This window comes from Lolium perenne, chromosome 4 (genome assembly GCF_019359855.2).
Source record: "Lolium perenne isolate Kyuss_39 chromosome 4, Kyuss_2.0, whole genome shotgun sequence".
In the NCBI taxonomy this organism is placed as follows: Eukaryota; Viridiplantae; Streptophyta; class Magnoliopsida; order Poales; family Poaceae; genus Lolium; species Lolium perenne.
Window position 1 is genome coordinate 53,147,963 of NC_067247.2, and position 72,089 is coordinate 53,220,051.

At 41.2% G+C, this 72,089-nt stretch overlaps 2 protein-coding genes and 1 long non-coding RNA gene across 4 annotated transcripts; 2 read left to right on the top strand and 1 right to left on the bottom strand.

Annotated features, from left to right (window-relative positions):
- Positions 1-31,159: 31,159 nt before the first annotated feature.
- LOC127292548 (patatin-like protein 3) lies at positions 31,160-32,866 on the top strand. Its single transcript, XM_051321968.2, has 2 exons — positions 31,160-32,207; positions 32,323-32,866. Exons 1-2 carry the CDS (start codon positions 31,230-31,232, stop codon positions 32,677-32,679), a joined length of 1,335 nt encoding a protein of 444 aa, XP_051177928.1. The 5' UTR covers positions 31,160-31,229; the 3' UTR covers positions 32,680-32,866.
- Positions 32,867-38,358: 5,492 nt separating this feature from the next.
- Positions 38,359-41,167, bottom strand: LOC127292549 (uncharacterized). Of its 2 annotated transcripts, XM_051321969.2 has the most exons (9): positions 41,006-41,159; positions 40,816-40,915; positions 40,532-40,712; positions 40,117-40,189; positions 39,846-40,025; positions 39,258-39,355; positions 39,083-39,180; positions 38,830-39,003; positions 38,359-38,720 (listed from the first exon to the last, which is right to left on the bottom strand). In XM_051321969.2, exons 1-9 carry the CDS (start codon positions 41,046-41,048, stop codon positions 38,540-38,542), a joined length of 1,128 nt encoding a protein of 375 aa, XP_051177929.1. In that variant the 5' UTR covers positions 41,049-41,159; the 3' UTR covers positions 38,359-38,539. The 2 variants fall into 2 exon arrangements, with proteins under 2 accessions (XP_051177929.1, XP_051177930.1); XM_051321970.2 differs by lacking the exon at positions 40,816-40,915 and having other exon boundaries at positions 41,006-41,167.
- A 3,252-nt stretch (positions 41,168-44,419) lies between these two features.
- Positions 44,420-46,583, top strand: LOC127348371 (uncharacterized). The gene is made up of 3 exons (XR_007879757.2): positions 44,420-44,666; positions 44,916-45,140; positions 45,451-46,583. It is a non-coding gene; the product is annotated as an uncharacterized lncRNA (long non-coding RNA).
- Positions 46,584-72,089: the final 25,506 nt, after the last annotated feature.

The window sequence follows — 72,089 nt, forward strand, 5'->3', positions numbered from 1 at the left end:
CGCCCCGCAGAGGTGGCTGTGTCTATTCGCGATGCCTCCCTACACCTTAGGGTTTTCGGAAGATGAAGTACGCGAAAGAGAGACGGCCGAGGGGGGCTATGGGCCCCCTCCCCACAAGGCGGCATGGCCAAGGTGGAGCCCGCGCCGGCCTATGGGGGGCCATGGCGGCCCTCCTTGGCCCCTCCTTTTGGCTGGCTCCTTCTTCTGGAGAAATAAGACTTTCTGTGTATTTTCCGTCAATTGTTGATCTTCAGAAATATTGTATCCTGACGGTGGTTTTTCCAGCAGAATCCTGACTCCGGTGAGTAATTCCCCAATAATCATGAAACATGCAAAATAGGTGAAATAACATAAGTATCATCTCTAAATACGAAATATATCAATGAATAACAGTAAATTATGATATAAAATAGTGATGCAAAATGGACGTATCAACTCCCCCCAAGCTTAAACCTCGCTTGTCCCCAAGCGAAACTGAGCTCAGTAAACAAGACCACATGTTTATGGAGTGAAGAGTCGATAAATAAAATACGGACAAGAAGCATCACATTAATTCACACAAGACATTCTAGTGAACAACTTCCTCATATAATTCAACTTGAAACAAGTAGAGGGAAATCACAAATAAAGGTGCATAGGAAATCATAATTGGTGATGGCAAACTTCGTTCTTGGTCAAAGAACAATTAACATATTGTACTTATATTTCGAGCAGAGCTCTTATATTAAACCTTATATGGCAGATCTTAGATGCTCAATCATAACAATCTCCTCATAATCATTGATAACCTTCAAAGTCATATTCATTCACATAAAATTTGTACTAAACAAGGAAGAATAAGGCATGATTAAATAGATCACAATATAAATGGTTGGGTCGCATCAACTCAATTGCTTTCTTAAGATAGAGGAAAATAGTTTTACTGACTCAACATAAAGTAAAAGATAGGCCATTCGCAGAGGGAAGCAGGGATTAAATCATGTGCTGGAGCTTCTTAAGTTTTGAAATCATATAGAGGGCATAAAAGTATAGTTTTGGGAGGTGTTTGTTGTTGTCAACGAATGGTAGTGGGTACTCTAATCCCCTTGCCAAACAGACTTCCAAAGAGCGGCTCCCATGAAGGACGTTACCTCTACCAGCAAGGTAGATCATCCCTCTTCTCTTTTGTTTACACATGTACTTTAGTTTATTTAGGGATGACACTCCTCCCAACCTTTTCTTTCACAAGCCACGGCTAACCGAATCCTCGGGTGCCTTCCAACATTTCACATACCATGGAGGAGTGTCTATTGCAAAATTAAGTTGCTTACTGATGAATCAGGGCAAAACATGTGAAGAGAGTTATTAATGAAAGTTAATTAATTGGGGCTGGGAACCCCGTTGCCAGCTCTTTTGCAAAATTATTGGATAAGCGGATGTGCCACTGGTCCATTGGTAAAAGTCTGCCCAACAAGATTGAAAGATAAAACACCACATACTTCCTCATGAGCTATAAAACATTGACACAAATAAGAGTAATAAAGTTCTGAGTTGTTTAAAGGTAGCACATGAAGTATTTACTTGGAATGGCAGAAAATACCACATAGTAGGTAGTTATGGTGGACACTGATGGCATAGGTTTGGTTTAAGGTTTGGATGCACGAGAAGTATTCCCTCTCAGTACAGGTCTTTGGCTAGCAAGGTTGGTTAGCAAGCATAAGAGTTGAGGGAAACAAACAAACATACATGTGATAGAAACAATCATGCATGTTCCTTGTAAGCACAAATAGTTTTAGCTTCAGAATACTAAACTAATAGCTAACAAGAAAGGAAGATAATGAAATAATATATCTACATGTACTTCTCTCTTTTCTACTTAAATCTCAAAGTATTGTTGCTGTTGACCACTGCTAAGTTTGCCAAAACCAAATAGATTTACTTAATGCTCCCAAAGTGATACTAATACTAACAACAAGATCAATCATATAACAGAGATTGCAAACTAAAATAAGGTGTGCAATATGTAAATGATAAAACTTCTCATTAATATACCATAACGATGACTCACACCAAGGGATACATAGATAACCAACTAAAAGAGAGATACTTCCACACTGCAAACCATCTTATATGATAACTTCCCTACTCATGATATGACATTAGTTGATAATAAAAAGGTAAAAGATAGTGATGATGTGATACCGCGGCACTCCCCCCAAGCTTGGAACAAACCAAGGGGGTGCCAATACCAATGATGAATTACTCCTTCGGCGGTGGTGATGATGAATTCTTGATAAGCTTCATAACAAGCTCCTTTAGCTCATCAATCTCGTAAATGAGGTTGCGGATCATCTCCGAGTTGTGCTCGACGCGGTTAAGAAGTATATCGGACGGTGAGTCCCAACTCTTAGAGTTGTTTCCCCACTCCTCAGCTTCAGGTTTCACCCTTCCTGCAGTGTTAGAACGATCCATATCCCAACTGCTAGGCAATACTGCCTTGGGAATCCTTTCAATTTGACTATTATGAATTAGAGTGTGGAAGGGGTTGTCGATGCCTGGAGGAGATGTCCTTGGAGCTAGGAAGCGACGTGGATTTTTTCCTCCGGTGCTAATTCGTGCGCTCTTCTTGCGGTTGAAAGGATTTGCCACCACCCCGATGCTTACGACGGTGGCTCGCGGGTATGTACGCGGGTCTTCCTCCACTTCTCATTCATCTTCGGTCTCGACTTCTTCTTTGAACTCGGGGTCTTGAATATCTTCCTCAAAAGGCTCCTTGTCCTTGTTGTTGGAGACCATGGTGCTTCTAGATCAAGAACAGATCCTGGCAGAAAACAGCTCGAAACAAAACACGACGAGAAAACGATATACGGACCTCGGGGGATCCAGGGGATTATATAGCAAAAAAATTCACGACAAAAGGAAAGTACCAGGTCGAACCGGAGTGGAGAGGGACTCCGAGGGGGCGTTCCCATATGGCGGCGCGGCCAGGGTGGGGCCCGCGCTGGCTTATGGGGGCACGCCCTCGTGCGTCTCCTCTGCTCCGATTCGATCTCGTAATTTTCATATTTTCCAAAAATAGCAAAAACATTGTTTGGAAAGTTAAACGCGGACTTTTTATTACCAGAATTGTTACCTATTCAAAGTTGAACTCTGCAGAACTATCAGTTTGATCTTTGATGAAAGCTTCTGGAGTCACCACTCGAATAACATCAACGTCTTTGTTATAAGAATCTCCAGAAATATAATGCTTAAGTCTTTGTCCATTCACCACTTGTGTGGCATCACCTTTCAGAGAACCAATTTTTATTGCCCCCGAACGATATACCTCCACAATGACATATGGTCCTTCCCATTTTGAGAGTAATTTCCCTGCAAAAAATCTGAGAAGAGACCGATACAATAGGACTTTATCTCCAACATTAAATTCTCTTTTAATAATTCTTCTATCATGCCATTTCTTAACTTTCTCCTTAAAAAGTTTAGCATTTTCATAAGCTTCACTTCTCCATTCATCTAGAGAACTCAATTGTAGCAATCTCTTCTTACCGGCAAGTTTAGGATCTTTATTTAGTTCTCTTACAGCCCAATAAGCTTTGTGCTCTAGTTCTAAAGGTAAATGACAAGCTTTTCCATAAACCATTTTATAAGGAGACATACCCATAGGATTTTTATAAGAAGTTCTATAAGCCCATAGTGCTTCCTTCAACTTACTAGCCCAATTCTTCCTAGATTTATTAACAGTCTTTTGCAAGATAGATTTAATTTCTCTACTTGATAATTCTACTTGCCCACTAGTTTGAGGATGATAAGCGGAAGCAATCCTATGATTAATACCATATTTAGCAAGAGTTTTCCTAAAACCACCATGAATAAAATGAGAACCTCCATCAGTCATAAGATATCTAGGTACTCCAAACCTAGGAAAAATAACATCTAAAAGCATTCTTAAAGAGGTCTCACCATCAGCACTTTTTGTGGGTATGGCTTCCACCCATTTAGTAACATAATCAACAGCGACAAGTATATGAGTGTTACCTTCTGAAGAAGGGAAAGGACCCATGAAGTCAAATCCCCAACAATCAAATGGTTCAATAACAAGAGTATAATTCATAGGCATTTCATTGCGTCTAGAAATATTACCAACCCTTCGACATTCATCACAAGATAAAATAAACTTTCTTTTATCTTTAAAGAGAGTTGGCCAATAAAAATCTGATTGTAGAACCTTTTGCGCGGTTCTATCTCTGGCATGATGTCCTCCATAAACACTACTATGGCACTTACTCAATATCTCTTGTTGTTCATATTCGGGAACACATATTCGCATAATACCATCCACTCCTTCTTTATACAAGTGTGGGTCATCCCAAAAATAATGCCTCAAGTCATAAAAGAATTTCCTCCTTTGCTGAGTTGAAAAGGTTGGAGGCAAGTACTTCGAAACAATAAAGTTAGCATAATCAGCATACCAAGGACTATCTCGCGAGCTCACCTTTATTACAGCCAATTGTTCATTTGGAAAACTATCATTAACAGGAACAGGATCATAAGCAATATTTTCCAATCTAGACAAATTATCAGCAACAGGATTATCATCACCTTTCCTATCTATAATATGTAAATCAAATTCTTGCAAAAGAAGCACCCATCTAATAAGCCTTGGCTTAGCATCTTTCTTTTCCATAAGGTACCTAATTGCAGCATGATCAGTATGAATTGTGACTTTTGAATCAATAATATAAGGTCTAACTTGTCACAAGCAAAAACCACAGCTAATAACTCTTTTTCAGTTGTAGCATAATTTCTTTGAGCAGCATCAAGAGTTTTACTAGCATAATGAATAACATTCAATTTTTTATCTACTCGCTGTCCAAGAACAGCACCTACAACAAAATCGCTAGCATCACACATAATTTCAAAAGGTAAATTCCAATCAGGAGGTTCAACTACAGGAGCAGTTGTTAAGGCTTTCTTTAGAGTTTCAAAAGCTTCCTTACAATCATCATCAAAAACAAAAGGTACATCTTTTTGAAGAAGATTAGTGAGAGGCTTTGAAATTTTAGAGAAATCTTTAATAAATCTCCTATAAAACCCATCATGACCAAGAACACTACAAATACCTTTAACATCCCTAGGATAGGGCATCTTCTCAATTGCTTCAACTTTAGCTCTATCAACTTCAATACCTCTCTCAGAAATTTTATGTCCCAATACAATTACTTCATTAATCATAAAGTGGCATTTCTCCCAATTAAGAACAAGGTTAGTTTCTTCACATCTCTGCAAAACTTTATCAAGATTCCGCAAGCAATTATCAAAAGAATTCCCATAGACAGAAAAATCACCCATGAATACCTCTACAATCTTTTCACAAAAGCCATAAAAAATAGCAGACATGCATCTTTGAAAAGTAGCAGGAGCATTACATAAACCAAAAGGCATACGCCTATAAGCATAAGTTCCATAGGGACAAGTGAAAGTGGTTTTCTCTTGATCTTTAGTTTTGACAGCATTTTGTGAAAACCCAGAATAACCATCAAGAAAGCAAAAATGAGTATTTTTAGACAACCTTTCTAACATTTGATCAATAAAAAGTAAAGGGTAATGATCTTTCTTAGTAACTTTATTAACTTTTCGATAATCAATGCACATTCTATACCCTACAACTACTCTTTGAGGGGTGAGCTCATCATTATCATTAGGTACAACAGTTATTCCTCCTTTCTTAGGAACACAATGCACAGGACTAACCCATCTACTATCAGCAATAGGATATATAATACCAGCTTCAAGAAGTTTTAATACCTCATTCCTTACCACATCCTTCATCTTAGGAATTAGACGACGCTGATGTTCAACAATAGGCTTTGCATCATCTTCCATGTTGATGGCATGTTGGCAAATAGAGGGAGAAATCCCCTTCAAGTCATCAAGAGTGTAGCCAATAGCTCCTCGGTGTTTCTTCAATATTTCCAATAACCTTTCTTCCTCAAAATCTGAAAGCTTAGCACTAATAATAACAGGATATATTTTCTTATCATCAATATGAGCATACTTAAGATTATCAGGCAACGGTTTCAAATCAAAAACAGGATCTTCCTTTGGTGGTGGTGTTGTACCTAGATCTTCAACCGATAAGTCATGTTTAAGAATAGGTTGACGAAGGAAAATTTCATCAAGCTCATTCCTTTTTTCCCTAAAGACTTCACTCTCACTATCCTCCAAATGTTGTTGCAAAGGATCATTAGGAGCAAGAGCAATAGATGCACACTGTTCAACTCTAAAATCATTATTAGGCAATTTAGCTTTATAAGGAGCTTTGGCAAATTTAGAGAAATTAAACTCATAAGATTCACCAGCAAATTTAGTCACAATTTTCTCCTTCTTACAATTTATAACAGCTCCACAAGTATTTAGAAAAGGTCTACAAAAAATGATAGGACAAGACTTACTAGCAGCAAAACCAAGTACCAAAAAGTCAGCAGGATATTTAATCTTACCACATAGAACTTCCACATCTCGAACAATACCAATAGGAGAGATAGTTTCTCTGTTAGCTAGCCGAATAACCACATCAATATCTTCAAGTTCACATGAACCAATTCCATGCATGATTTCCGTGTAAAGCTCATAAGGAATGGCACTAATACTTGCACCAATATCGCATAAACCATAATAACAATGATCACCAATTCGAACAGAGAGCATAGGAACACTGGCTTTCCTAGACTTATTAGGATGTGAAACAATATTAGAAGCATCTTCACAGAAAATGATATGACCATCTTCTACATTTTCAGTCACAAGATCTTTAACTATTGCAATAGCAGGTTCAACCTTTATTTGCTCTTCAGGTTCTATAGGTTTCTTTCCACTTTTATTAACCACACTAGTTATAACAGAATACTCTTTCATTTTAACAGGAAAAGGAGTTTTTTCAATATAAGCTTCAGGAAGAATATGATCAACAGTTTTAATTTCAACACATTTACCTATAGGTGAATCAGTTTTATCTTTGTAAGGTTCATGATACTTATTAAAATTCTTCCTAGGCAATTCAAAATGAGAGGCAAAATCTTTATAAAAATTTGCAACAACTTGAGAGTCAAGACCATAAGTAGCACTCATATTACGAAATTTATCAGTATCCATAAAAGTTTCAATGCATTCATAATCATAATTTATACATGACTCTCTATCTTTGTCGTTCTCCCATCCTTCAGTATTCTCCTGAATCCGATCAAGAAGGTCCCATTTAAACTCTTCTTTATTGCGTGTGAATGATCCAGAACAAGTAGTATCCAGCAAGGTTTTATCTTGAAAAGAAAGTCTTGCATAGAAATTATCAATGATGATATTACCAGGAAGCTCATGAATGGGGCATTTGAGCATTAAAGACTTCAATCTCCCCCATGCTTGGGAAATACTCTCTCCATCATGAGGCCAGAAATTATATATGCGGTTTCGGTCTTTGTGAATTTCACTTGGAGGATAGAATTTAGAATAAAATAGAGGCACAATATCCTTCCAATATAGAGAATCCCCATTCTTCAGCAATTTGTACCAATGCGCCGCTTTACCAGACATCGATATAGAGAATAATTTCTTCCTAACTTCATCCATAGCAATACCTGCACACTTGAATAACCCGCATAATTCATGTAAAAACAGTAAATGATCTCCAGGATGGACAGTTCCATCCCCTTCATAGCGGTTATCCACAACACGTTCAATAATTTTCATAGGTATTTTATATGGAACCTCTTTCTCACCTGGCACCTCATCCACTACCCTTGCAGTAGTAGTAGATTTTCCAAATAGGAATTCAAGAGAAGATCTCTCATAATGAATTATAGCAGCAGGCGGAAATAAAAACAACACGTACAGTAAAAGTTTTCCTTACCAATTCCACTTACCAATAGCGCTTCACTCCCCGGCAACGGCGCCAGAAAATAGTCTTGATGACCCACAAGTATAGGGGGTGTATCGTAGTACTTTCGATAGATAAGAGTGTCGAACCCAACGAGGAGCAGAAGGTGTTGACAAGCAGTTTCGATGAAGGATTCACTGTAAATGCTCTCAGACAAGTATTCAGGGGGTTTTGATATAGCAGATAAATAAAATACAAGTAAGTAAAATGCGAGAGTAATAATTGCAGCGAGTTGGCCAATCCTTTTTAGCACAAAGGACAAGCCGGTTTGTTTACTTATAATGACCAAACGTTCTTGAGGACACACGGGAATTTAGTCTAGTGCTTTCGCTTCACATAGTTGATTAATCTTCATTATTTTGATAAGTGTTGTGTGGGTGAACCTATGCTAATGCACCGCTCTTCCTAGGGCTAATACATACTTGTGATTAAACCCCTTGCAAGTATCCGCAAATACAAGAAAGTAATTAAGATAAATCTAACCACAGCCTTAAACTCTGAGATCCTGCTATCCCTCCTGCATCGATGTACCAACGGGGGTTCAGGTTGCTGTCACTCCGGCAACCCCACAATTAGCAAACGAATACAAGATGCATTCCCCTAGGCCCATAAAGGTGAAGTATCATGTAGTCGAGGTTCACATGACACCACTAGAAGAATAACACCACAACTTAAATATCAAACCATTAAATATTACTCAACATAGTTCACTACTAACATTTAGACTTCACCCATGTCCTCAAGAACTAAACGAACTACTCACAAGACATCATATGGAACATGATCAGAGGTGATATGATGATGAATAACAATCTAAACATAAACCTTGGTTCAATGGTTTCACTCAATAGCATCAATAACAAAGAGTAATCAACACCGGGAGAGTTTCCCCTATGAAATAATCAAGATTCAACCCTAGATGTTACAGTGGATACGAGGTGCAGCGGTGGAGATGACGGTGACGGTGGTGGAGATGATGATGATGATCCCAATGAAGTCCAGCTCGATGGCGGTGACGATGGCGACGATTTCCCCCTCCGGGAGGGAATTTCCCCGACGGATTTCAGCCTGCTGGAGAGCTCTTTTCTCTCTGGTGTTTTCCGCCCCACAGAGGCGGCTGTGTCTATTCGCGATGCCTCCCTGCACCTTAGGGTTTTCGGAAGATGAAGTACGTGAAAGAGAGACGGCCGAGGGGGGCTGTGGGCCCCCTCCCCACAAGGCGGCGCGGCCAAGGTGGAGCCCGCGCCGGCCTATGGGGGGGCCCATGGCGGCCCTCCTCGGCCCCTCCTTTTGGCTGGCTCCTTCTTCTGGAGAAATAAGACTTTCTGTGTATTTTCCGTCAATTGTTGATCTTCAGAAATATTGTATCCTGACGATGCTTTTTCCAGCAGAATCCTGACTCCGGTGAGTAATTCCCCAATAATCATGAAACATGCAAAATAGGTGAAATAAAATAAGTATCATCTCTAAATACGAAATATATCAATGAATAACAGTAAATTATGATATAAAATAGTGATGCAAAATGGACGTATCAATCCTCTACTCCAAGAGGACCTCCTTCATATGCATACAATTTTTCACTAGTTGACATGGGTGTACTTGTAGGTTTGCACGTTAGCATCCTACTCTTTTAAGGATATCTGTAGTGTACTTTTCTTGTGTCAGGAGTTGACCATCATTTGTCTTCTTCACCTCAATACCAAAGAAATAGTGAGCATCACCAAGATCCTTTAGAGCAAACTCCTTCTGAAGATCTCGAAGAAGAGCTGCAGTTGCCTTTTGACAAGAACTAGCAACAATTATATCATCAACATAGATAAGCACAAAGATAGAAATATTCCTCTTAAGATAGAAGAAGAGTGAAGTATCAGCTTTAGAGGGCCGGAAACCAAGCGCTTGAAGTTTAGTGCTTAGCCTTGAGAACCATGCTCTTGGGGCTTGCTTCAACCCATACAAGGCTTTATCAAGTTTGCAGATGTACTGAGTTTTTCCCTTGACTTCATACCCAGGTGGTTGTCTCATATAGACATTTTCCTCCAGAACACTATGGAGAAACGCGTTCTTCACATCTAGCTGTCGAAGATTCCACCCCCTGGAGATAGCAATAGACAAAACAAGACGAATAGTAGCTGATTTTACTACAGGACTAAATGTGTCCTCATAGTCAATCCCATACCTCTGCGTAAATCCTTTAGCCACTAAGCGTGCTTTATATCTATCTATACTACCATCAGCCTTGTGTTTAATTTTATAAACCCACTTGCAATCTATTATATTTTTCCCTGCATAATTCGGTGGAACTAAGTGCCAAGTCTTATTTGCCATGAGTGCCTCATATTCTTCATCCATTGCCCTTTTCCAATTTTCATTTTTTAGTGCATCATCTAAATTATTAGGTTCTCCTGAAGCAGCGAGATTCGCATACCTGACCATATTTTTGTATTGCTGCGGTTGTATTTTCCCAGCTTGCAACCGTGTAGTGACACGTGGCACAGGCTGTGCAGCACGCTGCGTCGGCACAGAATATCTGGCAGCACCTGGGGTGGATCCCGGGGGAGATCCTGTCGGGGCAGCAGCAGCCTCCTCGAAGTCCTGCGTCGGATCAGCCTCGGGCTCCGTACGGGATCCGGACGCGCCGGTGTGGCTTGGTGCGGTAGTAGAAGGCGACGCAGACGATCTCGCCTGCCGCTCCGAGCCACATGGGTGGTCCCCGCTCACCGCGGGGTTTCGCGCGCGTACTGGAGGTTGGCCTGACGTGGCACACGTCGGTTGGAGGCGCGGTCGACGAGACGATCCGGGCGACGCGTTTTCAGTAGTTGGGGACGCGTTTTCGCCAGGTGTGGGTCCCGCATGACCCTGGGCTTCCGTGCCAGCACGATGGAGCATGCGATGATACTCTGAATCGCTGTTTTCGACAGCAATTTCAACTCCGTTTTCTGCAGTGCTGGGTACAAGTTCAAGACCATGGTTAGCTGCAGCAGTAGTATGAATATCAGTCTCAATTGGATCAATTCTAAATTCGCCCCCATGATCAAATTGAGAGGAATTTAGGAGATGAGACGGTAAAAGGAGGATTTCCGAACAGAGACGCTGGCCTGCATTGGCATGGAGTTTGGCAAAAGGAAATATCGTCTCATCAAAGATAACATCCCGTGAAATATAGATTCGACCAGAATTAATATCAAGACACTTGAAACCTTTATGAAGGTTGCTATATCCTAGAAATACACACTGTATGGAACGGTATTCTAGATTTCGAGCATTAAAGGGTCGAAGGTTGGGGTAGCAAGCACATACAAAAATGCGCATGGGCTGATAATCGGGTTTGATTTGCTCAAGAACTTCTAGAGGTGTAGAGAAATCAAGAAGTTTAGTGGGGAGGCGATTGATGAGATATACCGCAGCAATGAATGCTTCATCCCAGTATTTCAGTGGCATGGATGCTTGAGCAAGAAGGGATAGACCAACTTCAACGATATGCCTGTGTTTTCTTTCAGCGGCGCCATTCTGTTGATGGGCATGAGGGCATGAAACATGGTGAGTGATACCAATTTGTTTAAAGAAGGAATTTAATCATTCATATTCTCCTCCCCAGTCGGATTGGAGAATGATGATTTTCCTATCAAAACATCTTTCAACAAGTGCTTGGAACTGATGAAATATACTAAACACTTCAGAACGATGTTTAATCAAATAGATCCATGTAAATTTGCTGAAATCATCAATGAAGCTAACATAATAGTTCTTACGACCAAAAGAATCAGGGGCAGGTCCCCATACGTCGGAATAAATCAACTCTAGAGGATGATGTGAAACACTAGTGGATCTCGAATAGGGCAATTGGTGACTCTTTGCCTTTTGACAAGCTTCACACACCGACTCATTAATTTTACTGGAACAAGGAAGTTTATTGTGACTAATGATTTTCTGAACTATGGGGGAGGCCGGATGGCCTAACCGACTATGCCATCTATGATGGGATGGCTTGGAGACTCCATAAGCTTGCTTGAACGATGGTGAGAAGGATGATGACTCAGGGATGGGGTAGAGACCATCTCGGCATGGTCCATCAAGCAGCACCTTCCTCGTGACCTGATCCTTAATGCAAAAGGACTCAGGATGAATTTCAACAAAAGTATTGTTATCTCTAGTGAGTCGATGTGCGGAGGCAAGATTCTTTGTGGCATCACGAACATGGAGAACATTTTTTAGATGGATGTTTTGATCATGAGTGGGAATAATAGAATAACTAATATGAGCAATATTCATACCTGCACCATTTGCAGCGTGCACCTGGTCAGCACCATGGTAGCGTTCATGGGCATGCAGTCGTTCTAATTGACTTGTGATGTGATCGGTGGCGCCGGTGTCGATGTTCCAGCCGCCACCGCCATTGTTGTTGTAGTTGACGTTAGCGGCTGTCCGCTCATGAGGGACGAAGTCCTGGTCGAAGCGGTACCAGCAGTTCATGGCGGTATGGCCCGCCACATTGCAGCGCTGACATGGTGCGCGATCACCACCACCGTGGTTGCCACCGTTGTTGTTGTAGTTTCCGCGGCCACGACTATTGTTGTTGTAGTTGCCGCGGCCACGGCCATAGTTGTCGCCGTTGTGGTAGCCACTATTGTTGCCTCCGTTGTGGTAGCCTCCTTAGCCACCATTGCCACCTCGTTGAGGATTGTCGCGTCCTTGATCACCCCGGCCTCCACCACCACGACCACCGAAGCGGCCACGGCCACCGCGAGTAGCGGCGTTGACAGAAGATTGGGAGACTCCATAGAGCATATGTTGACGACTTTCATAAGACAAGAGCTGCGAATAAAGTTCACTCACCGTGATTGGCTCGGTTCTAGCGAGTATGGTGATGACCCACAAGTATAGGGGGTGTATCGTAGTATTTTCGATAAGTAAGAATGTCGATCCCAACGAGGAGCAGAAGGTGTTGACAAGCAGTTTCGATGAAGGATTCACTGTAAATGCTCACAGACAAGTATTCAGGGGGTTTTGATGTAACAGTTGAATAAAGTACGAGTAAGTAAAGTGCGAGAGTAACAATTGCAGCGAGTGGCCCAATCCTTTTTAGCACAAAGGACAAGCCGGTTTGTTTACTTATAATGACCAAACGTTCTCGAGGACACACGGGATTTTAGTCTAGTGCTTTCGCTACATACGGCTAAATAATCTGCATTGTTATGATAAGTGTTGTGTGGGTGAACCTATGCTAATGTACCGCCCTTCCTAGGACTAATACATACTTGTGATTATACCCCTTGCAAGCATCCGCAACTACAAGAAAGTAATTAAGAATAAATCTAACCACAGCCTTAAACTCTGAGATCCTGCTATCCCTCCTGCATCGATATACCAACGGGGGTTTAGGTTTCTATCACTCCGGCAACCCCGCAATTGGCAAACGAGTACAAGATGCATTCCCCTAGGCCCATAAATGGTGAAGTGTCATGTAGTCGACGTTCACATGACACCACTAGAAGAATAACACCACAACTTAAATATCATACCATTGAATATTACTCAACCATAGTTCACTACTAACATTTAGACTTCACCCATGTCCTCAAGAACTAAACGAACTACTCACGAGACATCATATGGAACATGATCAGAGGTGATATGATGATGAATAACAATCTGAACATAAACTTGGTTCAATGGTTTCACTCAATAGCATCAACAACAAGTAGAGATCGATACCGGGAGAGTTTCCCCTATCAAACAATCAAGATCAAACCCAAATTGCTACGGCGGTGACGGTGTCCAGCGGTGGAGACGGCGGTGATGATGGTGGAGATGATGATGATGGTGATGGAGATGATGTCCAGCTCGATGACGGTGACGATGGCGTCGATTTCCCCCTCCCGGAGGGAATTTCCCCGGCGGATTCCTGCCCGCCGGAGAGCTCTTTTCTCTCTGGTGTTCTCCGCCCCGCAGAGGCGGCTGTAACTCTTCGCGAGGGACCCTCTGTGGCTTAGGTTTTCGGGACGAAGGATTTCGCGAAGAAAAGGAGGCGAAAGGGGCTGTGGGCCCCCCACACCACATGGCGGCGCGGCCAGGCCATGGGCCGCGCCGCCCTAGGGTGTGGGCCCACCCTGGGTCCTCCTGGCTCCTCCTTCTGGCTTCCTTCGTCATCTTGAAAAATAGGATTTTTGGTATAATTTCCTTCCACAGTTGATCTTCCGAAATATTGCGTTCTGACGGTGCTTTTTCCCGCAGAATCCTGGCTCCGGTGCTTGATCCTCCAATAATGATGAAACATGCAAAATAGATGAAATAACATAAGAATTGTGTCCCAATATGAAATATATCAATGAATAACAGCAAATTATGATATAAAATAGTGATGCAAATTGGACGTATCAACTCCCCCCAAGCTTAGACTTCGCTTGTCCCCAAGCGAAACTGAGCTCGATAGACAGGACCACATGTTTATGGAGTGAAGAGTCGATAAATAAAATACGGACAAGAAGCATCATATTCATTCACACAAGACATTATAGTAAACAACCTCTTATAACTCAACTTGAAACAAGTATAAGGTAATCACAAATAAAGGTGCATAAGAAATCATAATTGGTGATGGCAAACTTCGTTCTTGGTCAGAGAACAATTAACAGATTATATTTATCTCATTGAGCAGCGCTCTCATATTAAAGTTTATAAGGCACAACTTGCATACTCAATCATAATGGTCTCTTCATGATCATTGATAACTTGCAAAGCTATACTCATTCAGATAAAACTTGTACTAAACAAGGAAGAATAAAAGACATGATGAAGCAAATCACAATATAATGGTTTGATCACAACTACTCAAATGCTTGCTTGAGATGGAGGGAAATAGGTTTACTGACTCAACATAAAGTAAAAGACAGGCCCTTCGCAGAGGGAAGCAGGGATTAAATCATGTGCTAGAGCTTTTTCAGTTTTGCAATCATATAAAGAGAATAAAAGTAACATTTTGAGAGGTGTTTGTTGTTGTCAACGACTGGTAGCGGGTACTCTAACCCCCTTGCTAGACAACCTCCAAAGAGCGGCTCCCATATTATTTTCATTTTACGTGGCACTCCTTCCAACCTTTCTTTCACAAACCATGGCTAACCGAATCCTCGGGTGCCTGCCAACAATCTCATACCATGAAGGAGTGCCTTTTTATTTTAGTTTTATTATTATACTGACACTCCCCCCAACCTTTGCTTACACAAGCCATGGCTAACCGAATCCTTCGGGTGCCGTCCATCAATCACATACCATGGAGGAGTGTCTATTTAGTTTAATTAATTTGGGACTGGGAATCCCATTGCCAGCTCTTTTTGCAAAATTATTGGATAAGCGGATGAAGCCACTAGTCCATTGGTGGAAGTTGCCCAACAAGATTGAAAGATAAAACACCACATACTTCCTCATGAGCTATGAAACATTGACACAAATAAGAGATACTAAGTTTTGAATTGTTTAAAGGTAGCACATGAAGTATTTACTTGGAATGGCAGAAAATACCATGTAGTAGGTAGGTATGGTGGACACAAATGACATAGGTTTGGGCTAAGGTTTGGATGCACGAGAAGTATTCCCTCTCAAGATGTGTCTTTGGCTAGCAAGGTTAATTAGCAAGCATAAGAGTCGAGGGAAACAAACAAATATACATGTGATAGAAACAATCATGCATCTTCCTTGTAAGCACAAACAATTTTAACTTCAGAGTAATAAGCTATGAGCTAACAAGAAAGAAAGACAATGAAACATCTACATGTATTTCTCTTTTCTACTTAAACCTCAAAGTGTTGTTGCTATTGACCAATGCTAAGTTTGCCAAAACCAAATAAATTTATTCAATGCTCCCAAAGTGATACCAATACTAACAACAAAGTAAATCATATGATAGAGATTGCAAACTAGAATAAGATGTGCAATATGTAAATGATAAGACTTCTCATTAATATTCCATAACGATAACTCACACCAAGGGATACATAGATAACCAACTAAAGGAGAGATACTTCCAACTGCAACCCATCTTATATGATAACTTCCCTACTCATGATATGACACTACTTGACAATAAAAGTAAAAGGTAGTGATAATGTGATACCGCGGCACTCCCCCAAGCTTGGAACAAACCAAGGGGATGCCAATACCGATGATGAATTACTCCTGCGGTGATGGTGGTGATGAACTCCCGTCATCAAACTTCCAAGGAAGAGGCTCTCCATCAAGAAACGACATCTTGGTCTCGGGAATCCTGAAACTAGCAGCACGGCTTATGTATTTAAACCTGTTTTCATACTCACAGTTCTGATTCTGAACATCATAGAGTTGTGCTTGGAGCTTGTTGGTGGTGTCGTGAAGTGAGAGGATGTCGCTCCAAAGCTTTGCAGTTTCCTTCTCATGTTCAGCAATGAGTTCAGACACAATCCTGTGGAAGATATCCACCTCACGCTCAGCCATCTTCTTGTATTTGAAAACCTCTTGTTCTAGCTTCTCCATCCTGTCTTCCAAGCTTCCTTCTCCTTTAGGACCCTGGACATCCTTGACCTGCAGTTCTCCTTCAACGAGCAGCAACTCCTTGGGGTGCATCCTCAGCTCCTCCATGTACAAGTTGCCAACATCCTTGCTGGAGCTGTCCTTCGGAGTTTCCGACGAAGACATGATGGCTCTAGATCCGAAACAAATCCTGGCAGAAACAGCTTGAAACAAAACACGTCGAGAACACGATATACGGACCTCCAGGGGTCCGGGGGATTATATAGCAAAAAATTTCACGACACAAGGAAAGTACCAGATCGAACCAGAGTCGGAAAGGGGCGACGGGGCGGCCAAACCACAGGGCGGCGCGGGCCCAGGCTTGGCCGCGCCGGCCTATGGTGGCGCCCCCTCGTGCGTCCTTTCCACTCCGTTTCGAACTCGTAATTTTTCATATTTTCCAAAAACAGCGAAAATATTGTTCGGAAAGTAAATTGCGTACTTTTCATTACCCGATCGTTACCTATTCAAAGTCGAGTTCTGGCGGACTGTCAATTTGCCCTTTGATGAAGGCCTCCGGTGTTTCCACTTGAATAATATCAACATCAACATTATAAGAATCACCTGAGATATAATGCTTGAGTCTTTGTCCATTCACCACTTGCGTGGCATTACCTTGGAGAGAGCTAATTTTGATTGCTCCTGAACGATACACCTCCTCGACAACATATGGTCCTTCCCATTTCGAGAGTAATTTCCCTGCAAAGAATCTGAGACGAGACCGATACAATAGGACTTTATCCCCAATATTAAATTCTCTTTTGATAATCCTTCTATCATGCCATTTTTTAACTTTCTCTTTAAAGAGTTTAGCATTTTCATAAGATTCACTTCTCCATTCATCTAGAGAACTTAATTGCAACAACCTCTTATCACCGGCAAGTTTAGGATCTTTATTTAATTCTCTAACAGCCCAATAAGCTTTGTGCTCTAGTTCTAAAGGTAAATGACAAGCTTTCCCATAAACCATTTTATAAGGTGACATTCCCATGGGATTTTTATAAGCAGTTCTATAAGCCCATAGTGCATCCTTCAATTTACTAGCCCAATTCTTTCTAGTTTTATTAACAGTCTTTCCCAAAATAGATTTAATCTCTCTATTTGATAATTCTACTTGACCACTAGTTTGAGGATGATAAGCGGAAGCAATTCTATGATTAATACCATACTTAGCAAGAGTTTTTCTAAAACCTCCATGAATAAAATGAGAACCTCCATCAGTCATAATATATCTAGGCACTCCAAATCTAGGAAAAATAATATCTAAAAGCATTCTTAAAGAGGTCTCACCATCAGCACTTTTTGTAGGTATAGCTTCCACCCATTTAGTAACATAATCAACAGCAACAAGTATGTGAGTGTTACCTTCTGAAGACGGAAAAGGTCCCATGAAGTCAAATCCCCAACAATCAAACGGTTCAATAACAAGAGTATAATTCATAGGCATTTCATTACGTCTGGAGATATTACCAACCCTTTGGCATTCATCACAAGATAAAATAAACTTCCTTGCATCTTTGAAGAGAGTTGGCCAATAAAAACCTGATTGTAGAACCTTTTGCGCGGTTCTTTCTCCGGCGTGATGTCCTCCATAAGCACTACCATGACATTTACTCAATATCTCTTGTTGTTCATATTCGGGAACACATTTTCGCATAATACCATCCACTCCTTCTTTATATAAGTGTGGGTCATCCCATAAATAATGCCTCAAGTCATAAAAGAATTTCCTCCTTTGCTGAGCTGAAAAGGTTGGAGGCAAGTACTTGGAAACAATAAAGTTTGCATAATCAGCATACCAAGGACTGTCTCGCGAGCTCACCTTTATTACAGCCAATTGTTCATTTGGAAAACTATCATTAACAGGAACATGATCATAAGCAATATTTTCCAATCTAGACAAATTATCAGCAACAGGATTATCAGCACCTTTCCTATCTACAATATGTAAATCAAATTCTTGCAAAAGAAGTACCCATCTAATAAGCCTAGGCTTAGCATCTTTCTTTGTCATAAGGTATCTAATTGCAGCATGATCAGTATGAATAGTAACTTTTGAATCAACAATATAAGATCTAAATTTATCGCAAGCAAAGACTACAGCTAATAATTCTTTTTCAGTTGTAGCATAATTTCTTTGAGCAGCATCAAGAGTTTTACTAGCATAATGAATAACATTCAATTTTTTATCTACTCGCTGTCCAAGAACAAATACCACAAAGAAAATCACTAGCATCACACATAATCTCAAAGGGTAAGTTCCAATCAGGGGGTTCAACTATAGGAGCAGTTGTTAAGGCTTTCTTAAGAGTTTCAAAAGCTTCCTTACAATCATCATCAAAAACAAATGGTACATCTTTTTGAAGAAGATTAGTAAGAGGTTTTGAAATCTTGGAGAAATCTTTAATAAACCTCCTATAAAACCCAGCATGACCAAGAACACTACGAATACCTTTAACATCCCTAGGATAGGGCATCTTCTCAATTGCTTCAACTTTAGCTCTATCAACTTCAATACCTCTCTCAGAAATTTTATGTCCCAATACAATTCCTTCATTAACCATAAAGTGGCATTTCTCCCAATTAAGAACAAGGTTAGTTTCTTCACATCTCTGCAAAACTTTATCAAGGTTTCGCAAGCAACTATCAAAAGAATTCCCATAGATGGAAAAATCATCCATGAATACCTCTACAATACTCTCACAAAAACCATGAAAAATAGCAGACATGCATCTTTGAAAAGTAGCAGGAGCATTACATAAACCAAAAGGCATGCGTCTATAAGCATAAGTTCCATAGGGACAAGTGAATTGGTTTTCTCTTGATCTTTAGCTTTAACAGCAATTTGTGAAAACCCAGAATAACCATCAAGAAAGCAAAAATGAGTATTTTTAGACAATCTTTCTAGCATTTGATCAATAAATGTTAAAGGGTAATGATCTTTCTTAGTAACTTTATTAACTTTTCGGAAATCAATGCACATTCTATACCCTACAACTACTCTTTGAGGGATGAGCTCATCATTATCATTAGGCACAACAGTCATTCCTCCTTTCTTGGGAACGCAATGCACAGGACTAACCCATCTACTATCAGCAATAGGATATATAATACCAGCTTCAAGAAGTCTTAATACCTCATTCCTTACCACTTCCTTCATCTTCGGAATTAGACGACGCTGATGTTCAACAACAGGCTTTGCATCATCTTCCATATTAATAGCATGTTGGCAAATAGAAGGAGAAATCCCTTTCAAATCATCAAGAGTGTAGCCAATAGCGCCTCGGTGCTTCTTCAATATTTCCAATAACCTTTCTTCTTCAATCTCTGAAAGCTTAGAACTAATAATAACAGGATATATTTTCTTATCATCAATATGAGCATATTTAAGATTATCAGGCAAAGGCTTTAAATCAAAAACAGGATCTTCCTTTGGTGGCGGTGTTGTACCCAAATCTTCCACCGGTAAATCATGCTTGAGAATAGGTTGGCGAAGAAAAATTTCCTCAAGCTCATCTCTTTCTTTCCTAAAAACTTCACTCTCGCTATCCTCCAAATGTTGCTGCAAAGGATTATTAGGAACAAGAACAATAGATGCACACTGCTCCATTTTAAAATCATTACTAGGCAAATCAGCTTTATAAGGAGTTTTGGTAAATTTAGAGAAGTTAAACTCATAAGATTCACCAGCAAATTTAGTCAAAATTTTCTCTTTCTTGCAATCTATAATAGCTCCACAAGTATTTAGAAAAGGTCTACCAAAAATAATAGGACAATAATCACTAGCAGCAGAACCAAGTACCAAAAAAGTCAGCAGGATATTTAATCTTACCGCATAGAACTTCCACATCTCGAACAATACCAATTGGAGAAATAGTTTCTCAAAGTTCACAAGAATCAATTTCGTGCATAATCTCCGTGTAAAGCTCATAAGGGATAGCACTAACACTTGCACCAATATCACATAATCCATAATAGCAATGATCACCAATTCTAACAGATAGCATAGGAACACTAGCTTGTTTGGGTTTATTAGGATGTGAAACAATATTAGAAGCATCTTCACAGAAAATAATATGACCATCTTTTACATTTTCAGTCACAAGATCTTTAACTATTGCAACAGCAGGTTCAATTTTTATTTGTTCTTCAGGTTCTATAGGTTTCTTTTCACTTTTATGAACCGCACTATTTATAACAGAGTACTCCTTCATTTTAGCAGGGAAAGGAGTTTTTTCAATATAAACTTCAGGAATAACATGATCAGCAGTTTCAACTACAACGCATTTATTAATAGATGAATCAATTTTATCTTTATACGGTTCATGATACTTATCAAAATTCTTCTTTGGCAATTCATAATGAGAGGCAAAAGCTTTATAAAGATTTGCAGCAACTTGAGAATCAAGACCATATGTTGCACTCATATTACGAAATTTATCAGTATCTATAAAAGCTTCAATGCATTTATAATCATAAATTATACCTGATTCTCTATCCTTGTCGTTCTCCCAACCTTCAGTATTTTCTTGGATCCGATCAAGAAGGTCCCTTTTAAACTCTTCTTTGTTGCGTGTAAATGATCCAGAACAAGAAGTATCCAGCAAGGTCTTGTCTTGAAAAGAAAGTCTTGCATAGAAATTATCAATAATAACATTACCAGGAAGCTCATGAATGGGGCATTTGAGCATTAAAGACTTCAATCTCCCCCAAGCTTGGGCAATACTCTCTCCATCATGAGGCCAAAAATTATATATGTGATTCCGATCCTTATGAATTTCACTTGGAGGATAGAACTTAGAATAAAACCGGGGCAGAATATCATTCCATTCAAGAGAATCCCCATTATCCAGTAATTTATACCAATGCGCCGCCTTACCAGACAGCGATAAAGAGAATAGTTTCTTCCTCACTTCATCCATAGCAATACCTGCACACTTGAATAAACCGCATAATTCATGTAAGAACAATAAATGATCTCCAGGGTGGACGGCTCCATCCCCTTCATAGCGGTTATCCATAACACGTTCAATAATTTTCATAGGTATTTTATATGGTATTACTTCCTCACCTGGCGCCTCATCCACTACCGTTGCAGTAGTAGTAGATTTCCCAAATAGAAATTGAAGAGAAGATCTCTCCATAATGACTTATAGCAGCAGGCAGAAATAAAATCAGCACAACAGTAAAGGTTTTCCTTACCAATTCCACTTACCAATAGCGCTTCACTCCCCGGCAACGGCGCCAGAAAATAGTCTTGATGACCCACAAGTATAGGGGGTGTATCGTAGTATTTTCGATAAGTAAGAATGTCGATCCCAACGAGGAGCAGAAGGTGTTGACAAGCAGTTTCGATGAAGGATTCACTGTAAATGCTCACAGACAAGTATTCAGGGGGTTTTGATGTAACAGTTGAATAAAGTACGAGTAAGTAAAGTGCGAGAGTAACAATTGCAGCGAGTGGCCCAATCCTTTTTAGCACAAAGGACAAGCCGGTTTGTTTACTTATAATGACCAAACGTTCTCGAGGACACACGGGATTTTAGTCTAGTACTTTCGCTACATACGGCTAAATAATCTTCATTGTTATGATAAGTGTTGTGTGGGTGAACCTATGCTAATGTACCGCCCTTCCTAGGACTAATACATACTTGTGATTATACCCCTTGCAAGCATCCGCAACTACAAGAAAGTAATTAAGAATAAATCTAACCACAGCCTTAAACTCTGAGATCCTGCTATCCCTCCTGCATCGATATACCAACGGGGGTTTAGGTTTCTGTCACTCCGGCAACCCCGCAATTGGCAAACGAGTACAAGATGCATTCCCCTAGGCCTATAAATGGTGAAGTGTCATGTAGTCGACGTTCACATGACACCACTAGAAGAATAACACCACAACTTAAATATCATACCATTGAATATTACTCAACCATAGTTCACTACTAACATTTAGACTTCACCCATGTCCTCAAGAACTAAACGAACTACTCACGAGACATCATATGGAACATGATCAGAGGTGATATGATGATGAATAACAATCTGAACATAAACTTGGTTCGATGGTTTCACTCAATAGCATCAACAACAAGTAGAGATCGATACCGGGAGAGTTTCCCCTATCAAACAATCAAGATCAAACCCAAATTGCTACGGCGGTGACGGTGTCCAGCGGTGGAGACGGCGGTGATGATGGTGGAGATGATGATGATGGTGATGGAGATGATGTCCAGCTCGATGACGGTGACGATGGCGTCGATTTCCCCTCCCGGAGGGAATTTCCCCGGCGGATTCCTGCCCGCCGGAGAGCTCTTTTCTCTCTGGTGTTCTCCGCCCCGCAGAGGCGGCTGTAACTCTTCGCGAGGTACCCTCTGTGGCTTAGGTTTTCGGGACGAAGGATTTCGCGAAGAAAAGGAGGCGAAAGGGGCTGTGGGCCCCCCACACCACATGGCGGCGCGGCCAGGCCATGGGCCGCGCCGCCCTAGGGTGTGGGCCCACCCTGGGTCCTCCTGGCTCCTCCTTCTGGCTTCCTTCGTCATCTTGAAAAATAGGATTTTTGGTATAATTTCCTTCCACAGTTGATCTTCCGAAATATTGCGTTCTGACGGTGCTTTTTCTCGCAGAATCCTGGCTCCGGTGCTTGATCCTCCAATAATGATGAAACATGCAAAATAGATGAAATAACATAAGTATTGTGTCCCAATATGAAATATATCAATGAATAACAGCAAATTATGATATAAAATAGTGATGCAAATTGGACGTATCAGATGGCGGTGACTATCCCAGTGTAGGAGTCGTCCTTGAGGCCTGCGAGGATGTAGGAGACCATGTCTTTATCTTCAAGGGTCTTCCCGGCGGAGATCATCTCATTCTCCAGAGATTTCATCATGGTAACATATTCACCCATGGATTTGTTGCCCTTTTCAGCACTGGCAAGGGCAATGCGGGTGTTGGTGGTGTGTGCACGCGACCTGGCCGCGTACATGTCTTGCAGAATCTCCCAGAGCTCGGCCGCCGTCTTGACACCAGCGGTGTAGGGGAGTACTTCCCGTGAGAGAGATCCCATAAGGAAGCTAAGGACCTTTTGGTCCGACGCCACCCAGTCTTCATAAGCTGGGTTTAGCTCGGTGACGATCTCGTCACCCTTTTTTACTTCAATCTCTTCCTTGGGTGCCTTGATGGAGCCATCTAGGTAGCCCATGAGGCGGGCGCCCCTGACTGCCGGCAGGACTTGGGTTTGCCAGAGGATGTAGTTGCCCTTGCCCAGCCGCTCTGTCACGCCTGTCCCGAAGGTGGAGCCTCCCGAAGTATTTTGCGACGAGGAGGAAGAAGAGGACATGTTGGCTAGAGATGATGGCGTGAGATGGGATCGGCGGCGATGGGAGGCTTTGTCGCTAGATGTGTTTTAGGAGGGATAGCTCTGATACCATGTGGAAGTTTGGGTTAAAGTGTCATACTCCTTTCGGAGCACACCTTGCGTGTTTATATAGGGAGTTTAACCTAACAACTCCAAAAGGGATATACATAGTTTGTTACAAGGAAGAGTCTAGAACATAATCTAGATAACCACTCTGACCTTATCATCTCGGCCGGTGGAATACAACACGCACACGCTAACAAACATTCCCAAAATTTGATCAATTTTATAGATAAAATAAATATGAGCATTTACCATATCAAATCGATAACCTTTTTGTAAGTTTTGACTTGTAACTAGATTCGTAAATTTATACTGTATACGGAGGAAGTAAATTTATATTGTATACGGAGTATCAGTCTTTTACATTGGAACTATAAGACGTTTTGGCGTTGGCAAAAACATCTTGTAATACGCAGGATCGGTCGAAATGCATGTAACAACACAGGCGCGGCGGCATAGGATACCGTCGGGACAGCACGACGTGGGAGCATCCCTCGCATGTTTCCTCACGTTCCGGCACGGCCGATCGATGGAGGTGTGATACCTGCGAAACAAAAACCCTAATTATACCGGCTGTACCTGTACGGCACGCGCGGCAGCACTAGAGACCGATCGAGATCGAGAGCGCCAGCGCCAGGTGAGGCGCATGGCCCCCGGCCAGCGCAGTGCGCCGCTAGTCGCGGCGCCGATCGATTCGACAGGGTCCATGTCTCCGCTCGCGCCAGCACGGCGGCACCCCTCGAAGTTCGAGCGCATCTCCGTCCATCGCCGCGTCGTCCACGAATCAATCGGCGTGCGTATGCGGCGCGTACGTACGTTCACGCACCGTCCGGCCGCCCCCAGGCGAGCTTGGCATCTACCTAATCTTGCGTTACCTGCGGCGTACGTACTTCCGATCTGGCCGTCGATCCGATCGGTCTACCAATTGGCAACCAACTGCTCCAAGCACGATCGATCACGATCGCAGTCAACTTGTTCTGCCTGCCTTACCCAATCCTCAAGAGTGAAGAGCTCAATATATCTATCCAACAAGAGCACCACTGATACATGCGCACATCGAATCCCTCTGAGGAACCAACCAGAACCACTTTGCTGAAGAGATGACCCCAGCCATGAGCAGGAGTATGCATCAAATTTCCTGGCAACTGCTCGTAGCTATTATGCACTTTAAACATAAAACCCCCATCTCCATATACACTTAGTTGTACGGTCAATTACAAAATGTACCAAACTTCATCGAATCAAATGCCATACATAAAAGAGACGCAATGACTTTTTTTTTCTCTTTTGCGGGTAATGGAAAGCGCTAGTTTCGATGACCTGGTCAAAACAAGTCATCAGGGAGAATAGACCTTTATTTGGATGTTTGATTCGAGAGTATCATCATAACTTTTTGAGACTCAGTTTTGCTATACTACTGTCATCTACTTATTTTAGGAACACAAAAGATCCAACAACTAAAGATAATACAATTATTTATTTTTATCACAAAATATTAATGCTTCAAAACTTATGTCTCGTATTCAAGCTTCTTGTGTTATTGGGACAAGTATATGAAAATGATCACCCGTCCTATTAGCATGTCGCTACAGTAATAGTATAGCTCTCACATCGCATTAGACATATTCAAAACGACAAATATATTCTTAGTACCATCATTGGTTGTTTTGTTTGAACTCCAAACTGAATACTTTTGATGTTACATAAATGTAGTGGTGGTTGATTATGTTAGAATCAGAAGAAACAAAATCTATTGAAGAAATCTAAGACATTAAAGATTTTTATTCTTAGAAGAATTCATAAGTAGGACTTGAAACTTTTAATCAAAGAACCGGGTAAAAAAAGCGAGCTCTCCATTCTTCACTCTCTTGTAGTTGGATTCGTTGGAAGCATTGGAATTTAATTTGATTGGACCACTGTACATCTTTTCTATGAAACTAGATGTATGCTTAGAATGCGTCTATGCTTGTCAAATGGTTGTAAGGGTTGAGTCTATTGTTTTTGGGAAAAAGCTCATCAAAATAGACATCTAAAGGGAAAATAGTTTTTTTGGTAGCCACCCGATCTCTACCACCACTTTCCCTTAGCCATTCCTACTATCTCATACTTGGAAGGTATTTTCTCTTAATTAGTTGCTCGGATCCTTATTTTATTTGAGATAGGAGGGCCAACACCCTGTGTTTTTTATATGATTATAACACCATTTAATTATTTCCAAGTGGCACAATTCAGAGCATAAACACTATATGTTTTGATTTCCTATGTATTTATTTACTCTAAAAATCTCAAACAAAATATCTAAAGCTAGATATGTGTGACTTATAGCTGGACCAATTTCTCCAACAATACTCCTCCCCACGGTATATTTGACCCGTCGAGCATCTCGACTGATGCCTTTGGAGCTTCGAGATCTTCCACTTTGCAATTTCTCATTTTCTTGATGCAGTGGAAAAGGTTCATCCTTTAGCTAGAGCTACATCTTGATCTCATTGTAGCCTTACAACTTACGCCATTCGCACCGGTTTATTACGTCGACACATAGTTGTAAGGGTACATTGACCCTATGTGTGTTTTTGGTAATCAATTAAAATCCCTATGGATTATATTTTCATTGAGTTTATATGAAATAATATTACATAGGTAATTCTTGTAGTCCATATGTTGGATTCAAGTCCATAGGTAAATCTTGTAGTCCATATGTTGGATTGTTGTAGTCCATCGGCTGCGCGTTCGGTTAATATGGTTAATTCGGTTCGGTTAATACGATTTTTCGGTAAATACAGTTTCAATACTTCGGTAAATACGGTTTCGTATAAAAATACGGTTCGGTTTCGGTAATAACCATATAAATTCGGTTCGGTTTCGGTAATAACCAAATTAACCAAAGTTGACGCGAATTTTTGAATAACATCCATTTTTATGGACATATATTTGGTTTTTCTACTTTTTAATACCAAACTAAATGTGTTACAGGAGAAAGAAATGCTAAGTAATGAAAATGTGGCCAAAATAAAAATAAATGCATCAATATTGGGGACTAGAAGTCTAGAACTCACGATCTGTCACAAACTTATGTATACTAGCACGTACAGACCACAAATCTAGAGTAGCTCTCTTGCCTAATATGCACGTCAAAGATATATAAAAGTCTAACGTGAATTTGGGATGGGCTTAGAAAGAAAAATTCTTTGTTTCATTGGGATCTTCGGTTTTCTTCGGTTAACCATGGTTTTTTCGGTTTTTAACTGAATTAACTGAAGTGTATATGGTTAGCACTTTTGCTAACTGAAACCTAACCATAAAACCATAAAAACTGAAATTCGGTTTCGGTTAGGTTTTTTTCGGTTCGGTTTTCGGTTTCAGTTCGGTTATGTGCAGTCGTGAGTCCATGAAGATAAAAAAAATATACCTTGAGTATTGGCGTTAAGATCATCTATTTGAAGAGAAGAATATGATATGGTAAGATCTTGAGAGTTTGAGAGTTTGTTTCTAGAGAAGAATTCAAGATATGGTTCTAAGCTGGTGTCATGATAGTCTCATGAGTTGAGCTATGGTTTACCAAGGTTTAGAGCATGCAATCAAATGACGAAAAGTTTTTTTATGTACTTCAAGAGATTATGATATATCATGAGGAGATAGAAGGTTGACCAATAATAAGAGTGAAGATTGAAATCAAGTTGGTCAAAAAATGAAGCATAAAGAATGTACCACATGAGATCATCTGGTATGGTAAGCTTTGCCAATTAAGCATTGTGAACTAATCCATCATATGTGTGTCTTTGAGTTGTCTATGTGGGTTAGGTATATTGTCATGGACATGCATCAAAAGTAAGATCGCATATATCCTATGAGAGGATAACATCAAGTGCTGATCATCCTCAAGTTGGTGAAGGGGCAAGTTCAAGATAAACATCTCGATTGGATCGTGCTTGAATCATGCCGTTCATTTGGTGATAATGTACATGTGAAGATGTGTCTTAATAAAGCCATCCCATAGTGATGTAGAGTCTTCACGAAGAAACAATGATCAAGTGAAGCATTCCGATTTGTTTGGAGCTTGAAGCGTTTTCATCAAAGATCAAGCGGGATGCGCAAGTCAAAGGTATGACCTTACTAGGTTTTCCTTTAACTAGTCTCAAGCTCGTTGTTGAGAGACTAGGTTATACGAGCCTCCATGACAGGACATGGGGGGGGGGGGGGGGGGGGCAGCGGTCAACCATCAACTCTCTATATGGTTATACGATAGATAGCCGACCGTACTATCAAGAAGGTCATTTGGTTGAGTAATTTGATCGCGTCGTCTTAGGAAGCTTAATCCTTTGCATACTTTGCATCCTCTATTCTTATTGCTTCTTGGTGTTTCTTTGTATGAGGTTCTTGAACTTGTTGCTAGCTCTTCAACAAGATCAAGTTCATCAAAAACGGAATTCGTGTGTAGCTTCTTTTGAATTTTCGAGCTTGGAGATGTTACTGGTTCTTATTTTCGGGAGGTTTCATACCTCTTACTATTTGGCATTGGGGGGGGGGGGCAATGGTGTTGCGCATTTCGACGTTGAGTGAAGCGGTGATATGCAGGATTTAACCAGCGGGAGGTGACAAAATTTCTCCCGCCAACTTTTTGGTGATGCGCCCGAGCTCGCTCTATCTCCAAGCTTGCATGGGTGGGGGCAGATTTTCCCCTTTTCGCGAGCTTAGAGCTTGGCTTGCTGGAAATTGTGGAATCGAGCATGCCTCCGCATGCAGACAAAAAGGTGCTTTAAGAAAGCATGTGAGCCAAGATTTAGAAACGGCGCAAGCAACCAAATGCACAAATTTTGGCCCAGTGAATGCGAGAAATGGGCCTGCGAGTATCCGTCCCTAGTTTGGTGATCTTTTGCAAAAAAGGTCACCGGTGAAAGTGAATTTTGAATTGGAAGTTTCAGTCGAGATCATCAATGTAAATTTAAAAATATGAATTTGGGAATACTAACAGCGTCTTTTTTTATTTTAGAGCACACTAGTTCAAACCACAATTGTCGGGGTCTTAGGTCAAATTTGTACTAACCCATATTAAAATCCTGACACTTTTTTATGGATCTAGGGGAGTACAAACAATAGTATGTGTACAACACATGAAAAACAAATCGGAATATATATTATTTGAATCCACTACGAAAAATTAATGTCGAAATATGTTTCTATTCTTTCAAATTTGTTGTATTACTAGTATAAACATATGCAAATGTTCCCAGACTTGTTTTTTACACCTATGGCCCAGACTATTAGTATTCTGCTTTCTTAATAATACAGCCCTCAAAATAAAATAAACATATTCAGAAAAATAAGTATATCCTTACTTCAACCATTAACCGTTTTGATTTAATTCATATACTTAATAGGTTTAATGTTACATAGTATAACATGTAATGGTGGTTGATTATGTAGAATCAAAAGAAACTAATTCTATAGAAGAAACCGAAGACACTAAAGATTTTTATTCAAAGGAGAGCTCTCCATTCTTCAGTCTCTTGTAGTTGTATTCATTGGAAGCATGATAATATAATTTGATTGGAACGTTGTGGATGTTTTCTACGAAAATAAATGAATGCTTCAGAATGTATATGTGCTTATCAAATGGACGTAAACATTGGGTTTATTGTTTTTCGAAAAAGGCTGATCAAAATAGACATTTGAAGGAAAAGGTTCCTTTATGCGGTGGCCACCCTATCTCTACCATCTTAGCCTTTCCTACCCTCTCATACTTGGTATGGTTTTTTCTTAGGATCCTTAGTGTAATCGGCATAGGAGGGCCAGCACCCTGTGTTTATATGATTATTATAACACCATTCAACTATTGCCAAGTGACACAATCCAAATCATAAAACACTGGATGTTTTAGTTCCCTATGTAGTTGTTTACCAAAAATTCTCAAACAAAATATCTAAAGCTAGATATGTGCGACTTACAAATGGAGCATTTTTTTTCCAACGATACTTCTCCTCTTGGTATATTTGACTCATCAATCATCTCGATATTGATGTCTTTGGGGCTTCTAAGATCTTCTATTTCGCAATTTCTCATTTTCTTGATATAGTGGAGAGTGCTCACCCTTTAGCTAGTGCTACGTCTTGATCTCATTGTAGCATTGTCGCTTACTCACTCTGAACCGGTTTGTTTGACCATAAATCTAGTCAACAAAATATATATTAAATGTCAAAAATATTATACCATCCAAAACATATTTTGAATATGAATCCAATGGTATATTCTTTTACATATAGTTCAAGTTTTTTTAAACAAGGGTTAAACGTTTTTCTTAAACTAAGTGTCACCCTAATAAACCGATATGGAGAGAGAACTTTTCTTTACCGTCCTCCACATTTAATTTCCTTGTCCTCCTCTTTAATTACAAAGAAGGTAAAGTAAGTTGAACAAGTGTGACTCTGAGATATGGTTGTGTCGGAACATGGAAAATAACTTATATTCCTCCTTTTGTGCATAACCTCGTTTGTCCAGGATCAAACTAACAGACACAAACAAAACACATAATTGCACAAGACCAACACTTTATAACAGTTTTATAGTGCGACATGAATCCGATAACATAATATAATGTTCATGGCATCTATTATAATCACAAGAACAAAAATGCACTCCCTCGTATGTTGATGCCCCGACAAGATCTAGACCATTCATAAATTTCAGATTTCTACTGAACTTCGATGAGTAATTTTCTTAAACAGGGATCCTACTATTTTCTCGAAAATCAACCCATGATCCAGCCACTGACATCCATTTTAAAATATAAGGTTCTTTGTATAAATGTTTTGGAATAGATCCAACAGTGGAGCCTCGGGGGACATCCATAAAGCAAAATAGTTTTGTTTTGCAAATTATCGAGAAACAATGTAACACAAATCATAAAAGTTCGGGCGGCGCTACATAGAAAACAACATATACGTGGAAAAATCGGTGTTGAACAGAAGAGCTGCAAGAAATTGTGGTTTTCTATATTGCACTCTGTCTTTGTGGCATTGTGTTTGATTTCTTGGGTCCCAAACTGCAGAGGGATGTACTAGAGATTTTAGCAGGCCGCACTAGTATATCACAATCCCCATCACAGCAAAATTACTGAATTATAGTTTACTGTACAATTGTACACTAAAAAAGTTTACTGCTGCTGGCTCACGGCTCGCGCCACGGTGGGCCGTGTCGAGTCAACGCCACGAACCCACGCCTCCTTCTCCCTTCCCGCCACTATATAAGAGCACCAACTGCTCATCGCTATGCTCCCCACCGCCCCCGCCGTGCACAGCATCACGGCCTCCCCCTCCTCCGCCTGTTGCGCGTGCTCCGGCCGGCGACCAGAGAAGAATGGACGAAGCTCGTGCGGAGCCGCCGGCCGCCGGCATGGACGTGGACAAGCTCACCTACGAGATCTTCTCCATCCTCGAGAGCAAGTTCTTGTTCGGCTACGACGACCCAAAGCTCCTCTTCGCCGGAGGTTCGCCGCACACACCGGCTGCCATGGCGGCAGTGAAGGGGACTCCCCCGCGAGCGCAGTCAGGGAAGGTCTGCATACTGTCGATCGACGGCGGCGGGCGCGCCGCCGACGGCCTTCTCGCCGGCGCCGCGCTGGTGAGGCTGGAGGCCTCCCTGCGTCGTCGCACGGGGGACCCGAAGGCGCGGCTGGCGGACTTCTTCGACGTGGCCGCGGGCTCCGGCGCCGGCGGCGTGCTCGCGGCCATGCTGGTGGCGCGCGGGGCGGACGACGCGCGGCCGCTCTTCTCCGCGGAGGACGCGCTGGCGTTCCTCGTGCGCAGCCTCCGCCGCGGCTGGTCGTCGTCCTCGTCCTCCGGCGGCGGCATCCGCGCGCTGTTCCGCCGCCCCGCGGGCGCCGCCTTCCGCAAGGCGTTCGGGGAGCTGACGCTGCGGGACACGGCGCGGCCGGTGCTGGTGCCCTGCTACGACCTCGCCACGGGCGCCCCGTTCCTCTTCTCCCGCGCCGACGCGGCCGAGCGGCCCGCCTACGACTTCCGCCTCCGCGACGTGTGCGCCGCCACGTGCGCCGGGTCGGACCGCGCGTCGGCGGCCGTGGAGGTGCGGTCGTGCGACGGCGCGACCCGCATCGTGGCCGTCGGCGGCGGCGTGGCGCTCGGCAACCCCACGGCCGCGGCCATCACGCACGTGCTCAACAACAAGCGCGAGTTCCCGCTGGCCTCCGGCGTGGAGGACCTGCTGGTCATCTCCATCGGCAGCGGGGAGGGCGAGCAGCGCCCCACCGGCACCGGCGGCGGCGGCGCGTCCACGTCCGAGATCGTCAGGATCGCCGCCGAGGGCGTGTCCGACATGGTACGAAACTAACGCACGTGGATTCAGTTCACCAACCATTCTCTCTCCGATTCGATCGCCAGTGTGGTCCTTGTTCTTCGTGCTCACTGCAACGTGCACTTTTGACTTACGGCAGGTGGATCAAGCGGTGGCCATGGCGTTCGGGCACAGCAGGGCGAGCAACTACATCCGCATACAGGCGATGGGCTCGCCGCGGGCGAGGGGCGGCGTGGCGGTGGCGGCGGAGGAGATGCTGTCGCAGAAGAACGTGGAGTCGGTGCTGTTCCGCGGCAAGAAGCTCGGGGAGCAGACCAACGCCGACAAGCTGGAGCGGTTCGCGCACGAGCTCGTCAAGGAGCGCGACCGCCGCGCTTCCAGCACCGGCGCCCCGGCCGTCGTCAAGCAGCAGCCGGCGGCCGAAGACGCCGCCGCGCCGGCGTCGTACTCGAACCTGGTCAGCCAGATGTTCACCTCCTGTAGGGGCCCGATATGATGTACTGTACCTGGAATGTACGTGCCGAGTGAAAACGTTCCGGCCGCATGTAGTACTAGGCTACTAGCAGTATCTTTTTTTCCTCTTTATTTTCTTAATTTTGCTGTAGTTCTATGCTGCCATGCCCTCCCTGCTGGTGCTGGGTTTTGTAAATGAGGATTAACAAAGTGGAGTACATGGTGCGTCCCGTGATCTGTATTGTAGGATATGCATGCCTCCACCACCTCCAGATTAAATTAGGATGCAAATGCACGGCTGGTGATCGATCGAGTTGACTAATTTTGTCATAAAATAAGAAAATGTTCCTGAAGCACTACTAGCTGATGGAGTGGAGTACATGAAGGATGAGACCGGCATAATTACTAAAAGCCTAAAAAAATAATTCTAGCCAGATTTCTGCGGGCGATATATGTACAGTCCACAATGCAGCTGTTGCAAGCTTGCATCAGTAGTTGCTCACACATCAGTAGCCAAGAAGGGGCCCAAAACTAGTTTGTTCGTGGCTCTCCACCTGCACTGAATCAGATGAGAATTCAGTCTTGTCAAACAAGAACATCCATCAATCGCACGTACGGCTGCCAAACGTTTTCGTGCCACTTCGTAAAGAATGCGCTGCCGTGCTTGGAATCAGTGCAGGTTATATGGGTTTCAGGTTTCACGGACAACGGTGTGGCCTGGCCACTCGGAGTTCACTCCTGCTACCTACGAGTTCCAACTTCTTGGTAACTCTGCAAGACTGCAACGCAACCACATTAAGTTTTATGCAGACAAAAGACTTGTCCAGTTCACTGTAAGAACATACTCCTAGCGCACTGTCACTGCTCCAAAGTTGCAATGTCAAGTCAGGAATGATAGAGAGCTCGACTGGAATTTTAACAGAATTTCATAAACAATGTAAACTAAATGTCCCAACTCAACACAATAAGGGTGAAGTGACGCATTCATGAGGACTTGAAGGTGGCATGGACATGATCGAGGGCAATTAAGCAAGCCAAACGCAGGAGAGGAGACATGTTCTGGTGCAGGCTCGAGAGGGATCTGCTAGACTGCAGCTTACTAGTTAATTAGCCTGCTCTTCTGTTTTTTTAACACGAAACACGAGGCGGGCGAGTTGACGGGTTCAGCCGCAAGGTAATGGCTTCTCTGATACGGCGAAATAGGTGGCGATCTCACCGCAAGATGAACCCCGCTACGTGGAGCCTGGACAGCTGCTGAGCTGGGCAAGCTTTATGGCTTTTGTTTCCAGGTGCTTTATGGCCTGAGAATTCTAGCTGATCCTCCTCACTGATGTTACACCTAGGCCCTGTTGTTTCACTTTCAGATCATGAATAGCCTACCCGATCAGGGAGTGCGGCGTTTTATACACCGAGCTACATGTAAATCGTTTTTCGAAGAAAGAAAGAAAACAGCATTTGAAGTTTCACGGTATTCAGAAAATTTTTAGATGTAGGAAATGATGTGTTCTGTCAATGTCTATAATTTCAGCTCCAAACAGATTGCATTCTAGCCTGTGCAAGAATGACAAAAGTGATGACTAGCAGTGACAGTGCAAAATCTAAAACATCTCAAATTCGTCAGATTTCATAATTTTTTCTGGCCCAAAATGTAAGATATTTCGAGTTGAGATACATCATTTTCAACAAAATGTCACTTATACTCTTTTAAAAACCGAGATACATGTAAATTTGCAGTTTTCGATCCGATCAAAACTACCCAGGTGAAAACAAGAATCATAGGGAGGACCCATGCGAAGAGGGTCTAGACTCTAGACCGACATCATCTCGACCCTTAACACCTTATAAGTAGATGGATGGAGTAGTTTAACAGCATTACTAGACAGAATCATCATGCAAACCACCAAACCGGACCATGCTACCTAGGCGATCAGATAAGCATGCACAAAGCATAATGAGAGCTAAGCTAGGCCACAACTTACACGCTACTACCAGCAAGTACGCCGGTGGTGCAACCGTGCAAAAGTGGAGAGAAGGCCTGAGCCAGGAGAGGATAGAAAATTCACTGTGCACCTACCACTTCACACCACTGAATTCGCTCCTCTCTCCTCTCTTCCCAAGGATGAAAGATCCAAGTTAATGTACTGCTTGCTACAGGATGAAGATAGGCTCCCTCCTGATCACCGTTCAGGCCAGCGTCTACCGGAAGACCATGGCATGACGGCAGGAACCTGCAGCACCTGTGCACCAGATGCCATGAGCACTTCGGCATCGCCATTTCAGGCATTCACCACTAGATGATGATGCCCAGGCTCTGCAATGCCCACGCCGTGGTCTTGTCTCCCTACTGCTTTGGATTCCAGGCATGCATAAACATGTAGGTACATAGGCCACACGTGGAGCTTTACTATGCAAATCTGCCCATGGCGTACCTGCATTTGTATATGCAAAGTAGCCAAGCATCTCTGCAAACAGGGATGGGGCCAGGCAGCAACTTGCAGCTTAAATGGGCTTAATCTAACCTCACACCTTCGCCACAACAGATCTAATCTAATCACCAACTTTGCAGAGCAACTTCTTGGAAAGAGGTGTGGTTGCCTATTGACTACTGTTACTAAGAAAATAAAAAAAACATCTGCTTGGTTCATCCAAGGGGTAGGGTTAGTTAAGCAGTTAAAGTTTTTTGGTACTTTCTGTTATAGTTTAGCCTGGATGGCAGGCGCTGTTTAGAGATCTACTAGGATCTTTAACCTCAACCACATGCGGGGTTTGACTACAGTAGGTTTGTTTTTACTAACATTTGTAGCCTGTGTCATAGAGTCACATCTTTGTTTCTTAAGGGGGTGCTAGCTATGAGTTAGACAGTTTTAGACCTGCAGTGGTTGTCTAGGAATCCTGTTCTGCATCCCTATAAGAATCCCACGAAATTAGCTTGGACATACAAGACTGTTTACATCGTTGCCTTTCTTTGGATTACTTGTTGTCCTCTTCAGTTAATCTTGTACTGATCTATTTCTCAACCAGATCAACTTTGGTCGTGTAGTTGTACATGGTTACATTCTATTCGAGCCACGGCCCACAGCAGTGGCTGTATTCATCATTTATTAGTGGACATATACATCATCCTAATTGCCAACTATAAAAGATAAATACTCCAAGAAAGAAAAACAAGCGAGAAAACGAAGTACTCAGAGGGTTTTGCTGAATCAGCTGAACGGAGGATGACTGCTTACTTGACAAATAATTGGGAGGCCTGGACCATATGCATATGCTGCGTCTGTTTTCCTTGCCACGGGCTTCGATTCAGCTGGGACCTCCTTGGACATGAAGCTTTCGGAACAAGTGCTGCTCACCTGCAAGGACCATGAGTGCGCACGAAGAACGCGCGTGCTGACAGATGAGGTATAACTTGTAGCAGTTTGGATGGTTCTCATCAGAACTACAGAAAACAGAGCAATAATACTTGATGTGTTACGCAGTCTATATTATCTTCACGCGTGTAGTATATATGTAAGTCTCTGCCTTCACAGAAACTCAATTCGGCTCCCGGATGCGTATGATCCCTCTACCATAAAAACATAATTTCAAGTGTTAAAAAATTTTGAAAAAAAAATTTACATGTACATCTCCATAATTTATGTGTATTCGTCAAGTTTCACGAAAAAATGACATTTTTTGTAGTCTAAGCGAAAAAGAGAAAATTTATCTTGTGACAAGTCTTTGTTTCAGCACCGAATTTTGTCTTTTTTATACACGCCACATGACATGTCGATTTTTCATGAAACAACTTTGTGAGCGCGTAGCACATGAAGATGTACGTGCGAAATTTTTGTTTCAATTTTTTTAACATTTTAAAATATGTCTAACATGTATTTCAAAATAAAGGGAGCATATGCTCCCATGTGCCAAAACAGCTACAATGTCTATAGTATAACATAGCTTAAATTACGAAGAACGGTCTTGTTCAAACGCATTGGTTCTCAGAATTTGCACCCCGGCGAACATATACTCAGAGGAGACACAAATGCAACTCATTCGAAATAAAATGGCAATGGTTTAACTTTATTGTTTGAATGATGAATTAGTTATATGATAACAGAAATTCAAAACGGATAGTGTAGGAAATAAAAAAAAGATACAGCCCCAGACTTAGTTTGCCAACTATTCTCAAGCAACTCAAGATATACATAAAGATCTAATGTATTTTTCTTGTCAAACCCGTACTGTTCAACCAGGAAATACTAGAGGTGGTTTTAAGAATTAAACGGAAAAATAAACCACTAGTTCAAAAAAAGAAGGCACCCAGACTACAGATTTTTAGTCGGAGGGCCTTTCCAACAAGAGGAGGGAATAGTCGATTAGTAGGGTTAAATTCTTCACTTACATTTTGATACTCTTGATGCTTTGCAGAACTCGTCCGGAAATTTCCATTCTATATATCCTAAATCCTTCAATAAGTGGAAAATGGAAAACCAAAATATATGGGCAAATACAGAGTTGCAGAGTATAAGACTGATAAACTGACATACTACTTAAAATGGTAGTGTGCATATATTCTGGTCTTCGAGAACCATTAAAGATGTCACATTAAAGAAAAATAACATAAATGGGAATGAACAATAGCAACTAACAGCCACCAAATAGCAGTATAGCTTTATTAAAACAAAGCGTACACATAGTACTGAATACATTGGCACACAATAGCAAACTGAATTCATCACAGAAGTAGTTGGACAACTCAGACCAAGAAAATAATAATTATGAAGTTTGGTTGGGAGAAATCTTTCTACCTGAACTGTGAATTTACTCTTATTTATGTTATTAGGTTATTAGGAAGCATCTGGTATCGTTGCTAGAATATGAGACATTGAAATTTCATAGATAAGCTCCATATGGTATCTAAATCTGGCAGTTTGAAGTTGGCGGTCCACTGACACGGGACCTTAAAGACAGAAAATGATAGTGGTTCCTAAGTGACAAACAACAAGTTTATAATTGTACCAAATCTATAAACGTTTCCAAAATGATTTGGATTATGAATTACTAATAGAATTTTAATATGAAACATATATTCAGTATGAAAATTTGCACTACTTCAAGTATTAGAATATCATAGTGAAAAAGCTTTTTCTACTGAAAGTAAATGAAGCCATATTGTATTAACTAAAAAGAGACCTCTAAATTTGTACTCAAAGAAAAGGTTTTACAAACATGTCCATGTATAAAAAAAAGCAAGTTATCCAAAGAAAAAAAAGGCTATTGTGTTGTGTAAAATATATACCACTCAGAGATTTGAGACCAACAAACCTTATAAAGCTTCATCAGCCATACATGTTCTTTTATTCTAGCGAACTTATATGTTCACCAAGCATGTCCCAAAGAGTATTCTCCTAGGTCACTTGCATGGCAAGAATGTTCCCTAACACCCTAATTTCCAGGTTTCAAGCCCTATATTCCAGAGATTTTTCATAGCTCAGGGACATGATCTAGCAGTGTTTGGTGACCTTTCAGAGCTCCTATATGCTCAGTTTGGTTAGCATGTCACGTTTCAGGACCTCATATAGGATCAGTATGTCTGGAAACCAAGACTGTACATTACTTGTGATTTTGTCCCATAGCAGCAGAACAGAGAAACTCCATGTCTGGCAGGACCAGCTTGGCTCAGTAGACATAACATGCAAACTTATAAACACATCACCGAAGGACAAATGTAACATTCTTGGCATGAGCATCAGAACTTATTTCTTATTTCGCATAGTAATATTCAACAAACAATATGGCTCCCATTAGGGACATGATTAATTGTTTCTATACAAAATAAGTGCATCTCTAAAATCACAGATGCACACATAAATACAGAATAAAGAGGAAACATCATGACTTTCGTGTCAGTCAAAACTCACAAGTCACAATCCTGACGGCAAGTTTAAACATCCAAGGATTTTAGAAGCACCTCTCGTGCCACTAAGAACACCCCCTTCCACACTTGGACTTGCGCAGAAATCTCCACAAATAGCCAACCTAATACTCTTCTCCCACACACACTTATCATCACCGCCAATAGAAATGGCCGGGAAAGCACCACCCCTGCAATTTTGTTGGTGCGAAGTACAAATATGAAAGGTATTGTTATATATTTGAATAACTAAATATTATTCAACCTAGAAGAGCTGAAGAGAAGATCTAGAAGACCGACCATCTATGAGCTTTCATAAAAATTGGTTGTGGAATGTTCAGTCCGGTTGCCTGAAATTCTTTAAACAATTCTTCTGCCACCTTAGCAAGGGCATCTGCCGATGGTTTGCGGGGACCCATACTGCTTATTACCTTAGAAGCATACTCAGTGGTTGAACGTAGTACCCACGATTGACTGTATAGAAAGAAGTAAATTTAGTGAAATTGAATTATATCACGTAAAAGATGATACTGCACATAGAAGAAGCGCATACATGTTAGCAGGAACACATGCACGTCCTGGCTTACTACTATCGCAAAATGCCCAGCTTAGACAATCGGATTTGTAGAAAGAAAACCCTTGGACAGGTACCTGAATAAAACACCAAGAGCGATGAACAACGATGGTCTATAAATGTATAAATTAATATAACAGGTGACTGCTTATACCATAGCCAGAGGCTCTGAGAATGCTAGCATCAGAGCAAAACAGGGGCGGACTGGGATATCTTGAAACATTGTTGACAAATGTGGAAATGCTGACAAATCTGACAAAACATGAAAAGTAAAGGTGACGATCCATCATACATCTGTGCAATAATCACTACTACTCAGCAATTAGTAGAAATTTTGTAATGTAATGAACTAGCTAAGTGAAGCCTTTCACTGAAATATGCAAGTTCTTTGGAGGGAACCTATATTGCACCCTTCGAGAACAATTTTATCTAAACATAGTAGCCAGAGAAGAAAAACATGATTTAAAATTCCTGGAGTAAGAATGGGACATGGATTTATAACCCATACAGTTTATTTCTTACAATTTGACTGTTTAGCATGTGCGGCTATCCTGATTAAATACAATGATAGCTGTCCTGATTTATAGAACTGGTCTGAAGATAGCATTTCTTCAAAAAGAGAACTAAATGCAGGTAATGCAATAAACTTGACTTTTTTCTCGAGCAAACACACGAAGCTTGTCATGTGGCAGTAACTAGCGGATATTATGAAGAAGAAAAATGGCAGTGGAATAGAACAAACCAAGAGGTGGCGGTTTTCCAGTCAGCCCAGAAACCTTTTGTGATGCTACATTCTTATCGGTTGCTACCACATAATCAAAAGTGCCAAGATCTTTGCCATCCAAGCTAGCCAGTGACCATGAGCTCCTATCTTGAAGCCAATCCATCTTTCCAATAGTGACACCAAATTTGGCCATCACACCTGGCACAAGAGACAGCAAGTATGAGCATCAAGAATGTGTGTTCTTTCTCTCTCGGTAGCAGAGAATCAAATATTTTGCAGAAAGTCTGACCATCCTCTTGACACAAAGATTTGCATATTGAGTTCATGCCTGGAACTCCCACATACTTCTTAATTGTTCCCTCCTGCAAGGATATAATCCGAGGACAGGAGCAAATGTTAATGAAAGTGTCGATTCAGGCGTGCAGCAAAACTAACATAAATGATGGTAATCTACCCCACCTCCATGGCTCCATATTTTGATAACGAGCAGGAAATAATCAGAAAATTTTCATATAGAAAATTGTAGGAATAAAATGGAAGTTTGATCCAACTAGTTGATTTCTAGGTCCAGTATATATGCAGTAAGCCAGTAATGATCCTATTTGTCAGCTAAAATTTAATCTGAGTACTCTAGGTTCTGAGTGCTACGTTCCCAATGCCATCTGTGCTATGAACTGACAAGTATTGAGTATGAAGGTTCAAACCTTATCGAAATCCCTGAATTTTCCGGTCTCCCGGTCGAAGCAAGCGAACATGGCCTTCCACTCGGCGACGAGCCCGCGCGCCTCCCACCCGCCCACGACCCGGGCAACCTCGTCGTTGCTGACGGCGAAGTACGGCGCGCCGTGGTCGAAGCGCAGCTCCGTGCCGTCGTCCATCACCTCCCTGCGCGCACCTCGCCCCACCAAAACGCGAACACCAGTCAGTCAGAGCCGAAAAGCGACAGTGCGACGCACCCCGCGGGCAGCGAATCGGGCGAGCTGTGCACCTCCGCTGCGCCATGCGGCCGCCGGCGCCGCGGCCGGAGTCGAAGAGCGTCACCGCCACCCCGCGCGCGGCCAGGAGCGACGCGCACACGGCGCCCGTGACTGCGATCGGGGGAAAAAGGGGGCGACCGAATCAGGAATTCAGCGGCAGTTCTGTGTTAGGAGGGGGATCGATCGATCTGGGGCGCTTACTTCCGCCTCCGATGACGGCGACGTTGGCCGCGGCGGCGCTCATTGTCGGATGCTTCCCGGCGACGGCGAGGCGTCCTTGTCGGGGTTGGGGAAGGAAGTGTGGCGCGGCGGTGTGCGATCGAAACGGAGGCCTTTTTTTGCGACGGATTTGTTTTTTTTTTCCTCTGACAGCATTTGGTGGTGTGATGGAGATTAGCCGTTGCAGAGTGGACGTGGCGCCTCCCCGACCTATCATGTGTATTTTAGGCTACACAAAAATAACAAATGTGTGAATGTGAATCTGAATATACTGATTCAAATCTTCAAAAAGAAATCAGACTTTGTCATTTTTATGTAGCTCAGAAAATAAAATATTTGTAATTGAGATTTTATATGTTAGTGAGATACATCATCATCTCCTTTTAGAATTTTGTTAAATAATTTTTTTAAACATATAAATACTATTTTCGAATTTTTTTAATACGGTGAGAGCACTAGTGGGATCCAAAATGACTTTTCGCCAATACACCCCCTTGTTGCAAATAGCGCTTTTTTTTTCAAATATTGGTAAATGTTGAAACATGAATCTATAGAATTTGAAGGGCGTGTAGGCAGTGCCCCAGACAAACGTACGCCGAACCAATGCTTGGGTATCACCGGATTATATTTCAATAGATGAGTCACTTGTAAGAGGTCTTGATAAACCTCCACCGACATAGGTAAAGCAAAGCAAGAGGTGAGATCACCAACTCCCACAATTGCAACTACCGAAGTGTTCTCATCCAAAGCATAGGAAAATAGCCAAGTAAATTTGTAACGAGGTACCTCTCTATTTCACCAGAAATCCTTCCAAAAAAGAACCGATGTGCCATTGCCAATTTTACATTGAGAGATATTCATGTAGTCACCTACCAAGCTGAATATGACACGCCACCAAAATTATCCTTGTTTAGACTAGGCATGTGGCACAATGTCTCCACAAGTCTCTCTGGAATAGAACTTGTGTAACTATGTAAGAAGCAGCCATTTATTTTGTAATCCAAGTTTAAGATTTCTAGGCCACCCTGCTTTTTAGGTCTGTAAACTAGAGATCTCGCTACCAAAGCATTGGTAGATGTTGACTCGTCGATGGCCATGTTCCAGTTGATCGACCGAACAGGGCCCCCAAATTCTAGGGGCCCCCAATTTCTGCTCGCTAGTACTAGTTAGCGTTAATTAATTTGCTTGGCCCATTTATTTTGCTCCTGCAGCCTAGCACCAACAAACTCTCTAGCAGGCCACGATGGAATACCCCACGATCACACAGGAAGAAATAAAAAGATGTTATCATTCTTCGGCTCGAGGTTTGCATTCCCCAGTCAAGAGCGAGCGGCGACATTTCGATGAAAAAATACAATGTATCTCTTCAGATGTTCGCTCGCCGATTGTTGTTCCTGGACACTGGTGCTTGCCGGCTGTCGATTGTTGTTCCTGAACCCTGGTGCTTGCCGGCGTGGCCACCCCTTCGCCGTTCGCCTGATGAGGAGATGAGCCTACGCAGCTACCAGCAAACCGTTGATCGGCGATCAGACGATCACGCGTTTATGACCGCTGCAACTCGTCTAGTCATGTTAATTTTTTTAAGATTACTTGTTTAATTTATTAAATTGTGAAACGTGACAACTCATGAGAAAACGAAGTGTCAATAAGTGTTAGAAAAAAATACTCTAAGAAAAAAGAGACATAAGAAGCAGCAGCTCAGTCTCAAAAGTGTGCTACTTTATTAGAAAGGTACGATTGAGGATTTTATCTATAATATCTAAATTGGAGCAACCCACTAAAGGAATTCTCTCAACATGTGGGCCTCTTAACATGCAAGACATCCACCTCACCAAGAGCTCCATGTCACACATGTTTCCACATCATCCTGCTTTGTATTATTTTTCGTGTCTTCCAACTTAATTATGTACTTTTATATATCCACTTTCCTTGAGTAAATGGTTTGAGTGGCTCAAATTCTGGAAACGTCACGGAGATGAAGTCGACTGAAGTCGACGAGTCTGCCCTCCTACTTAGACCTTTTGTATTCTCTCTCCTATATATCTCACATTTTTTCATGCTCCTTTGTCTACTTCGTTTCCTTCCTCCAGTCAGTCTCCCAATTTGCTTCATCCTCTCCCGTTTGTTCCCTCGTGACTGTCAATCACTATATCTCTCTAGGTGGCGGTACTGTCTACCACATATGGTAGGGTGATGAACCCAAATTTCAGAGTTCCTGGAACTATAAATAAGTGAGTTGGCTTTTGTACATATTGGATACTACCCATTCAGCAATCAGATGCAACTAAACCAAATCATCATTCCACAGGAGGTGGGTAAGTAGCTGTTGAACTTCATCTTTGCTTTTCCATGTGCTGGATACTTGAATAGTACAATGTTCAGAAAATTTTCAGGTGCGGCCAAGTTGTAACCAAATTTCATTTCACAAGAAGTAGGTAAGTAGCTATTGAAAGCGTTTCTTTCTGTAGGCAATCCACTACAGAGTAATACTGCTATTCGTTGTCAATTTCATCTCCAAACTGAAGATGATTTTCAATTATCTTTTTGTTGTTCTGTATTGCAGGTACTAGGTTCTTTTCGTATTAGATCAGTCTTCCAACAACAAAAAATTGTAATACATTTATTTAGAATTGAGAAGTATGAATTCATTTTGACCTTGAAGATCAGATGATTCGCCAAAGATTTTGAAGCTAGCGCTTTATATATGGGCTCAAAGAATATTAACTTAAGGTGGAACGTCTCTCTTCCTAGAGAGTATAAAATTAATTTGTTGCTCACATATTAGAAGTATTTTCACACCGATGTGTACACTATATTGTCATCAGTGATCCTCTGTGTCAAAGTTATTCGAGTTTGTTTAAAGTATATATAGTTTCATCTCTTCAGATAATCCATTTGAATTAGTAGTTAAGATCATTATTTGTTTGTGAAAGATGCATATTTCTATCTAGCACTATGGTTCAAAATTAGTAAACAAGGCATTCAGCCATTTTTATTAAAACCAATATAGTTATTTACGTAATAACTTGAGAGGGTCATTCCAATTTTTTCTTTGATTTACCTTTTCGATAAAAAAATAGAAGTTTCCTATGGATATTTGGAAATCTACTAGGTGATTCAAACCAAAAAAAAATTAACACTTGAATTTTATTCACCTAATATTCCGCTGGAACGCGCGGGGAATCATCTAGTATAACTAAGAAGATCATCCCCACTATCTTATTTATCTCAACATGCAGCTATGACACCTCAGCAGGCCCACCAGATCAGCTATCCCATGTTCACGTCACCATTTATTTTCTTTTGTCCCTTTATCTTTTTCTTTGCTTTGCCGAGTGACAGCATACTTAAGCTATGCACCGATTCAGCTCCTCTACCCATTTATCTTCTCCGCTTCCTCTTCTATTGATCCATACCAAGAAGCCGATTGATTTACTCCCCAATCATTGAGACTTCCGTTTCCATTTGGTCATTTATTCCTCGCCTAGCATGTGCCCCGTCCCCTTCCTCATTCCAATTTCTGGCTACGTCCTCTTGCCTGTTCGAATTCGTCGGCGATACAACTTCTCGATCTATAAATGGCTCCTCCAAGAATCCTGCTGCGAACTCCTCATTGCCTTCGTTCTGCTCTTCCGGTTAACCGGTAAACACTGGACACTCTCAAATCGCAGGAGCCTGACACCACGCAATCTTCATCACGCTAATGGTTTCCTACTTTTTTTTTATCCTCTGGTCTTTGTTTCTGTTGTAGATCGGGATAAGCCTAAATGTCTACTATTTATTTCCGTGCGATGCAGATCCTCATATATTTTCTTTGTTTGGTGATGCTCCTCTTCATAAGATACTTCTTGGGGCGTTTGTGAGTAATTCAATATATTCCGTATGTGATCAGAGGAGTCTGCGAGAGATTTGACAATATGTCAAAGTTGACTGTTCATGCAGTTGAAGCGCAAGTTCTGAATTATCATGAAGCCGTTGAATCGTCTGTTCTGAACTCGAGCACCCACATGAAGCGATCGGTCATGCAGTGCCAGAATCTCACAGCTCCAGCAGTTCCAACGCCTGGAACGAGGCACGCGCCTACCTGAACCGACCGATTCAACCAGTCTGTACGATGGTGCGTGTACTCTCTCAATCAGATTCTAGATGGGCAATGCACACCTATGTACGTACTACTGTATCAGTAACCATATCCTACCTTTAACCTTTTCTCCGGAGCAAATATCAGTCATACGCATGCTTGGTCAGTTTGCAACTTCCAACCGTGCCACTCTGGCGAATACTAGCGATCGCTAATATGCTTGAACTAGAAGAATCGGTTATTTAGATGGCCACATATATTCAGTTTTTTTTGTTTTTTGCATGACTTCAAAATAAGAACAATATGTTCCATTCAGATTAAAATACCTTCCTTTCACATCATGCAGGTTATAGTGAAGAAAAATACCAAATACGCATGCAGTTGAAGTGACTTCTTTCTACCACTCCATCAACCGAGAGTCTATTATTTGAGTGACAAAGAAAAGAGAAAAACAGTTTAAACATGGGCATTGCATGGCGGAAGTATATCAGATGTGAATCTTCCATATAGTGAATCTTTGGTGTATGTAGAAAACATGTCCCTGATGTCCTTCTTTCCATGAATGTATTTCTGAGTTGTTTCCGCCATTTGTTTTTGCAGGTTGCATAAATTTTACAGGTTCCAATTTGTTTTTGCAGGTTGCATAAATTTTACCAGAGTTTAGTAACTGGATTAGAATTTAATAGAGTTTTTTCGAGTGTGAAGAATTTAACAGAGTGCAGAACATGTTGGCAAGTGTGGCTCGCTACCTTATCTTGAGATTTTGTGTGGTATTTATTCATTCCTTCCCAGGTTGCACATGATATCTAAAGTGATTATTGCTATACATAGGAACGACATTCCAACATCTTACTAACGTGATTTGAATCAGTTTACCAGATGCAGGAAATGAATATCCAATTACGCGGTACTTTCATATTCAGTGTAACTCAACGGGTGACTTGATGTCATTAGCTTCCCTTGAGCCTAGTTTCTCGCTTTGATTTTCAGGTAAACTTTCTGAAACTGATAGTTGCCCAATGGAAATCCCGTGTCTCCATTTAATTGGCTTTTTTTTCCAAGATCTCATATTTATTATGATCGTACAGACTAACGTTGCAGGATCTATGGCGCACACCGCAATAATCATTTTCGTAGCTGCAGAACCAGACCCAGAGGTTAAAATGAGCCTCTTAATATATTAGTGCTTTGGTTATTTTTGTTTTGGAAGTTTAACGGGGCTTCCCTCTCCACCGGTGGTGATACAAAACACTAGATCGACGTACGAGGCTTTGAGGAATGTGACCCTCTACCGGCATGAGGTGTTTGGGATTTCCGGCGTTGATCGCGTACTGGCGTTTAAACAGATTGTTAATTTGATGCATACGATAGTAGATGTTAGTTAATTAGCATGGCGGGACATTTTTTGTGACTTTCTAATTGAGCATACAGGTGTAAATGGAATCTTTTAAACTGTACATGGACATGTGATGCATCATTATTAATAAGAAGTACCAGGTTATGGCAAAATATTGTCCTTACGGCACCATTTCTTTCACTATTCCATTCTTTTTCCATGAGAGCACAGTGCTACACAATCAGATATGTGGGAAAAATATTCCGCAGCAACGCGCGGGGCGTTATCTAGTTTTAAAAGATACCACACCAATAATGCTGTTCGGTAGAACATGAGATTTGTTTATTACTCTAGTGCTATATTTACTCTTTTAGTATGAATACTCAATATATTGTGAACATTGTACAAAATAGCACATTCTGAAACTATATAATTAAGTAGAGTATAGTTCTAATTTACTAGCATTTTGTGGCTAAAAAACTTTAGGCCACATTAGTGCAAGTCGCACCGGGGCCCCCAATTTCTGAAGACGGCATGATGTTGACTCTTCCTCCTTGGCCTATAGGCAATGTTTTTGTGCACGGTTACACGTGATTAAAACTCTTTTCTGAATTTTCATAGAACTCAAGTAGAAAATAGGCAACGATGAAAGCACAAGTTCGATAAACTCTAACCTTCCTCCATAACCCAAGAAATGCGCAGTAGCATTTATTATGCGTTCCACCATACCAACCAATGGAGAGAGATCTAGCACAGTCTGCTTCGTAGTATCTAAAAGAAGCCCTAGGTAGGTAAACGATAGTTGGCCTACCGCACAACCAAAGGTCGCTGCCAGCATCTGAAGAGTTTTCTCTCGACATGACCTACATTAAGGATAACTTGGCATAATTCACAGTAGATTGGTTGCTTGGGCAAAAGCTTTAATCCCATTCTTCAATGCGGTCAATTAAAATGGAAAAGCTTGCAATATTAAAAGTGTATCATTCGCGTACTGTATGATCGGGAAATCATAATCGGGGATATTCAGCGGTGACTGTCGTACTCCACTTTGAAACAGGTAAGTAACCATTGCATGCAATAGTTCGGAGACGATTACAAATAATAATGGTGACAGAGGATCTCCTTGACGAACAGCCCTCTTGCAAAAATAATTCGTGCCTAAAACCAGTTGACATGATCGTTTGGAGCCGCATTAGCCAGCGAAGATGAAAACCAAAGCACTTAAATACTTCCATGAATGCATCGTGCTGCAGTGCATCCTCAAAGGCTTTGGCAAAACCCAATTTGAGAACCACAGTTTGTGTACCCACTTGCTTGCATTTGTGTTTATACTCATACGCCCAACCCACGTAATCTTGTATGTTTCTTCAATGTTAAAAACCCATACTGATTAATGTGTACTAGCTCAAGAATTCTGCCTTGTAGCTGGTTTGCAAGAATCTTTGTAATAAGCTTTAAGCAAATATTTAGTAATGATATGTATCTATAGTCATTAGGACCTTCGGGAGGAAATGTTTTAGGGATCAGCCTGATGAATGAGTCATTGATGCTTTGAAGGTTTAGTGTCTCCTCCCAAAATTCTTGGCACAAACGATAGAAAAAATATTTGATTATTGGCCAACAAGTTTTGAGAAAACCCCAGAAAATCCATCTAGGCCGGGCGCCTTATCATTAGGCATATGAGCCACCACTTCATCAATATCCGCATGAGTAAAATGTGCATACATATTCTCTAGAACATCTACTGGATTGAAATACATGGATAAATTTATTGTATGGACAACAGGCACTAACACTCCGAGCCTATTTTTGAATGAATTCCATAAGAGTTCAGCTTTTTCATGGTGGTTTGTAGCTACTAAACCATCCTCACGAGCCATAGAAGAGATGATATTTTTTCTAGGATTGTGCTTCCATAGACCCCAAATCTTAAAACAGTGTAAATCCTCGAAAGGGTATCGTGGTATCATTTAATCTTAGTCATCCTAGCCCTAATCCCGAATAAGTAGCGTTTAATCTTAGCCATCCTTGTATTTTACTCAGGAATTTTTCAGTCTTGGGGGTCTATGGAAGCACAAGCCTTTTTTCTATACCTGATTGTTGCCAGCGAGTGAAAGAAAGCCGTGTTCTCATTTCCTAGTTGATCCCATAGATCTGTACATCGTTTTCTCCAAAAATCTGCTTTGCACAAAAGCAAATTCTGCAACCTGCCCTTGATGTTGTTGAAAAAATTACACTAACAGTAAAATGGGTCTAGCTAGGAGCCACCACAACGCTTAGGCGTTATTAGCCGTCCGATCTGCTTATCAAATGGTCCAAATCGATGCAGTATTCCGAAGCGTCGCTAGCTTCCTTCCATCTCGTTACACGGGCCAGCTCTCGTTACCGGGCTTCTACTCCAGAAAACGAGTTATGGCTCATCTGGTTAGTCAGGCCGTGAATTACTAAAATGGGCCTAGACTTTCAGCCAACCTGCAGTCGTTTAAGGCCTCAGCTAGCTCAACAGGTCATGTCGCTCCGTGATCTGACTGCACGCTCTTCCCTAACTGCAACCCGATTCGGCTCGATGTGCCGCCAACCTCCCTCCTTCCTTCAGCGCAGCGACTCTGAAAACCTATTGGCAGAGGTAACGCCATGTCTCTACCATTTGCGACTACTAGGGCGAAGACCCGAGGCGATATGGAATGGGAGGATATGGCGTCGCCGTCACCTGTCCATCGCCTCCTCACCGGAGCACTAATAATCTGCATCCAGAAACCTCTCGGAATCCAATGGTTTTTCTCTGGAGGCCCTTCATCTGCCTGGTCTCCAATCCATCACCGTTGTAATTGTAAGGATTAACCTGATATTTCTCTTCGTCTCTCCCTTAATATTTGTCTGGTGTCTCCTCTTATAATCCATTTTCTTTGTCTAGCATCTCTAATGTTATTGCTAATCTTATTGATTAATTATTATTTATTTATAACAGGCCTGATAATCTGCAGAGAAAATATTGCCGTTGCTTTTATCTAATAATTGTGTACTGTGGACATATGAGCAGATTGGAGCCAAAAAAATCGGTATACTTGGACATAATGCTTAGTTTGTTGATTGTGTATTTGCCGAGTTTGAATCTCAGTAGTAGAGGTTAAGATCTCATATGAGATCCTACTAAAACCGAGATTGATGTATACCTTTTTACGACATATTTGTTGATTTTGGACGTCCATCCTGGAGGCTGAGTTCTCAATGATGGTATGATAGTTCAGATAAGAAGCTTAAGATGGAAGATTGTGAGACTAAGGATTTCTGATGCTTACAACGATTGGTATAAATGACAGACATTATGGTTATCAGCTTTTCCCTTGCCACCACATACACAGAAAAGATCATTTTCCTATTAAGACATATCATTCAAATATTACTGATTGCGAGCTTCTTAGGTCTCGATAATGTTGCTACCTACTAACATTCAAGACCCCGATTGGTTTCAATTTGGACTGTTTTATGGTGACGTGCCTTGACATACTGTCTGACGCAGCTTACTGTGAAGCATCTGCTATGTTGCTTGAGTATTGGTTTCAGGAAAACTGGATCTTACAAGCTGTTTGTATTTTCTTCTTCTTCTTCTTCTTCCGTCTGGGCAGAAAATATTTGCCCTGTGTTACGCAGGGAAAGCCTTGTGAATAAGTAGTAGCGAGCCTTGAGGGAAAATAGATACCATCCTTCACAAGAACGCATCTTCTAATGTTCAGGTTTTGCAGCATGCTCCTCTCCAAATCACCATACATTGAGCATTGATGCACACGTTTTATATAGCCTCCAGAGATATTCTCCACCTCATTTGATGTTACTACTATAAAGAGATATGTATTGGGATCTTCTTCACAATTCAACTCCATGGAAATTCATTGATCATATTATTAATTACTCGTGTGATCCGGTGGACAAGTTGCTCGTGCTTATTGGAATTGTACCTGGCACTACTACTGAGGTATGCTCTTGAAATTTATTAATAAGTATACCATCATCATATGATGTAGTGTTGTTTTTATGATTGGGTGTTAAAGATCGAAATTCCTTTTGTATCTCTTCTTGATAGTGTTTCTTCTGTTCCGTTGGTGGTTTTGACCACTCTTGTTCTATAATACAATAAAGTAATTATGCAGAATTTTAAGCAAACAACAGTGGTAAGCTACCAGTGCAGTTGTTAGAGGTATTACTAATCAAATGGTACTTTGTTATATGCGCTTCTCGTATCCATGAGCTTTTCTTTCCACCTATCAAAGACTGTTGTTGGTGAAGGGAAAGATGCAACTTATTTACACTCTAAGTCCATCCAACCTTCTTTTTCTGAGCATTTAAGTTGATGATTTGATGCGCAGTTATTTTGGGCTGGTTATATTATTACCCCCCTTGTTTTTCTAACTATGTTTGGTATTCCTTCATAAAAAAGACTATGTTTGGTCTCCCTGTCGAGGCTCCTGCCAATGAGAACCCATCAATAAAATCTCCAAAGTAATGGAAAGCACATGCTCTCATTCGTTAAGAACCCTTTTGAATGCAATTCATTGTTGGATATGTTCACTCCAAATTTATTTAAGTTTTATAAATGTTAGAGGTGTCACTCATTTATTTTGCGTGCCGACGAAAATGAATGTGTTGTGCTGCTTCTAGATATACCATGCTGCGAGCATGATCAACAGCAAGGTTCCTTTCCTTGCGTGGACAGTCTGCTGCTACCATTCCACGAAGGTCTCCCGACAGCTCGGAGTTGGCCTGCCGATCAGATCCAGGAAAGAACTACAAACCTTTCTGAATCTTGTCATTTATGACCTTACCGTATCACTTTGATTGGGAAAATGCACACACTGAGATTGTGAACCTTTTAGAGAGATATGGCCGACGGGATCTCCAGAATTGTGTAGATCATGCTACATGTGCACTGCAGCTTTATTGTTTGATATTAAATTGATGAAAAATATCAGGAATATTTTTTTCATCACATGGTAGATTGCACAAATGAATCTACTTTGAAGACTGACACAGGGTGTATAGGAGGTGTTCCGGCAATCAGCCTGTCTTAATATGTTGTTTTCATTATATATATTAGAACAAAAGAGGATTTAATACCTTCGGGCCAGTTGCTTATACAGTACATATTGAGTTGTTGAAGCTTTAGCCTTCTATCTAAGCTCTGTGTAAAAACCTGGGTCAATCTTTCACTTGATGAAAACTGTAGCCTTCAGCCTTCAAGTTAGCTTATAATATATATGATGTGTTGTCAGAAATATAATTGTTTTGTATACACTAAAGATAAGCTGGCTTATTTTGCTGGAAACTGCTATTTCGCACAGGAAAATCAACAGGGTGTAAGCATATCGAATTACAAGTGACCATCTCCTATTTTCAGACAATTGTTGCTTGTGTTTATATTGTTGCCTTCCAAAATCTGGTGGGCAGCAAACTTATCTTTACCCACCTAATTATATTACATGACGTTTAGAACTTTTTGTGTATTTAGTGTTTTTTTGTTAGACTTTATATTGTTTTGTGGAAACTATCTGCAATTCTGGAAAATCCACTCCTGATTTTACTTTTTTCTGAAATCTTTTTACACTTATGATCAGGTGAACAATTGACATGGGAGCAAGCGAGAGAACAAACTTTGTCTAAGGCAATCAAGAAAAAATAGTAAGCCGTAGAGTAGCAGGATGGACGCCAAGTTAGTCCTCAGGATTCCTGAACTGAACAACAATGTCATGATGGACAACATGAAACCGTCTATGAGCATGTATAAGGTTATGTCATTTAAGTCTGAAAATCTGATAGTTGTATGCCAATTGTGTGAGATGTCATGGTATCGGTTGAACAATAATTGTAAACACCACGAGAAGCTGTATATAGGATTCGTGTGATCCCTTTGAATTGGCTCTTTTAAAATATTTGCATGTTGAAGGGAAATATAGAATTTCTTACGGGATCTGCATCACTTATGATGTCTAGATTTCTCCAATACCTGTTTTCTCCATTATCTTCTATCTATTATCTCGAGATTGACGGGCGCGGCAACGCACGCTTATATGGTCTAGTATATGTGTAAAGGAAGCTGCTCTTCATAGTTATCTAGCATGAAGATTAGCTCATTGCACTTGCCAATTAAAATATTTATCACATACATACTGGTACTTCATTGCTTAAGGCCTCTACACAAAAGTTTAAATTGGCTGAAATACACTTAGCATTGTCGCCCGAACATTTAATATCAAAAATGGTTCTAATCACATGTAAGAACCCAGTCACTTTGATCCAATGATTTTTCAAACAAGAGAACCAACCTCAGGTTTGACATCCCTAGCCCACCAGAGTTTAAACCCCAGGTTTGACATCTGTGTGTCTCATGAAGGCGGAATATTCTTTCAGTGGGAGGCGACGTTCCCGTCGACAGCGAGGCGCCTGTGGTGACTTCGTCAATTCAAGATCCAATTCGCCGGCTCAGTCTTCTGGAGGTGCTCATAGGGGTAGGGTGTGCGTGTGTGCGTTCATAGGGGTGAGTGTATACGCGTGTATGTGAGCGTCTGCGTTTGTACTGTGTTTCTAAAAAAAAAATGATTTTCCAAACAAAACACTAGAGTCTTAGGGATGGTGGGATTGAAGTACCAATTGAGACCACACATGGCACATGATCCGAGGTGGGTCAGGCTAGAGGCTTCACCTATATGTTTGAAAATTTCATGGTCCAAACAGTCGAGGTAAAGAACTAGCCTAGTTGGACCAACAAGCGATCCAATTGCATATTACTCCAAGTAAAAGAACGAGCTTTTAGAGGTAATTCGACCAAGATAACTAATGGTTTCACTAAAAGTTGCAATGTCTGACATATTTTTTCCATCTATGTTATGATTTTCAGCAAATCGATTGAAGTTAAAAGTCACCAACACAACAAAAAAAAAGGCCACCCATAGCCGACGTATTTTTTTTGGGAAGCGCAACCTTTAAACGTCTGCAAAAATATTTTGGCCAGCGGATGGCCATTCCCGGTGGCAAACAAGGATGGCGCAGCAATTTTTTCCATGCTAGAACCCACACTAGCTGGAAAATATGCCATAGAACGTGGCAGGCTAGCCCGACACCTGGTAATACCGCGCTATATTAAGGGATACTTTTAGCATTGCGCCATCTATATTGTAAACATCGCCAATAGGTTGTGCCAAAATTGGAGAATACAAGCATGCCCCGCAGACTTGTCATCAACGTTTCGCTATATGGCCATGTTGTATAAATGGGGCTGGAAGCTAGGGTTTAGGGTATGTTTATTGGTTCATTGTGTAAATGGGGTCCAAATCGTTGGCACTTGTTCTAGAGCCTATAAACAAACCACAATCTCCACTTCACAGTCCTGTTTGTTGTATAATAGTAGTTCAAGGAATAATTAGTTCCCAATACCCACTGCACACTCCCCAGTCTGTATGTTGCCGCATTCACCGATAGTTACTCCTAATAGAGAAGATAAACCTTAGATCGGTGAAATTAGATCTCACTAAATCCCATCTATGCTACTAACCTCTATCTCCCATCTAGTTGTGGCAAAGAAGATGAAGATAAAGTTGTAGATGTGAAGGCTGTCCATGTTCAGTAACGTCTCCCGATTCAAGTGTACGGTCTTTAACTTTTCTTAATAGTGTGTTGCATCTTCTTCTTCTTCTTTTACCTCCACTGCCTCGTTTCTACATCTAATTTATCTGCTGCCCCTTTCAGATCCAAGCGTGCATGGAAAATGGCGGGCAAGACCGTCGCGGAGGAAGTCATCCATGTCGTCGTCGGCGTCCGACGATGGCATCCATGTTGCCACCGTTGTCGTGGAGGATGGTGTGCATGTCGCCGCGGTTGCAGCACCTTGCGAGGAGGATTCCAGCCACGTTTAGCTATCGTAGAATAGAGTGGTGCTCAAGAATATGAATAGTTACGATTTCTCCACTTGTCCTCCTTAAGGTTAAGTGTAGAAATTTAGAATTTATTTGATTTTTTCCTTCTTAATTTATTTGAAATTTGAAAGTGGTTGCAGTGTAATATTATTGTAATCCTTCTGAAATTTTATACTTAAATGAAATGAAAAATTATATGATTTGAGTGTAAATGACTATGTGTTAATTAGTAATAATACTAATTAAGGTTTTTGCGACGCTGATGCGAACGTGATTACATCAAATATTTGTGCCACATCATATCTGCACGGCACTAAATAATCCGTTGTTTTTTAATGGATCCTGGCTTTTCAATGTAGGTGCCGCAAACGAGAACACGGGCCGTATCACGATGTGCCGAGCGAAAAAAAAATGCCGAGTATGCATTTTCCCGAAACAGTTATCCCTGACGTCTTCTTTTTCGTGATAACGTGATCGCGGAGATTAACGGACCGTCCTCGGCGTTTAAAGCCGATGCGACCTGCTTGTCGTGTTGAATAGAAGTAGGAGCCAGAGTGCATCATCAGCGATGTTAAGGTGAAAAGGCCATGCCGTAGAGACCATAAACAAACAGGCATTGCCTTAAGAAAGGCTCAAAAAACAATTATTGCCTCAAACTAAGCATGGACCAAACAGCAAATAAGGCTAACTGGTATGCATGGTTAAGGCAACTCGCTACATTTTTTTTTTACTTTTGGGGCGGTTGTTGAAGCGGTGCTAGTAAATAGTTTTTCTCACTTCTCTTGCCATGTTTTATGCTTTTGGTAGTAGTATCACTAGGCCTTAAAATTTTAAATCTATCGCAAACCATTTGTTAGGTTGAATAGGGTCTTGCCTAGTCTTAGTTTTTTTCACTCAGAATTACATCCCGACATACTCAAATTCCATGCTATGCCACTATCGATCTAACTAGTTGTCAGATAAAAAACTCTAGACCCATGCAAGAAAAACTCTTCGAAATGAAACACATAAAATCCCGTGGAATTTTTCCAGGTACCTCCAATTCCCAACGAAAATTCCAAGATGGCTTTCACCTGCTGCTCAACTCGATAGAGCACTGTCCAACTAAGTGGATATGACCAACGAGTTTGCAACTACAACCACAGACGAGTTAGCAAGTGGTTGTCTAGGAGTTACCATGTGTATATGCATGGAGAAACCTACCAAACGTTTTTCAAATGAGTTAAATAGTAGATATCAAGTAACTAGGGTTGGTGAAAGGTGCCGAGGGGACAAGGTTGTACTGAGGGGAGTGAGAGCATAAAGTCGAGAGAACGAGGGAGATCGAGATCTCGTCTTTAACTACCATGGCACAATTTTCGTGCACCACTCACTTCACTATGTGTGTGATCTGCCAAAATCCCCAAAGCCGTGAAATATTAGTTGAACCAGCAGGTGAAGTGGGATTACTAGATTAGGGAGATAAGTACCATGTTCACTAAGATTGGGCGTTTAACCATACTGAAAATTAGGTTATGTAGAGAAGCGTCCGAACGGGATAGTTTAGAGGATTAAACAAACTTATCACTCCATTTAAAAAAAAAATCATTCTGATTGCTTACGCGTATGACTGTTTTTTAATTCATTCCCAAAAGAAATTATTGTTTCCTTATTTCCTTTTAAAAATATTGTTCCAGAGAAACCTTTAAGCAAGAAAACTGTTTCTTTAAGAAATGGACTTCATTAAGTCATCTCGTAAATAGACTTACTATTTAAAAAACTCTCTAGCTAGTTCCTCTAAAGAAACTTCCTAGTACTAGATAAATTACTTTCGTAGCATAACATCTCTACTTTAATTACCATCGCGTGTGCAGTTACTGAATTCGATTTCATTGAACACATCCTTCCCTCCCACCTATAAAAATCACACAACGCCTCTTATCTCAGCGCCACAAAGAAACAATCCTGCTCGCAAACAACACAAGGACCAAAATTTCTCCCCCAGGTGTTCAGCAATGGCCCGGCTCGTGGCAGCGTTCGCCACCTTTCTCCTCCTCGTCGCCGGCGCGACCATCTCGCCCGCACACGGCGGCCGCCCTCTGGAGCTCAGGAGGAGTGTGGTGCGCATGAGCATACCCATCTCGACGGTGGCCGAACCTCCTTCCTCGCCGTCCAAGCCGGTGGTGCGGCTCCATAGGCACTTCGACATCAAGATGACCGAAGAGCCTGCGGGTGGACCTGTCGCGGCGTACTACTACGGAGCTGACTGCGACTACAAAGTGCCTATCACTGGGATGTAGTAGGCCGGACATGCATGAGCTGCGGCTTAATTGGCAATTTAGCATGGGTATGTTTGTTCCTGGAGTTTGTGGCGATTAAGCATGCCAACGACCTTGAAAATGTTATCCCTGAATAATCAATTGCCATGACTAAAATTTTGGGATAGCACGAACGTCTCGTTTTGTATACTACCTACATAATCAGGAGCGATGCAGGTATCACCATAGGAAGTAGTACTATCTTATAGCAGATTGTAATTCATTGTCAAGAATACCAAGGATTCTTCGGAATTCAAGATCTCTTGAGGTAAGAAACAACATGATCCTTGGAAAATGGTTGTTCAAACATCTTACCAAGAACGAGGTGTCCCAAGATCTTCTATTGTAATACATACATTCATTTTGGGCAATTATTTTGAGCAGGGGAGTAGATACATTGGCTCTAAGGTTAATCTTTCAGGTCTTGAGAATGCAGGGACTTGCGTAATTTGGACAGGCCTAGTAAAAATGAACAAGTTTGTTTAAGTTATAAAATATGTCTCGCATATAAGATATTTGGAAGACATGGGGTTGGCGAAAAAAAACTTTGCAAGACGGAAATATTGGGATTTTATATATTATTATATACACAAGTTTCACAAACTTTGGTGACTTGGGAGTTTCGCCGGCAAATGTGATGTCTAGGTGTGACAGATAGAGCCAAGGCGGGCATCGTGGAACGCTTTGCTGGCCTTCATTAACCAAAAAAATTCTACAAAATAAATATAAATACTTCCACCGTTTCTAAAAGAGGTGCTCAACTTTGTCTATATACGGATGTATATAGACATGTTTTAGTTATAGGCATATCTATATCTAGAAAAGTTCGAGCAACTCTTTTTTCGCGCGGAGGGAGTACGATACTCCTGTTCCGGTCGAATCTTACGTATTATTGTACTAGTCAACTTCCTCTCCCGCCTGGCTTATACATTTTCGTGTACAAAAAGATGTTATCAACTGGATCGTTGGTGCAACGCGCGAGATATTCTTCTAGTAGTATCAATATAAGAGCCATATTAATTTAGCATGGTTGTGTCCGTAGGCATATTTGTCTTTTAACTCATGCTATTGAAGTGTTTTTTTACCCATAGCCTTAATTACAAGATGGAGGGTTCACTAACCCCATCTAGGCACCCACCTCCTGAACCTATATTACTATCTCGATTAACCCTCCGTATATATACTGTTTCATTCATTACTACATTCGTTGGAATTATAAGGCGAGATGATCTATTCGCTAAAATGAAGAGAGTCTACAACTCCTAATTAATTAATGCATGTGCACACCAATATTATCAGAGGCATGAAAGAAGAGATAGAAAAAAAAGTGCAGCGATGGAGAGAGGACAATAAATGAGAATGACCTTACAATCCCTAACATTCTAAAAAAATGGCATGTCCTTATATATAACCCCAAACGGAGGGAGTACATGCTCAAGCTACTTATTCTTCTTATGTAGTCCGAATTGCATGCTTACACTACTATTTATTCTCAACTTAGAGATGCTTTCCATCAATCCGCATTAGTAAAAAAAAAGAGACGACAAGAACCATGACATATGGTCTTGCTATCAAGCAAGTGGTGATGAATTTTGTGAATGAAGGGCATCAGGAGAAATAATTTTAGCAAACCCTTCATACCAGTTAGTAGTAGACTCCAGACCTGACTAAAGTTGGTTTCGGCTACATCCCTTAAAGCTGGCAAATATACCTTCAAGTCCTTGCAAAGAGAAAGAGATACTTTCCTCTCTGGGTCTGCTACCAGGTGCTCTCTCGGTCGGGCCGGGAAGGGAAGAAGATGGTTCTCTGGTCGGGGAAGAAGATGGTTCTCTGGTCGGGAAACTTCATAGTACTAGATAAATTACTTTCGTAGCATAACATCTCTACTTTAATTACCATCGCGTGTGCAGTTACTGAATTCGATTTCATTGAACACATCCTTCCCTCCCACCTATAAAAATCACACAACGCCTCTTATCTCAGCGCCACAAAGAAACAATCCTGCTCGCAAACAACACAAGGACCAAAATTTCTCCCCCGGGTGTTCAGCAATGGCCCGGCTCGTGGCAGCGTTCGCCACCTTCCTCCTCCTCGTCGCCGGCGCGACCATCTCGCCCGCACACGGCGGTCGCCCGCTGGAGCTCAGGAGGAGTGTGGTGCGCATGAGCATACCCATCTCGACGGTGACTGATACGCGTACAGCACACGTCCGTTGGGAACCACAAGAGGAAGGTGTGATGCGTACAGCGGCAAGTTTCCCTCAGTAAGAAACCAAGGTTTATCGAACCAGTAGGAGCCAAGAAGCACGTTGAAAGTTGATGGCGGCGAGATGTAGTGCGGCGCAACACCAGGGATTCCGGCGCCAACGTGGAACCTGCACAACACAACCAAAGTACTTTGCCCCAACGAAACAGTGAGGTTGTCAATCTCACCGGCTTGCTGTAACAAAGGATTAGATGTATAGTGTGGATGATGATTGTTTGCAGAAAACAGTAGAACGAGTATTGCAGTAGATTGTATTCGATGTAAAAGAATGGGACCGGGGTCCACAGTTCACTAGAGGTGTCTCTCCCATAAGATAAATAGCATGTTGGGTGAACAAATTACAGTTGGGCAATTGACAAATAGAGAGGGCATGACAATGCACATACATGATATGATGAGTATTGTGAGATTTAATTGGGCATTACGACAAAGTACATAGACCGCTATCCAGCATGCATCTATGCCTAAAAAGTCCACCTTCAGGTTATCATCCGAACCCCTTCCAGTATTGAGTTGAAAACAACAGAATATTGCATTAAGTATGGTGTGTAATGTAATCAATAACTACATCCTCGGACATAGCATCAATGTTTTATCCCTAGTGGCAACAGCACATCCACAACCTTAGAACTTTCTGTCACTGTCCCAGATTTAATGGAGGCATGAACCCACTATCGAGCAAAAATACTCCCTCTTGGAGTTAAGAGTAAAAACTTGGCTAGAGCCTCTACTAATACAGAGAGCATGCAAGATCATAAACAACACATAGGTAATAGATTGATAATCAACATAACATAGTATTCTCTATCCATCGGATCCCAACAAACACAACATATAGCATTACAGATAGATGATCTTGATCATGTTAGGCAGCTCACAAGACCCGACAATGAAGCACATAAGGAGAAGACAACCATCTAGCTACTGCTATGGACCCATAGTCCAGGGGTGAACTACTCACTCATCACTCCGGAGGCGACCATGGCGGTGAAGAGTCCTCCGGGAGATGATTCCCCTCTCCGGCAGGGTGCCGGAGGCGATCTCCTGAATCCCCCGAGATGGGATTGGCGGCGGCGGCGGCGTCTCTGGAAGGTTTTCCGTATCGTGGCTCTCGGTACTGGGGGTTTCGCGACGAAGACTATATGTAGGCGGAAGGGCAGGTCAGGGGGCCACACGGGGGCCCCACACGCTAGGGCCGCGCGGGCCCCCTTGGGCCGCGCCGCCCTAGTGTGGCGGCGCCCCGTGGCCCCACTTCGTCTTCTCTTCGGTCTTCTGGAAGCTTCGTGGCAAAATAGGCCCCTGGGCGTTGATTTCGTCCAATTCCGAGAATATTTCCTTACTAGGATTTCTGAAACCAAAAACAGCAGAAACAAAGAATCGGCTCTTCGGCATCTCATTAATAGGTTAGTGCCGGAAAATGCATAAATATGATATAAAGTATGCATAAAACATATAGATATCATCAATAATGTGGCATGGAACATAAGAAATTATCGATACGTCGGAGACGTATCAGCATCCCCAAGCTTAGTTTCTGCTCGTCCCGAGCAGGTAAACGATAACAAAGATAATTTCAAAAGTGACATGCCATCATAACCTTGATCATACTATTGTAAGCATATGTAATGAATGCAGCGATCAAAACAATGTAAATGACATGAGTAAACAAATGAATCATATAGCAAAGACTTTTCATGAATAGTACTTTAAGACAAGCATCAATAAGTCTTGCATAAGAGTTAACTCATAAAGCAATAATTCAAAGTAAAGGTATTGAAGCAACATAAAGGAAGATTAAGTTTCAGCGGTTGCTTTCAACTTGTAACATGTATATCTCATGGATAGTTGTCAATGTAAAGTAATATAACAAGTGCAATATGCAAGTATGTAGGAATCAATGCACAGTTCACACAAGTGTTTGCTTCTTGAGGTGGAGAGAAATAGGTGAACTGACTCAACAATAAAAGTAAAAGAAAGGCCCTTCGCAGAGGGAAGCATTGATTGCTATATTTGTGCTAGAGCTTTGATTTTGAAAACAAGAAACAATTTTGTCAACGGTAGTAATAAAGCATATGTGTTATGTAAATTATATCTTACAAGTTGCAAGCCTCATGCATAGTATACTAATAGTGCCCGCACCTTGTCCTAATTAGCTCGGATTACCTGCATTATCATCGCAATACATATGTTTTAACCAAGTGTCACAAAGGGGTACCTCCATGCCGCCTGTACAAAGGTCTAAGGAGAAAGCTCGCATCGGATTTCTCGCTATTGATTATTCTCAACTTAGACATCCATACCGGGACAACATAGACAACAGATAATGGACTCCTCTTTTATGCAAAAGCATTCAACAATTATTAATTTTCTCATATGAGATTGAGGTCATTTGTCCAAAACTGAAACTTCCACCATGGATCATGGCTTTAGTTAGCGGCCCAATGCTCTTCTCTAACATTATGCATGCTGATACGCGTACAACACGTGTCCGTTGGAAACCCCAAGAGGAAGGTGTGATGCGTACAGCGGCAAGTTTTCCCTCAGTATGAAACCAAGGTTTATCGAACCAGTAGGAGCCAAGAAGCACGTTGAAGGTTGATGGCAGCGAGATGTAGTGCGGCGCAACACCAGGGATTCCGGCGCCAACGTGGAACCTGCACAACACAAACCAAGTACTTTGCCCCAACGAAACAGCGAGGTTGTCAATCTCACCGGCTTGCTGTAACAAAGGATTAGATGTATAGTGTGGAAGATGATTGTTTGCAGAAAACAGTAGAACAGTATTGCAGTAGATTGTATTTCAGTATAGAGAATTGGACCGGGGTCCACAATTCACTAGAGGTGTCTCTCCCATAAGATAAACACCATGTTGGGTGAACAAATTACAGTTGGGCAATTGACAAATAGAGAGGGCATGACCATGCACATACATATTATGATGAGTATAGTGAGATTTAATTGGGCATTACGACAAAGTACATAGACCGCTATCCAGCATGCATCTATGCCTAAAAATTCCACCTTCAGGTTATCATCCGAACCCCTTCCAGTATTAAGTTGCTAACAACAGACAATTGCATTAAGTATTGCGCGTAATGTAATCAATAACTACATCCTCGGACATAGCATCAATGTTTTATCCCTAGTGGCAACAACGCATCCATAACCTTAGAGGTTCTTGTCACTCCTCCAGATTCACGGAGACATGAACCCACTATCGAGCATAAATACCCCCTCTTGGAGTTACAAGCATCAACTTGGCCAGAGCATCTACTAGTAACGGAGAGCATGCAAGATCATAAACAACACATAGATATAAATTGATAATCAACATAACATGGTATTCTCTATTCATCGGATCCCAACAAACACAACATATAGAATTACAGATAGATGATCTTGATCATGTTCGGCAGCTCACAAGACCCGACAATTAAGCACAATGGGGAGAAGACAACCATCTAGCTACTGCTATGGACCCATAGTCCAGGGGTAGACTACTCACACATCACTCCGGAGGCGACCATGGCGGCGTAGAGTCCTCCGGGAGATGATTCCCCTCTCCGGCAGGGTGCCGGAGGCGATCTCCTGAATCCCCCGAGATGGGATTGGCGGCGGCGGCGTCTCTGGAAGGTTTTCCGTATCGTGGCTCTCGGTACTGGGGGTTTCGCGACGAAGGCTATTTGTAGGCAGAAGGACAGGTCAAGGGGCGTCACGAGGGGCCCAGGAGACAGGCCGGCGCGGCCAAGGCTTGGGCCGCGCCGCCCTACCTTCTGGCCACCTCGTGGCCCCACTTCGTTGACTCTTCGGTCTTCTGGAAGCTTCGTGTGAAAATAGGCCCCTGGGCGTTGATTTCGTCCAATTCCGAGAATATTTCCTTACTAGGATTTCTGAAACCAAAAACAGCAGAAAACAACAACTGGCTCTTCGGCATCTTGTTAATAGGTTAGTTCCAGAAAATGCATAAATATGACATAAAGTATGCATAAAACATGTAGATATCATCAATAATGTGGCATGGAACATAAGAAATTATCGATACGTCGGAGACGTATCAGCATCCCCAAGCTTAGTTTCTGCTCGTCCCGAGCAGGTAAACGATAAACAAAGATAATTTTTGGAGTGACATGCCATCATAACCTTGATCATACTATTGTAAGCATATGTAATGAATGCAGCGATCAAAACAATGTATATGACATGAGTAAACAAGTGAATCATATAGCAAAGACTTTTCATGAATAGTACTTCAAGACAAGCATCAATAAGTCTTGCATAAGAGTTAACTCATAAAGCAATAATTCAAAGTAAAGATATTGAAGCAACACAAAGGAAGATTAAGTTTCAGCGGTTGCTTTCGACTTATAACATGTATATCTCATGGATATTGTCAATGTAAAGTAATATAACAAGTGCAATATGCAAGTATGTAGGAATCAATGCACAGTTCACACAATTGTTTGCTTCTTGAGGTGGAGAGAGATAGGTGAACTGACTCAACAATAAAAGTAAAAGAATGGTCGTTCAAAGAGGAAAGCATCGATTGCTATATTTGTGCTAGAGCTTTGGTTTTGAAAACAAGAAACAATTTTGTCAACGGTAGTAATAAAGCATATGTGTTATGTAAATTATATCTTGCAAGTTGCAAGCCTCATGCATAGTATACTAATAGTGCCCGCCCCTTGTCCTAATTAGCTTGGATTACCGGGATTATCGCAATGCACATGTTTTAACCAAGTGTCACAAAGGGGTACCTCTATGCCGCCTGTACAAAGGTCTAAGGAGAAAGCTCGCATTGGATTTCTCGCTATTGATTATTCTCAACTTAGACATCCATACCGGGACAACATAGACAACAGATAATGGACTCCTCTTTTATGCATAAGCATGTAGCAACAATTAATTTTCTCATATGAGATTGAGGATATTTGTCCAAAACTGAAACTTCCACCATGGATCATGGCTTTAGTTAGCGGTCCAATGTTCTTCTCTAACAATATGCATGCTCTAACCATTAGGTGGTAAATCTCCCTTACTTCAGACAAGACGAACATGCATAGCAACTCACATGATATTCAACAAAGAGTAGTTGATGGCGTCCACAGGAACATGGTTATCGCACAACAAGCAACTTAATAAGAGATAAAGTGCATAAGTACATATTCAATACCACAATAGTTTTTAGGCTATTTGTCCCATGAGCTATATATTGTAAAGGTAGAGGATAGAAATTTAAAGGTAGCACTCAAGCAATTTACTTTGGAATGGCGGAGAAATACCATGTAGTAGGTAGGTATGGTGGACACAAATGGCATAGTGGTTGGCTCAAGGATTTGGATGCATGAGAAGTATTCCCTCTCGATACAAGGTTTATGCTAGCAAGGTTTATTTGAAACAAACACAAGGATGAAGCGGTGCAGCAAAACTCACATAAAAGACATATTGAAAACATTATAAGACTCTACACCGTCTTCCTTGTTGTTCAAACTCAAAACTAGAAATTATCTAGACTTTAGAGAGACCAAATATGCAAACCAAATTTTAGCATGCTCTATGAATTTCTTCATTAATAAGTGCAAAGTATATGATGCAAGAGCTTAAACATGAGCACAACAATTGCCAAGTATCACATTATCCAAGACATTTTAGCAATTTACTACATGTAGCATTTTCCAATTCCAACCATATAACAATTTAACGAAGAAGAAACTTCGCCATGAATACTATGAGTAAAGCCTAAGGACATATTTGTCCATATGCAACAGCGGAGCGTGTCTCTCTCCCACACAATGAATGCTAGGATCCAGTTTATTCAAACAAAACAAAAACAAAAACAAACCGACGCTCGAAGCAAAGCACATAAGATGTGATGGAATAAAAATATAGTTTCAGGGGAGGAACCTGATAATGTTGTCGATGAAGAAGGGGATGCCTTGGGCATCCCCAAGCTTAGACGCTTGAGTCTTCTTTATATATGCAGGGGTGAACCATCGGGGCATCCCCAAGCTTAGAGCTTTCACTCTCCTTGATCATGTTGTATCATCTCCCTCTCTTGATCCTTGAAAACTTCCTCCACACCAAACTCAAAACAACTCATTAGAGAGTTAGTGCACAATCAAAATATACATGTTCAGAGGTGACATAATCATTCTTAACACTTCTGAACATTGCACAAAGCTACTGAAAGTCAATGGAATCGAAATATCCATCGAGCATATCAAAACAGGCAATGTGAAATAAAATGCAGAATCTATCAAAACAGAACAGTTCGTAATGACGAATTTTATTGAGGCACCAGACTTGCTCAAATGAAAATGCACAAATTGAATGAAAGTTGCGTACATATCTGAGGATCACTCACGTAAATTGGCATAATTTTCTGAGTTACCTACAGAGAATTTTGCCCAGATTCGTGACAGCAAAGAAATCTGTTTCTGCGCAGTAATCCAAATCTAGTATGAACCTTACTATCAACGACTTTACTTGGCACAACAAAACACTAAACTAAGATAAGGAGAGGTTGCTACAGTAGTAAACAACTTCCAAGACTCAAAATAAAAACAAAGGTACTGTAGTAAAAACATGGGTTGTCTCCCATAAGCGCTTTTCTTTAACGCCTTTCAGCTAGGCGCAGAAAGTTTGTATCAAGTATTATCAAGAGACGAAGTATCAACATCATAATTTGTTCTAATAATAGAATCAAAAGGTAACTTCATTCTCTTTCTAGGGAAGTGTTCCATACCTTTTTTGAGAGGAAATTGATATTTAATATTACCTTCCTTCATATCAATAATAGCACCAACAGTTCGAAGAAAAAGTCTTCCCAATATGATGGGACAAGATGCATTGCATTCAATATCCAAGACAACAAAATCAACGGGGACAAGGTTATTGTTAACGGTAATACGAATATTATCAACTTTCCCCAAAGGCTTCTTTGTAGAATGATCAGCAAGATTAACATCCAGATAACAATTTTTCAGTGGTGGCAAGTCAAGCATATTATAGATTTTCTTAGGCATAACAGAAATACTTGCACCAAGATCACATAAAGCATTACAATCAAAATCATTGACCTTCATCTTAATGATGGGCTCCCAACCATCCTCTAGCTTCCTAGGAATAGAAGCTTCGTGTTCTAGTTTCTCTTCTCTAGCTTTTATGAGAGCATTTGTAATATGTTTCGTGAAAGCCAAATTTATAGCATTAGCATTAGGACTTTTAGCAAGTTTTTGTAAGAACTTTATAACTTAAGAGATGTGGCAATCATCAAAATTCAAACCATTATAATCTAAAGCAATGGGATCATCATCCCCAATGTTGGAAAAAATTTCAGCAGTTTTATCACAGGCAGTTTCAGCAGTTTTAGCAGTTTCAGGCAGCTTTTCGCGCTTTGCATTTGAAGTGGAAACATTGCCAACACCAATTATTTTATTATTATTATAGGAGGTGCAGCAACTTGTGTAGCATTAGCATTACTAGTGGTGGTAATAGTCCAAACTTTAGCTATATTATCTTCTTTTTCATTTTCTTCTCTTTCCCACCTAGCACGCAATTCGGCCATCAATCTTATATTCTCATTAATTCTAACTTGGATGGCATTTGCTGTAGTAACAATTTTATGATTATGATTTTCATGAGGCATAACTTTCGATTTCAAAAGATCAACATCAGCAGCAAGACTATCGACTTTAGAAGCAAGTATATCAATTTTCCCAAGCTTTTCTTCAACAGATTTGTTAAAAGCAGTTTGTGTACTAATAAATTCTTTAAGCATGGCTTCAAGTCCAGGGGGTGTATTCTATTATTGTTGTAAGAATTCCCATAAGAATTACCATAGCCGTTGCCATTATTATAAGGATATGGCCTATAGTTGTTACTAGAATTGTTCCGGTAAGCATTGTTGGTGAAATTATTATTTTTAATGAAGTTTAAATCAACATGTTCTTCTTGGGCAACTGATACGTCTCCGACATATCGATAATTTCTTATGTTCCATGCCACATTATTGATGTTATCTACATGTTTTATGCACACTTTATGTCATATTCGTGCATTTTCTGGAACTAACCTATTAACAAGATGCTGAAGTGCCAGTTCCTGTTTTCTGCTGTTTTTGGTTTCAGAAATCCTAGTAACGAAATATTCTCAGAATCGGACGAAATCAACGCCCAGGTTCCTATTTTTCCCGGAACCATCCAGAACACCCGAGAGCCACCAGGGAGGGGGCACAGGCCACCCAAACCCTAGGCCGGCGCGGCCAGGGGGGGCCGCGCCACCCTATAGTGTGGGCCCCCCAGAAGCCCTCCTGCGCCGCCTCTTCGCCTATATAATACCCCTGGATCGAAAACCCTGATACGTTCGACGAAACCAGAGAAAATCTTCCAGAGCCGCCGCCATCGCGAGGCCAAGATCTGGGGGACAGGAGTCTCTGTTCCGGCACGCTGCCGGAGCGGGGAAGTGCCCCCGGAAGGCTTCTCCATCGACACCGCTGCCATCTCCACCGCCATCTTCATCACCGCTGCTGCTCCCATGAGGAGGGAGTAGTTCTCCATCGAGGCTCGGGGCTGTACCGGTAGCTATGTGGTTCATCTCTCTCCTATGTACTTCAATACAATGATCTCATGAGCTGCTTTACATGATTGAGATTCATATGAGTTTGTATCACAATTTATCTATGTGCTACTCTAGCAAAGTTATTAAAGTAGTTCTATTCCTCCTGCACGTGTGTAAAGGTGACAGTGTGTGCACCGTGTTAGTACTTGGTTTATGCTATGATCATGATCTCTTGTAGATTGCGAAGTTAACTATTGCTATGATAATATTGATGTGATCTATTCCTCCTACATATGCATGAAGGTGACAGTGTGCATGCTATGTTAGTACTTGGTTTAATCTGTTGATCTATCTTACACTACAAGGTTACTAAAATATGAACAGTAATTGTGGAGCTTGTTAACTCCGGCATTGAGGGTTCGTGTAATCCTACGCAATGTGTTCATCATCCAACAAAAGTGTAGAGTATGCATTTATCTATTCTGTTATGTGATCAATGTTGAGAGTGTCCACTAGTGAAAGTGTAATCCCTAGGCCTTGTTCCTAAATACTGCTATCGCTGCTTGTTTCATCGTTTTTTCTTTGCGTTACTACTGCTGCAATACTACCACCATCAACTACACGCCAGCAAGCTATTTTCTGGCACCGTTGCTACTGCTCATATATATTTATACCACCTGTATTTCACTATCTCTTCGCCGAACTAGTGCACCTATTAGGTGTGTTGGGGACACAAGAGACTTCTTGCTTTGTGGTTGCAGGGTTGCATGAGAGGGATATCTTTGACCTCTTCCTCCCTGAGTTCGATAAACCTTGGGTGATCCACTTAAGGGAAAACTTGCTGCTGTTCTACAAACCTCTGCTCTTGGAGGCCCAACACTATCTACAGGAAAAGGAGGGGGAAGTAGACATCAAGCTATTTTCTGGCGCCGTTGCCGGGGAGGAAAGGTAAAAGGTACTCACACTCCGGATCCCGGCTACCAAGCTATTTTCCGCCGTTGTAAGTACTCGAAGCTATTTCCTTTAGATCCTGCAATTGCATCTTTTTGTTTCTTGTTTACACTAGTTTGGCATAATGGACAAGAATGAGCTTCTATTTCTGTTTCCTGATTTAAAACATGGATTGTTTGATGCGAGAATTAAAAAACCTATGGAATCTTATTTGCATGCTGGTAGTAATATTAGTATGAACGCTTTGAACACCATTGTTGATAATAATATAGAAAGTTCTAAGCTTGGGGAAGCTAGCTTTGATGAGTATGATATTTTTAGTCCCCCAAGCATTGAGGAGAAAATTTTCTTTGATGATACTTTTCCTCCTATTTATGATGATTATAATGATAGTAGTCTTTTGGTACCACCTACTATGGAGAGTAAATTTGATTATGATTACAATATGCCTCCTATATTTGATGATAGCTACTTTGTTGAATTTGCTCCCACTATAACTAATAAAATTGATTATGCTTATGTGGAGAGTAATAATTTTATGCATGAGACTCATGATAAGGATGCTTTATGTGATAGTTATATTGTTGAGTTTGCTCATGTTGCTACGGAAAGTTATTATGAGAGAGGGAAATATGGTTGTAAAAATTTTCATGTTACTAAAACACCTCTCTATGAGCTGAAATTTTTGAAGCTATACTTGTTTTATCTTCCTATGCTTGTTACTTTGCTCTTCATGAACTTGTTTATTTACAAGATTCCTATGCATAGGAAGCATGTTAGACTTAAATGTGTTTTGAATTTGCCTCTTGATGCTCTCTTTTGCTTCAACTACTATTTCTTGCGAGTGCATCATTAAAACTGGTGAGCCCATCTTAATGGCTATAAAGAAAAGAACTTCTTGGGAGATAACCCATGTGTTATTTTGCTACAGTACTTTGTTTTATATTTATGTCTTGGAAGTTGTTTACTACTGTGGCAACCTCTCCTTATCTTAGTTTTGTGTTTTGTTGTGCCAAGTGAAGTCTCTAATCGAAGGTTGATACTAGATTTGGATTTCTGCGCAGAAACAGATTTCTATCTGTCACGAATCTGGGATTTTCTCTCTGTAGAAAAATCAGAAAAATATGTCAATTTACGTGCGTGTTCCTCAGATATGTACGCAACTTTCATTAGTTTTGAGTTTTCTGATCTGAGCAACGGAAGTATTTATTAGAAATTCGTCTTTACGGACTGTTCTGTTTTGATAGATTCTGCCTTTTATTTCGCATTGCTTCTTTCGCTGTGTTGGGTGGATTTCTTTGTTCCATTACCTTCCAGTAGCTTTGAGCAATGTCCAGAAGTGTTAAGAATGATTGTGTCACCTCTGAACATGTGAGTTTTTGATTATGTACTAACCCCTCTAATGAAGTTTATGAGAAGTTTGGTGTGAAGGAAGTTTTCAAGGGTCAAGAGAGGAGGATGATATACTATGATCAAGAAGAGTGAAAGCTCTAAGCTTGGGGATGCCCCGGTGGTTCACCCCTGCATATATCAAGAAGACTCAAGCGTCTAAGCTTGGGGATGCCCAAGGCATCCCCTTCTTCATCGACAACATTATCAGGTTCCTCCCCTGAAACTATATTTTTATTCAGTCACATCTTATGCACTTTACTTGGAGCGTCGGTTTGTTTTTGTTTTTTGTTTTGTTTGAATAAAATGGATCCTAGCATTCACTTTATGGGAGAGAGACATGCTCCGCTGTAGCATATGGACAAGTATGTCCTTAGTTTCTACTCATAGTATTCATGGCGAAGTCTCTTCTTCGTTAAATTGTTATATGGTTGGAATTGGAAAATGATACATGTAGTAATTGCTATTAATGTCTTGGGTAATGTGATACTTGGCAATTGTTGTGCTCATGATTAAGCTCTTGCATCATATGCTTTGCACCCATTAGTGAAGAAATACATAGAGCATGCTAAAATTTGGTTTGCATATTTTGTTTCTCTAAGGTCTAGATAATTTCTAGTATTGAGTTTGAACAACAAGGAAGACGGTATAGAGTCTTATAATGTTTTCAATATGTCTTTTATGTGAGTTTTGCTGCACCGGTTCATCCTTGTGTTTGTTTCAAATAAGCCTTGCTAGCCTAAACCTTGTATCGAGAGGGAATACTTCTCATGCATCCAAATCCTTGAGCCAAACAACACTATGCCATTTGTGTCCACCATACCTACCTACTACATGGTATTTTCCGCCATTCCAAAGTAAATTGCTTGAGTGCTACCTTTAAAATTCCATCATCACCTTTGCAATATATAGCTCATGGGACAAATAGCTTAAAAACTATTGTGGTATTGAATATGTAATTATGCACTTTATCTCTTATTAAGTTGCTTGTTGTGCGATAACCATGTTCACTGGGGACGCCATCAACTACTCTTTGTTGAATTTCATGTGAGTTGCTATGCATGTCCGTCTTGTCTGAAGTAAGAGAGATCTACCACCTTATGGTTAAGCATGCATATTGTTAGAGAAGAACATTGGGCCGCTAACTAAAGCCATGATCCATGGTGGAAGTTTCAGTTTTGGACATATATCCTCAATCTCAAATGAGAAAATTATTAATTGTTGCTACATGCTTATGCATAAAAGAGGAGTCCATTATCTGTTGTCTATGTTGTCCCGGTATGGATGTCTAAGTTGAAGAATAATCAATAGCGAGAAATCCAATGCGAGCTTTCTCCTTAGACCTTTGTACAGGCGGCATAGAGGTACCCCTTTGTGACACTTGGTTAAAACATGTGCATTGTGATGATCCGGTAGTCCAAGCTAATTAGGACAAGGTGCAGGCACTATTAGTATACTATGCATGAGGCTTGCAACTTATAAGATATAATTTACACGATGCATATGCTTTATTACTACCGTTGACAAAATTGTTTCATGTTTTCAAAATCAAAGCTCTAGCACAAATATAGCAATCGATGCTTTTCCTCTATGGAGGGCCATTCTTTTACTTTCAATGTTGAGTCAGTTCACCTATTTCTCTCCACCTCAAGAAGCAAACACTTGTGTGAACTGTGCATTGATTCCTACATATTTGCTTATTGCACTTATTATATTACTCTATGTTGACAATATCCATGAGATATACATGTTACAAGTTGAAAGCAACCGCTGAAACTTAATCTTCTTTTGTGTTGCTTCAATACCTTTACTTTGAATTATTGCTTTATGAGTTAACTCTTATGCAAGACTTATTGATGCTTGTCTTGAAGTGCTATTCATGAAAAGTATTTGCTTTATGATTCACTTGTTTACTCATGTCATATACATTGTTTTGATCGCTGCATTCACTACATATGCTTTACAAATAGTATGATCAAGGTTATGATGGCATGTCACTCCAGAAATTATCTTTGTTATCGTTTTACCTGCTCGGGACGAGCAGAACTAAGCTTGGGGATGCTGATACGTCTCCGACGTATCGATAATTTCTTATGTTCCATGCCACATTATTGATGTTATCTACATATTTTATGCACACTTTATGTCATATTCGTGCATTTTCTGGAACTAACCTATTAACAAGATGCCGAAGTGCCAGTTCATTTTACGCTGTTTTTGGTTTCAGAAATCCTAGTAACGAAATATTCTCGGAATCGGACGAAATCAACGCCCAGGTTCCTATTTT

Excerpts from the sequence above, each read along its gene's own strand:
- LOC127292549 (XM_051321969.2), bottom strand. The coding sequence starts at position 41,048 with ATGAGCGCCGCCGCGGCCAACGTCGCCGTCATCGGAGGCGGAA. Across the intron at positions 40,713-40,815 it reads GGCCGCATGGCGCAGCGGAG|GGAGGTGATGGACGACGGCA; the intron begins GTGCACAGCTCG and ends AGGTGCGCGCAG. Across the intron at positions 39,356-39,845 it reads TGGAAAACCGCCACCTCTTG|ATTTGTCAGCATTTCCACAT; the intron begins GTTTGTTCTATT and ends ATGTTTTGTCAG.
- LOC127292548 (XM_051321968.2), top strand. The coding sequence starts at position 31,230 with ATGGACGAAGCTCGTGCGGAGCCGCCGGCCGCCGGCATGGACGTGGAC. Across the intron at positions 32,208-32,322 it reads CCGAGGGCGTGTCCGACATG|GTGGATCAAGCGGTGGCCAT; the intron begins GTACGAAACTAA and ends GACTTACGGCAG.